This window comes from Ctenopharyngodon idella, chromosome 4, assembly GCF_019924925.1.
Source record: "Ctenopharyngodon idella isolate HZGC_01 chromosome 4, HZGC01, whole genome shotgun sequence".
Lineage (NCBI taxonomy): Eukaryota > Metazoa > Chordata > Actinopteri > Cypriniformes > Xenocyprididae > Ctenopharyngodon > Ctenopharyngodon idella.
Genome location: NC_067223.1, coordinates 11748496 through 11820584, shown reverse-complemented (window position 1 = coordinate 11820584; position 72089 = coordinate 11748496). Strand labels below are relative to the sequence as shown.

General features: G+C 38.7%; 1 protein-coding gene and 1 long non-coding RNA gene across 4 annotated transcripts; one reads left to right on the top strand and one right to left on the bottom strand.

Moving 5' to 3' along the window:
* Nucleotides 1-16243: 16243 nt before the first annotated feature.
* Nucleotides 16244-25817, bottom strand: tmem168a (transmembrane protein 168a). Of its 2 annotated transcripts, XM_051891101.1 has the most exons (5): nucleotides 25665-25817; nucleotides 23757-24919; nucleotides 22326-22468; nucleotides 18906-19171; nucleotides 16244-17498 (listed from the first exon to the last, which is right to left on the bottom strand). In XM_051891101.1, the coding sequence occupies exons 2-5, from the start codon at nucleotides 24846-24848 to the stop codon at nucleotides 16951-16953; spliced, it is 2049 nt and encodes a 682-aa protein (XP_051747061.1). In that variant the 5' UTR covers nucleotides 24849-24919; nucleotides 25665-25817; the 3' UTR covers nucleotides 16244-16950. The 2 variants fall into 2 exon arrangements, with proteins under 2 accessions (XP_051747061.1, XP_051747062.1); XM_051891102.1 differs by lacking the exon at nucleotides 23757-24919 and having other exon boundaries at nucleotides 25665-25719.
* Nucleotides 25818-25959: 142 nt separating this feature from the next.
* Nucleotides 25960-64690, top strand: LOC127510931 (uncharacterized). Of its 2 annotated transcripts, XR_007929789.1 has the most exons (7): nucleotides 25960-27107; nucleotides 34870-35033; nucleotides 46475-46566; nucleotides 49461-49575; nucleotides 50871-50989; nucleotides 63778-63947; nucleotides 64253-64690. It is a non-coding gene; the product is annotated as an uncharacterized LOC127510931 (long non-coding RNA). The 2 variants fall into 2 exon arrangements; XR_007929788.1 differs by having other exon boundaries at nucleotides 63778-64690.
* The last annotated feature ends 7399 nt before the right edge of the window (nucleotides 64691-72089 follow it).

The following is a 72089-nucleotide window of genomic DNA, read 5'->3' as shown; positions in this document are numbered from 1 at the left end:
GTCCCTGAGAAGCCATTTAAAGCCAGATAATGTGTGATAGCTGTGGATATAACTCACAGAGCGGGGATGAGTGGACGTACCATTACGAGGGCTTTAAGGGGTTAATGTATTACTAAATCCAGGTCATTTCCTGTGCGCACCATCACAACCGGATGGTTTAATACTGTAATGCTCCAGATCCAGTTGTGTCCCAAATGATGCACTATGCATCTATGGAAGAAATAAGTTCAAAAAAGTCAAAACAATGAAACAGTTCAGTTCACTTAAAATATATCAGTTCTGTGAACTCGAAAGAAAAATAAAGTGCTAAATACTCATAAAAGTTAATTTGACTGAACTAATTTGTTTAATTTCAGTTTGTCCTACTCAAACTAATTAATTATTTTGAGTGTTGGGGTTTATGCACTATGTACTCAACCATGCTGTGTATGAATTTTAACGATCAGAGTCTAATAGCCCCTCCCCTTCCACAATGTAAGGTCCGAGAGTTCAGCGCATACAGTGTCCAAAAATTTGGCACTTTGGGTTTTTTTCCAGTTAATTAAGTGCATCATCTGAGTGTTTAAAGTGCACTTTTTCTTGGAATTTTCAGTGTGAACATGCTACTCACACTATTTATACTTCAAGATGGAATAGTGCATAAGTACGTGAATTGGGATGCACCCTCAGACTCAGAATGAATGAACAAGACAATGATCATCGCAAGGGAAGAGAGAAGAAGAGATGCAAATGGTTTTAAGAGGTGGAGTGGGTGGATTGAATCAGCAAACTGAACACAGAGCTGATCATTCATCATCCTGCGGAGCTCAAAAAAAACACGCACCCATTCCTAATGGAGTTTCACACTGAGGTAGATGTGTTGTTTACGGCCTCAAAAACATGTTCATGACCCACATCTGAGGTTCTCTCGTGAATCTTTCTGGACTATTTACATACAATACTGTGAAGACTTCAGGCAGAAAAAAAAAGTAGTTTGAATTAATCCCTTTTCTTTGCATGACACATTGACATTACAGTACAGAATGGCAGTTTTGGCATTATCCTCCTGAACATTGTATAAGCATCAATTTCATGAGTGATTGAATTGAAGAGAGGCTCTCGAAACGCACCTAAACGTCACATACTTTTAAAACCCAGAGTCCTTCATATAAAAATCAGTCTACAGGCTTCGTTAAATCTGTCTAAGTTTCGTTACAAGCTGTTCACACATTGGCAATAAAAAGAGAGTAATATGACTATTCTTATACAGTATTCCTATTTAAAATAACCTTAGAGCACTTTTAAGTATACACATGATAAACACCTGACATTTGCCTTTATTCAAACTTTTATCAATATTTCATCTGTGTATCGATGCAGAAAGCTATTCATTTCATCATCAATACCATCTCATCTAATAAACACGGCAGTCAGCATATTAAAATTGAGTTTCATTCTCATCCATTGAAGTGAGCGAAACCCATCGATCGCCTTTGCTTGCAGTTCTCCACGAGTCTCCGTTTGCGACGTGATCGCGTGTTCCCGGGTGACCCCGTGTGCATGCGGGGGCCCATCAACACACGTACACTTAACCTTGGAGCTCACGCTCGATCAGCTAATGAATAATTTCAGTGCGACGGACAATCCCCGGGTATGGAGAACACGAGCTGGAGATAACAATCTTGGTTAAAGGTCACTCAGCAAATTGATGAAGTCATCTTAACTAGTTTTGCGGTAACTCACAGGGGTCTGGCCTTCAGCCAGAACATCACTGGGACAGCATCTGCTCCATAGGACCGCCATGCACCGCAACACTGTTATATACAGAGCGGTTATAATGGGGTGGCTGAGTGGTTCCAATGAGAGTGGGAACAGACGATTGGTCGTCCCAGGAAATGTTTCAGGCCACAGAGCCGCACTCACTTAGCTGTATCAGAAAGCACTCTAACTGTGGCTGTGCTCGGTGTAATTGACTCAATGAGTCCATTGAGCTGTGGTATCGGGACGAGAGTGGGCTGAAGTGGGGAGAGAGGGTGGTTATTAGAAATGACACCCAATGGAGCCATTTGGGTGCTGCTGTAAAACCGCAGTGAAGGTCAAGAGCGCTGCCGCTCCAGAGATACCCGTGTCCTACACTTCAGGGTCATAAATGAGTGTTCGATACACCAAAAACTCTTTCTAACAAGAAATGGACTGCATTTTATTTTTAGAAAGGCCTCTACAGACAGCAATGCCACTGAAAATCTCAAGATCCATAAAGGTACTAAAAACATATTTAAAACAGTTCATGTGACTTCAGTGGTTCTATCTTAATTATATTATTATAAAGTGACGAGAATACTTTTTGTGCACCAAAAAAAAAAAAAAAAAAAGATGGCCGATTTCGTGATGGCCGATTTCAAAACACTGCTTCGGAGCTTTACGAATCGAATCAGTGATTCCGAGTGCCAAAGTCACGTGATTTCAGCAGTTTAGCCATTTGATAGGAGATCCGAGTCACTGATTCGAAACAAAAGAATCGTAAAGCTGTGTTTTGAAATCGGGCATCACGAGATATTGTTGAAAAGTCGTTATTTTGGGGCTTTTTTGGCGCACAAAACGTATTCTCGTCGCTTTATAATATTAAGGTAGAACCACTGAACTCACATGAACTGTTTTAAAATATGTTTTAGTACCTTTATGAATCTTGAGATTTTCAGTGGCATTGCTGTCAATGCAGGCCTCACTTAGCCATCGAATTTAATCAAAAATATCTTAATTTGTGTTCCGAAGATGAACGAAGGTCTTACGGGTGTGGAACGACATGAGGGTGAGTAATTAATGACAGAATTTTCATTTTTGGGTGAACTTTAAAACTATTTTATTAAAGACCCCCTGTGGTGAAAATCAGGTTTTTAATTATGTTTATGTCTATGTGGTGTTTATAATATGCTTTAAGACAAACTATGTGCAAATTCATATGTCAACACCATTGCTGAGTATTTTCTCTTTAAAACTGCAGTGATCTAAAGACAGTTTCAAACCCGCGGTTTGAAATCGCTGGTGTTTCTTACGTCACAAACTACCTTGTAACCAATCACATCAACGAGTAGCAGGGGAGTCTCGAGAGAAGCCAGGTTATCCCTGTATATTTTTCTGTTGATATGAAAAATCGTGTAGATTTAGCAATATGGCGGGTGTATGATGTATATTACGATGTTATGATGAACTATATGCCTTTCTCCACTGACGTTCTGAGTTGTTAAAGCATTTGCAAGGATACTGATTGTCAGAAGGCAGCTGTCTGACTCTGAGATGGCGAACGGGAACATGGATTGTGTAACATTAGCAACAAATTATTAGCTGTTTGATAATAGTCAAGCAAAAGGCCAATCATATTAATAACCATTATGTGTCCGATGTTGTAAAGAGCAATACTATTGCGCAGCGTTTACCTCAGTAAGTTGACCAAGTGGATCTCTGAGCTGGCGTAAGCAAATGGAGGTGGGGCTAATTTGCATATTCATTGATCCACGTATATTAAATGAGGCAAGGGTGTAGAGTTACATTCAAGTTATTTTAAAGCATGAAAAAAATTTTTCACAGGAATGTGAAATGTCATTTTGGTGATCAAAGATGAGTTTTAAGGGATAAAATTATTTACTACAGGGATATTGTCATATAGTGTCTAATATAGCTGTTTGAGGTCTGCAAGGTTTTAAATATCAAATTGCACAACAAATAAAGTTATTGTCTCCTAAAAGAAAGACTTGATTCTGAACTTCCGAAACGAGTCGTTAGCAATTCCAGTCTCACTTCCTGTTACATAAGTAACAATGTTACAAATTTGCATAATGCCAACCTATGGCTGCCACAAACGACATCTTTGACCCGCCCTCAAACACTATAGTTGTAGCTGGGACTGAAAGAGTTTGGTTCGAGTTGACAACATGTCGAGAAGGTGCTGTTTTCAATGCTGCGAATCCACCTTGCACGCACTATAAAAGGATGACAACTCACGCTGGAATTGATACAGTAAAACCAAAGCCCTCATTTGTGTCTGTCACTATGTATCAAGATATGAAGATAAAATTCAGATATGATAATAGGCGTTTGTTTCGGAGATGTGCTTTAAGCGGTAGACCAATCACAACAAACTGAGCCATCTGACCAATCCAAGCAGAAGCAAATCTAATCCCTCTGATTTCTGCATGTAGAGGGCACAACACAGTCCAATGCCATGTCACAGAAATATTAAGCAGTTTAAGCCTCCTATTTTGTTCAACACAATTTATTCTGAATAAAGTATATGTGGCATTAAAGAGATGCTGTGAAAGGAGCTTCAAGTATGAGAGCGTCTCAGTCAAGTTGCCTGGCAGCAGCTCATTAGATTTAGCGGCACATAACGAGAACAGCTGGTACGTGCTAGTAGCTTTTTTTTAATTAAAGTAATTTAGTTCTTCCCACAAAGTCCGTATGTGTGCTTCCACAGCTCTGTCTTTCTGCTTTATAAATGCAGTGTCAGGGCTCAAGACACATTAGTCCTTGATGGCTGAATCAAATCCTGGCACTTGAAAAATCACAAAAAAAGCCCTCTCCATAACTTTACGTGATTAGAGCAGATTTATGCCATTTAGCAGGTGAATGAGTTTTAAATGATTTTGCTGAGAATTCACGAGGGTCAATCAGTCTCTGATATGCTAAGGACTCCTCCAATCACATGAATGGGGCTGCAGCGAATCGCTACAGCTGATTGGATCAGACACTTGGAATCATGGATTATGACTGTGAGGATACCAAACTTCAATTCCCAAATGTGACAATTATCCTCATTTGGGGAAAAAATAAAAAAATAAAAGTCGCTAGTCGCCCACATCACTACAAATGGGAAAGAGTGGGCAGTGTAAATGTTAAATATTTTGCATCATCTATGGCCACCCACTGAAACAAAACAAAAAACTTGGGGTGCTCATATTTTACCAGTTGCAGTCTGAATTGAATCAGATGAGATAAAAATGGCATGTACTGTGAAATAATGGCAAGAAAAGACATCTTTTACAGAGTTGTTCTGGCAGGATAAATGCAATAACATGTAGTCCAATTGACCCTTCGCCGGGAGTTTGATTGACAAGCGATCTGACCAATCATAACGCAGAATCTGCCATTTTGTCCGACAAAGCAGTCAGGAGTTAGATTAACCTTGGTGGACTTGAACTTGAAAAATGGTGTGTACTGACATCTTTCCGCGTTTGAAACAACATTCCTTCTCATGTTCATTCATGTTTATTTGATGCTATAAATGAACTAGTAGGAAGAGATGATCGGTTTAAGCTGAGGCGCTACAGCAATCTGTCACGACACATTAAAGAGCCACAAAACGGTTTTTATTGTTCGAATTTCTTAAAAATTACACTATTTGAAAGCTGGGACTTTGTTTAATATTATAAGTAACCTGCTCTGTCTTGTCTATCGACGTGTTGTCAGTGTCCTCTTTGCTCTGCGATGTATTTTTCACTCTGTGTGGCGTGACAGAGCCATGGCTTGTCGGGCGAAGCAACAGTAACTAAGGGGGGGCGGATCTTTGCGAAGGGTCAATTCACATAGAAATTACTTTTATGAATCGGTTCTTTTAGTTAATAAAAACCATACAGTGCAATCAGTGTAGTACAATTCACAAACAATTGACTCTTATGAACATGTTATTTTTTTAGTGAATCAAATCCATACAGAGCAACCAGTGTAGTCCAATTCACAAACAAATGACATTTAATGAATCTGTTCTTTTTAGTGAATAAAATCCATACAGTGCAATTCAGTGTAGTACAATTCACAAACAATTGACTCTTATGAACCAGTTCTTTTTAGTGAACAAAAGCCATACAACGCAATCAGTGTAGTACAATTCACAAACAATTGACTCTTATGAACCATTTTTTTTTTTTTTTTTTTTAGTGAATAAAAGCCATACAACACAACCAGTGTAGTACGACTTACAAACAAATGACTCTTATGAACCAGCTCTTTTTAGTGAATAAAATCCATACAGCAAAATTCAGTGTAGTCCAATTCACAAACAGTTGACTCTTATGAACCGGTTCTTTTTAGTGAATAAAAGCCATACAACACAACCAGTGTAGTCCAATTCACAAACAATTGACTCTATTATGAACCAGTTCTTTTTAGCGAACAAAAGCCGTTCAACACAACCAGTGTAGTACGAATCACAAACAAATGACTCTTATGAACCAGTTCTTTTTGTGAATAAAATTCCTACAGCGCAGTGTGGTACAATTCGCAAACAAATTACTTTTATGAACTGCTTCTTTTTAGTGAACCAAAACCATACATCACAACCAGTGATTTACGATTCATGACTAAATAACTGTTATGGACCAGTTCTGGTTAGTGAATCAAAACCATACAGCACAACCAGTATGATTCACGAACAAATGACTTTTACAACCCAGTTCTTTTTAGTGAATCAAAACCATACAGGGCAACCAGCGTTAAACAATTGCTTCTGAAATCGCATACTGTGTAGTAGGTACTAGGTACTACATTTGGTTTGAAACTTTGAAAAATATGTTCTATACAGTATGAATGTGTGTAGTATGAATGAAATTTGGATGTACTACATCCGCCATGTTGTCACTGTTATGTGACCCAAGCAGTCATTTATGTCGCTTCACCACCATTCACAAATCTTCTCCCATGGCCTCATGGGATAGCAAAGTGTTCATCGAATGTGCACTCCAGAATCTCGCAAAAGTATAGGTCATCCCGGTACTTTTTTCGCCAACTGTTTTTCAAATACTATGTATTCGGAGATACTACTCTGTTGGCACACTGTTTTTCACATACTGTATAGTAGGGAAGTAACCAAACAGATCTTGCCCCCCATTGACTACCATAGTATTTATTTCTCCTACAATGATAGTATATGGGGGGCGAGATCTGTTTGGATACTGACATTCTTCCAAATATCTTCCTTTGTGTTTAGCAGAACAAAAAAATTCATACAGGTTTGGAGCAACTTGAGGGTGAGTAAATGATGTCAGAATTTTCATTTTTGGGTGAAATTCTATCCCTTTAACTTGGATTTGGGCTAAGCAATTGAATCAAGTGGGACATAGCCGAAAAAATAGATATTAAGGCCTTTCACTCATATTCAAATGTCATATTGCTCTCACTGCAAAAAGCAGTCAGGATCTCTTCTATGCGATGAAGTACTTTATCTGTTAACAGCCGCAAATAAACCATCACGTCGCGGGATGGAAAGCATGAAAGTGTTCATTATTCCTCCAATAAATGAAGAGAGGGCTTCACAGCGCCGTGACATATCTGGCAGTGTTACAACGCTGTTGATTAGAGTGAAAAGCCTTGGATGTGGAATTCGTGCGTGCGTTTAATTTATCATGACAGAGCAACTATAAATTTTGCGCTTTTAACAGGGAGAAATGCACCAATGCAGTCTATTCAGAGAGCCGTCCATCATGCCGTCGTGAACCTCTATTAGGGGGAGTGCAACGTTTCTGAACATATAAATCAATTCTATAATATCACCCCAGCATGTTAGACGACCACTGCTTCGGGCCTTTTCTCAGCCCTGTGTACATGAGCGGGATCCCGGTTGGACGGCTCATTTTCGAGTCCCACCAAAGGAGAGATGAAAAGCAATTTCAACTAGGGCATAAATATCATTACCAGGTCAGACAGAAAGTAACTATGTGGAATTGCCTCAGACCATAAACGTAACTTACACAAAATAATGTTTTGTACACTTGCTAGCCGTGCTGAAATTGGTGCGATGCTTGACTTGCAGGTCTAGGTGACTGTGTCTTACTAAATCTTTTGAGGGCCAATGGCAAGGACGGGAACTTGCAGTACAGTGGTAAATGTTACTGTACACTGCTTTTATTGTTAAGAAGATATATTAGTGCCAACTTTTCAGCATGTGTTGCTAATCAAATGGGATGCTTAATAAGCATATACAATACAAAGCATATACAAGTATTTGGTGAAATAGTACATTTTAACTCAATGGATCTATTTGCATTGATATTTTTCAGTATTAAATGAAAAAAAAAATCTTATGGACCCCAAAATAGTGTATTTTAAAGAAAAAAAGGGGAAAAAAAAGAGACTTTCTGGTTGTCAAATGGTTGGTTGACCATTATAAGTAAATTGTAGGCGTGTCCAAATTGGGGCATGTAAAACCTCAGACATTTCTGAGGTTTTACCTACTAGTCATATTCATAACGAACGGCGTGTTCTTGTGTAGCTTATCTCAGTTTTTTAAAGCTAATGACAAAACATATCTGTTTTAAGCACCCTCAACATTGAGGGCTTACCGTTATTGATTAGATGGAATTAAATGGGATAACGGTAGATTTCATTAAATGAATAACTAAACACCAACATTCATAAGGGTAATGTTAATTTTAGTAAAGCACAAATTGAAATGAAAGGATTGTTTATCTAAAGGCGTCTGGGAAATATTAATGCAGAGAACTGCTTGTCCAGAAAGCAGTCACTCTTACAGCATTTACTGCTTTCTCATCCATCTGAGGAGCGGTCTTATTAGAGCACTGAGCTTAAGTTACTGAGCCGTCGAATTGCCTGTAATGCTGTGAAACATGTGCCCGTGACACTATAACATGAGAAAACAAGCAAATTTTAAACTTCTTGGGATTGATATGTATGTTGGGGGTAATGCAAGTTACGTAATCAGATTACTTGTCAAGTAACTAATAAAGTAATATTACTTTTATATTGTTACTTTTTTAGTTACTTTTTCAAATAGGTAACGCAAGCTACTCATGTTGAGAGAAATCGGGAGTAAGTGCAGAGGCGTTGTGTGCGCTAGTCATATTACGCAAACCCGTAATAACTGAATGTTAAATTACACAAATATACTTTATGTATTTAATCTCACTTTATTAACATTCGATGATCCAATACAACCATACTAATAATAAGCAAAAATGACTTTATATTTACTTTTCTTTGTGTTATTGCTGAAGAAAGAGTGTTGAACTGTCTTCTCCTGCGTCCTATTCTTCCAAAATGGCAGCACAGCTGAAAGGTTTGTTTGAGCTGCGCCCTCTACTGTACAGGCCTGAATTTGCATTTCCTTCAGCCTGAGGCTCATTCATTTCACTTTTGGTGTGAAAGGGCCTTTACATTTGCCAAAATAGAGCTTTTTTGTTGTTATTAAAAAACAAAGTCCAGCCCAGGTAAGAAAAAGTACCGCAAAAGTAACATAGCGCATTACTTTTCATAAAAAGTTTTTAGGGAGTAACAATATTGTAACGCATAATTTTCCCCAACATGGTTAACTAAACAGGAACATAACACCATTGGTTATTTATGAAACGTTTTCTCTTTTGAATTTCATTATTCGGACATTTTTCAGCATTTTTTCCCAATTAGGTCTTAAACAAACATCTGTATGCTCTGAACATCTAGTCATTTTGTTGATAAGGAAGTCAGGATTGATTATTTGCTTCTGTTACAGTTGAACACACACCTTAAAGGGGCATTTAATGAGAATTTTGCGTAGTTCACTCATATTAAATCACGTCCATAGCTTGAGGCTGTCCTGGACAGGACCCAGTATAATAATGAATGTGAAATAAGAAAAAGCTTGCATCAGAACTTATTCTGTACTCAGTCAGTTTCTGATTTAAGGTATTAAACTTTAGCACGAAAACTCATCTTGCATGGTTTGAATAACACAAATTGAATCACAACATCATACATTTTTATTTGAAGCAAAAAAAAGTTTTTGAAATCAAAAAAAGACAAAGGTACAAGACTTACTTGTACTGCACTTAAAGAAGAACTAAAATCCCATGAAGCATTGTGAACAGCATAACCAAATTAAAAATGAGAGAGAAATATACATATATGGATTTTTTGCTATATTTGTTATGTTGGATTTGTGGATTTGTTATGAATCTAGCATAGGTTTAACCCAATTTCTGGGTAAATCATTTACTCTATACAACCTTGCTGAAATTCGTTGATATACACACACATACACAACACACACAAACATTTAACTATTTTGAGAGCACAGAATGACTCAATTACATCATTCGCACTGCTTCATGGGAAAGGGTGGAGCAAGCCTCTGATTGTTGGAAAGTGTACAGCATCATGGGTAATGTATAGTTTTCCAAAAGAAGCAAATACCATCGATTAACAACCTCGATATAGCTCAATTTACCATTAAAAATGTAGAAAATGAATGGAGTTTTTCCTTCCGGAACCCATCTGTTGCACTCTATTCTAAATACCTTAGCAACCGCTTAGCAACAGACATCAGTTAGATTTCCACAGACAACCATCACTTACATTCTAATTTTCAATCTGTAAATATCTGTGAAAAAGGTATGAGAATATGTTGACAAATTTCAAAGTGCGGTATCCAATACTCAATTTAACTGAATGAATAGGTTGAAATGCTGCAAAACAATTTCAATGAAATTATAGATTCATGACTGTTCTGTACAGGCTGCTCACCTACCCAATTTCCAAGGCCACAAAAACACTTGAGGAAATTGTATTTCACTGCTTTACAGAGATGTAACTGATCTACACTAGTCTTACAACCATGAAAAGGATGTTTTTTTCACCTGAATCTTGAGCCGAGCTTCGTTCAATGATAAAGAATTTATTTCAGACTCATTTTATGATATAAAATAAGATTTGTCTTCTAAATTCATAGCTGCTTAATCTAAATGGAGTTTCTAAAATGGGCTATTTAACTAAATCTCATCAAAGACTAGATTTTTAACACTGTCAAAGAGATAACTTAATGAATGAGAGAGTTCTTCTTTTTTTGAAGAACCAAGCCTTTTATGTTCGCTCTTACGACCGCACGAGACTCACAGTGCACGTGAAATTCATCTTAATCGATTCTACTTTATAAAGCAGAGACAAGGGTCTCATCATCTGTCTTGTGCAAACAATTTAGATGAGACATAAAGCTCATATGCATGTTTAAAAATGTATTGTGTTTGCAATAATGCAGCATATTTATGGATTTGTTATGAATATAGCATAGATTTAAAAAAAATTCTAGGTAAATCATTTAAACAACCTTGCTGAAATTCATTTCCATTAATCGTATTTATAATTCAGTGTTTCAAGGTTTAATTTTTTAGTCAGTTTATAAGCAGATACTACAGACAAACCTTGTCTATTTTTTTTTGGTGTCCTTAAAGGCACAATTGTGTCTTATTGTTTAAATCACATTTTCTTGATTTACCATGAGTGCCATGTTTTATCATGACTAATATCAATCTAGCTTACAGTAGTGTGAAACAAGTGTCTCATAGTAGCTGCCAAGCGAAAGCACAGTGTAACATTATAACAACTTTCAACACACAAATGTATCTAATATGATAAACAGTGCTGCGTTACCCCACATACGCTTGGCCGGTAGAAGTGGAAGCGGTCGTCTGCGGCATAATAAAAGCTCCGCTGCTCTCGAGCGCTCGTCTCTCATTAGCAATCGCTCCAGCGGCCTCGTTCATTTCAGCCACACCCTGCTTCATACTACAGTAATGTTAATAAATCTATAATACATTATCTCATCCATGAATATGATTTCTGCCAAGTCCCGTCGGATTCTTTCCACCAGCGGTAGACGTGAAGACAACACCTCCCATGATTCCGCGAAATTAAGGCATCATCAAGCTATGCCTTTGTTTTGAATAAGCGACCTCTAGTGGCAAAAATTACATATTGTGCCTTTAAGTGCAGTTATATCATACTACAATATTAAATTTTCTGTAGCCATTTGGTACACTTTTTGTATTCTTTATATATTTTAATTTATATAAATCTAGCTAGTCCAGGAACAGTAGGCCTACAGTATACAGTAGTACCTTATAGTCTATGTTGTAATAAACTATTTTTCTTAGCTTTTCCTAATCAAGTAATTAAGCTAAACCATATATTATCATTTGAGCTTTGTGAGCATTTGTTGAAAATTCTCACTCTCATGTCGTTTCAAACTTTTATTCATCTTCAGAACACAAATGAAGATCTTTTTTGATGAAATCTGAGAGCTTTCTGTCCCTCCGTTGACTGCTATGCAACTGAAATGTTGACGCTTCAAAAAGTTCATGAATAAAAGCCTAAATTAAATCTGTTCATCATATAAAGTGATCGAGTCTCTTCAGAAAATTTGGACCAAACCACTATAGATTAGTTTTATGATCTCTTTATGAACTTTTTGAAGCATCAAAGTGGTAGTTACATAGCTGTCTATGGAGAAAGCTCTCAGATTTCATCAAAAAGATCTTCATTTGTGTTCTGAAGATGAACAAACGTCTTACGGGTTTGGAATGACATGAGGGTGAGTAAATGATGACAGAATTTTCATTTTTGGGTGAACTTTTCCTTTAAATGATGCTCAATCTGTATTAAGGGGCCAAAAGGGTGCCAAAAAATATCCTCTAAACCATTACACCACCAGCAGCAGCCTGAACTGTTGATGGATCCATGCTTTAATGTTGTTTACACCAAATTCTGACCCTACTGTTGCTAGCAGAAATCAAGACTCACCAGACCAGGCATGGAATTGTAGCTTCAGTTTCCTGTTCTTATGTGACAGGAGTGGCACCGTTGTGTCTTCTGCTGCTGTAGCCCATCTGCTTCAAGGTTTGATGGATCGTGAGTTCAGAGATGCTCTTCTGCCTACCTTGGTTGTAACGAGTGGTTATTTGAGTTGCCTTTCCATTAGTCTGGCCTTTCTCCTCTGGCATCAACGATTTTCGCCCACAGAACTGCCGCTCACTGGATATTTGTGTTAAAGAGCGGTTGAACAGGTGTACCTAATAAAGTGGCTGGTGAGTGTATGTATTATTTTAAAATGTTAACTTTTATTTTTAACACAGTTTTGGACCACTGCAAAGTAGGTTTTTCCTTAATATGTTGCCACTTTTCCCTCCAAATGGGAACAAAATTGGTGCTATTATGTTTTTAAATACCAACATCAACTGAATAGTTGCCAGTGCTTTACGGTAGTCATTAACCCTTCCCAATAGGGGGCGCACTTCTGCTTTACTCTGATTGTATTGCCCGCTAATAATGTCTTTTTTTTTTTTTTTTTTTGTAGGACAGCTTCCACTGTCCAGGTCAGTCATCATTAAGCTCACCAGTAGTAGATTCAGGACTGGCACCTTCCTGCATCACAGAGAGGATGAACTATTCTGAAGGGAACAGTGTGTATCAGTGCGTATGTATATGCAGTTTCAAAATCACACACCAACACACACACTAAATTCAGGCACAGTCACTGTCAGCTGCCTCTAAATTAGGCTATTCCGTTCCACTGCCCAATTGCCCAACAGCTAAGAAAAATTGAAAAAGAGAAAGAGGAGTTTCTTGGTAAAAAAAAAAGGGACACATGCATTAAAATGAAACAGTCCTGGTATAAACCTACATAAAAAGGCCTCAAAATCTTTCTTAGCAGGGTTGATAGTTTTTACTATTTGAATTTATCTGGTCCACTTTAAGACTTATTTTGAAGAATTGTCAGCTTAGACTGGAAGAAATCATCTAGTCAGCAGTACAGAATTCAACCATAGTTTATTTTCTTTTTCTCCTTTTCGCTTCAAATCAGCGCACAGACAGTTTGGATAGCAAGCTTCCTGCGGGCTACCATTCTGAATAACAATTCCTGTCTCACATGTGATCTTGCGTTATTTCCTTATCACTTCACATGTGTGTTTGGTTGTGAAATGTAGTTTGCAGACCAGAGTTGTCTGCGGTTCTTCCTATTGTAAAGTCATGCAACTAACCCCGTCGCCGATCCATTGTGCAATGTGCACACAGCAGCGACTGAATGCTACCCCAGGTAGTCGTGCAGTGCGAAAAGAACAGTGATCTGACTATTTTAAAAATCGTGCAATGTGAACTAGGCATTAGCTCTGTTGTACCCTATATTTTGAATGATACAAACGCCATATACTTTGGCAAATCCAATAATTAATTCTCCCTCTAATGCCTCGTTTCCACCGAGCGGTACAGGACAGTTCAGTACGATTCAGGACAGTAAACTCTGATCCAGCTTGCATTTCCACTGCCAACAATACCCTTACTTGATAGTTGGGGTGTATGCCAGAAAGTAGCGATCAATGTCATTCGCACACGAAGCAGATATTGTTCTTGCTTCTTGGGCATGTGGCTGTTTGTCACAAGAAGAAACGGTATTGTGTTTCAACTTTATTAACAAAATGGCGGCTCATTCCCCTTGTAGCACGTGCAAGTGACGATTCTCTGTCAAGCAGTCAACATTCTGCAGTGAGTCTAGCTCCACCCTTTAGTACCGGACTATTGTGCTTGGTACCCCAACCGAAGGGTCCCAAAAAAGTGGTACAGTACGGTTCAGAATTAGGGTACCATTCACGACTTCTGACAATGGAAACGGCAAAAATTGTGTACTGTACTGCTCAGTGGAAACGAGACACAAGTGTTCATTTCTGTAGTCTGGTCTCTTGCAAACACAAATATATCCTTGCCTAAAGTCCACACAACATAAGATACAAGATTATAATATGCACATTATTGCCTTTTATCTTCAATGAAAACATGGTATCAGGTGATTCAATAAAGAGTAATGTCTCCCTCATTTGATGCCTCAAACTCCTGTTGGCATTTAATTAAATGACTATATTCAATCCAAAGCATCTGTGGGGAGTGTCTATTTTAGACACAGTCCACTGGGTGAGTTTCTGTCTCTCTGCCTAGCTTCACTAATGACAGGTGAGCTAATTACCCTTCCAAGGTTATTTGGCTACATCAACGTTTTTAATTCAAGCTATTCAGCTGCAGCTGTTCAGATAAATAATTCGAAAACACAACTAAAATCAGCCAATATCAATGAGCTTTGAGACCATATATGCAAGAGGGAATCGCACTGCTGGTAAACGGCATACTTACTCTATTCTACTGCCTAAAAAGCATCTTTCTCCTTTGACAGATATTTAAAATTTTGCCAAAATGTTTATTCTGATAAAATACAATATGTTGCTTGTGAAAAATTTCATTATATTATAGTAGATGTTTTTACCAATGACTTGCCTCTGGTAATGGCCTGAGGCTGTGCATGTTCTCTTGGATAGCTTTCTCCAGGTATTATAGACGTGCTTGGTCAAAAAAAGAATCAAAACTGTCCACGCCAAACCATTTTAAAGTCTTAAAAACGGCATTGAATCTTCACAAATTGTTTGTTCTATGCAAATTCAAATAAGATTTTCAAACACCTTAACTGTGCATTTCCATGTTATGATTTTGACCCAACTGTGCAGACTATGACATCTGCCTACTCACAGCTGATGTATTTGGACTTAAAAAGACAAATGAGGTCCTGATGAGTGTGCGTGTTTGCTTCTGACTCAGCAACCCTCAATAGGTGCAGCAGAGCACTGCTAATTCAGTTTAGAGGATGAAGCTAGCCTTAATCTAATCATTGCATAAAACATTTCTGCTGTATGTACATGAATCATTGACCTTAGCAAAGATGCTACACTTTGCCTCTGCTAACAACACAGTCTTCATGTCAACAAGTAGCAGGAACTGGATTCTAAAGGGTATGTAATAAAAATGACATGAAAGTTCTCCTTACCTTCAAGAGACAAGCAGGAAAGGTTTTCCCCTCACTTTTAAAGAACAGCCTCAAGGTAGCCGTAGTTCACCCACCTGCTGTGCTGAACTAATAAAATGCATGAAAGTGACTCAAAAATGTTACCTGGGAGATGTGTTCAGCTTCAGTGAAACGCAGGTCATGCTCTTTAAAGGACAAGAATGAACAAACTGACAGAATCACTGTTTCCATGACATCACATGCACTGTTTTCACATATACTGAAATACTATAATATACTAGCTACATATAAAACACTGTAACATGCTGCATGTCTCATTACTCTCCCTTGTTCCCTATGTCCTGAATCAGGATACTGTGAGCATGAATTTGCATTGGAAAGGGGCAAGTTTACATTTTACCAGTACACATCACTGGTAAAATGTCACTGGTATTTTATCAATTGTAATGCATCAGAACTAATATCGTTCTATGTTTCGTTTACTGTCAAATTATATTTCATAGCACTGTCCTAGAAATTGCCAACCTCCTGGACAGTGAACTGACTAGGGAGCCGATTGAGACACACCAAGTGCTGGTAGTATTAACAAAAAAAGCTATGCTAGCTAATCATCACTAAACAGAGGCATATCACACATGCTGGAACACCTACTTACCAAGCTGCTTATTTTAAACAGTCTTTATTAAAGGACGCTGGTCTGTTGAAAAATAATTAATAAAACAAAAACCCCACTGAAAATACAAAATAAAATAAGGCATGATATGGTTTAAACATTGGCTGTTGAAGAGGTCTTGGGGAAACAACTAAACCAGACCTGTTGTACTTCTTGGCAAAAACAAAATAAGTAACAACCTTCTTAAGGAACAATTAGATTGTTTAACTTTGCCTGAGACTGAATACATTGCAATACACGTATTTCACCCACATCCAGAGAAATTCCACTTAAAATCTAATAAATTAACACAAGGCACTTGGTACTGATAGTCTCAATACTGTGAAAAAGCACAGATTCATATGATATAAGACAGTGACTATATTGTGTATATAGGGCACATAGATAAACAGAAGTCGCCATATGACAATGGTGCTCAATCCTGTTCCTAAAGTCCGACCAACCTGCAAGGGTTAGTGCTAACTCAAATTAAACATTCCATTTAGTCAAGGTCTTTGGGTTCAATTGAAACTTAGTGTGACTAGAGGAAGGTAGATCTTGAGGAGCAGGACTGAGTCGAACAAAGCTTCCCATCGATAACTGGTTACCAAAATAAAGGCAACTGAGCAATTAACTCAATGAAGGATATCCCAAAAACGGCATAGAAAATATAAATGGTCATGTATATACATCATGTAGAACTAAAGCAATTGGTCACCTAAGATCGGACTAGTTTAATCCCCTGCCCTGTGTCCAGTATGCTGGGAGGGAACCAAGAGAGTTTCAGTCTCCTGACGCAGCGCAAACACACACTACACAGCCACAGGAGGTTGAGTCCGCAGCACCAATTGGCAACAGCCACCAGTGGGTACGTGATCTTGGGGAAGTGTGTTTTCCAGTGCTTGGCCACATCGCTCCCGGTGGGCAAGTGGAGGGCGTAATCACTCCAGGGTTTAGACACACCATATATTGCGGAGATGACCCGCCCCCTCTCTGACCACTGCACGCCACTGTCAGGATCGCAGTTATATTTCACCCACTCAGAGGTGAAGTCCCCCAGACGGGGGGCTTCTTGGGCTTCGGCATCTTGAACAGGGCTCATCTTGGTTCCCTGTACCGCAACATACATCCCTTCCACCTTCCGCACCGCCTTCACCCACGGCGCGGAATTCTCAGTGTCCAGGACCAGGATGAGGCGGGAAGAGAAGCCACTGTTCCGTTCCCTCCACATATCAAGGATCTGCTGCAGACGCAAGCAATCGCCACCTGTAGGCAAGAAAGGTTGTCAATCAATCGAACGAAGGTCTCAGGTGCATCTTAGGGTGTTTTCACACTGGCAGTTTAGTTCGGAACGGGGCACGGTTCGCATGAAAAATTGCTAATGTGAAAGCTGTCATGTGGATCCCGGTGCGCACCGGGGTATCGAACCTGAGACTACCTGAAGGAGGTGGTCTGAGTTCGGTTGCACTTGAACTGTGGCGTGATTCGCGTGAATGTGAAAGCAACACTGACTCGGGTGCGCGCTTGTTCAGGAAGTAAAGTAACCTGTGCATGCATTTTAGCCGATTACGATGTATTTAGTTCAATATAACACATGTAAGGAATACTGTTGTCAAAAGTACCGACTTCGGTACCAAGTCAGTATTGAAATTTAAAAAATGTGACGATACCAGCATTACCCCCTAGCATTTTGAGTGCTGTTGAGTGGGTTCTTAAACACAGAGCGCTTACACAGATACACACGCGAGCGTTTGAAAGCAGGCATCTATCAGTGGATCTGACTATCAACGGATCCCTAATATATCCGCTGATAGTCGGATCCACTGATAGATGCCTGCGTTCAAACGCTCCCATGTGTATCTGTGTAAGTGCTCAGTGAAGAGCGTCAAAGATGTCTTTTTACAACATGTTTTTGAAGCGTTGATCATTGTAGCCAATCAAAGACATATCTGTTGACCTCTGGTTATTTGTTTGCCAACTCAAGACAAGTTCAAACAACACCACTATCCAATCAAGTAAAACTGCACCAGTTTGCATTCAGTAAAGAAATTCCCATTCACAAATAAATAAAGTGCTGAAATAGACACGACAGGCTGTTGCTGCAGGGGAAACGGAGAGAGACGGTGCTAGCAACACGGTAAAGGTGTAAAAAGTCTGACAGTTTGCAATGCTGCTGGGAAGACTGCGAATAACACTCTGCAAGTACCTTGTTCAAAACCCGAACGAGGATTCCTGGTCTGATCAAACATTATGACAGGGGCTGTGACATCCCATATCGCTCATGACGATTAATACCTCACCGAGTTACAGGACGCACACACAGGCAGGAAGATAAAGCATGGTGGAGCGATGGAGCCAAGATATATCTTTACAGTTCAGAGAGCTTTCAGAGCGATAAATTGCTAAAGCTCAGTCAAAATAAAAGCATTCGTTCCTTGATCTGTTTTACAAAGACCTGAAAAAGCAATATTGATTTTAGCATTCGAGAGAACCTATGATATAAATAACTCCCGGTTAGTGCATGACATATAGAAATTTATTTAGTTTGGGTCTTCTTCAATACATTTCAATAAAAGAAAACAGCATGTAGACATGCTACATTTCTTAACCTCAACTCTCAGTTAATTTAGATCAATTCCACCCTATCAATTGCGACTGCTATCCATCTCTTACCTGCCAAAGTCCAGTCTCCACTGGGAAGCGTGTGGCCGCTGTAGTATAGGATGTAGGTGTCGTGCCGCGGGCCTTCAGCGGTGCAGAGCTCCAGAAATGAGCGCAGTTTGGCCACCAGGGTGTCCAGGCTTAGACTGGTGGAGTAATCACATCCGTAGGTCTGGATGAGGTGGTGGGAGAAGAGTCGCTGCATGGCATTCAAAGTAGCTGTGGAGTGCAATTCCTGGACCTGCCCTGGAGGCAACAGCAATGGCTGGCCATCCGCACTGCACCCCATCGAGAAAAAGTAAAGAGGATATAGTGATGGGCGAAATGTGGAAGAGAGGCTGATGCTTCTGAATTGCTAACTGGGTCAACTTAACCTTCTGAAAATTGCTAACAGTGATTGTAAATTAATTGCCTAAATTATTATATTATTAGCTAACTGCATTTTCCAAATTGTAATGCTGACATGCATTCTCTGTAAAGCTGCTTTGAAACGATATGTATTGTGAAAAGCGCTATACAAATAAATGTGAATTTAATTGAATGTACACTAACCCAAGTACAAAAAAATGAAGAGGGATAAGCACAATGGAGAGTGAAAATGTAAGATTGAGAAAAAGGTACAAAGAAAAGGAGAAAGAACATAGGAAGGATGATGTTAATCTGTTCAGAACTGTGAGCAAGTAATTCAGCAGCTCTTCGCAGGGTCAACCTAACCCCTTCCGCCTTTCTAAAAGAGCATGACAAGATGTCCTGCTGTAAATATCACCCAGAACAGCACTGGCTAATAACAAGTCGACAATTAACAACCAAAACCATTATAACCCCCTGTAGCCTTGCTTCCCAAAGAATGTGATTATAAAACCAAGACCAAGCATTAGTGGTGGCAACGTTGAAAGATTATTTCCCATAGGTAGACATGCTTGCTGAAGACTGAAATGGCAAGTCTAAGGCACAGTGACCCATGAAAACTACCTAGGCAGGTGCTGAGCTACTCAAGTGGAAATGACCGCTTCTCTGAGCTTGTTTGCCAGGACTCTTATCCTTCGCTCTCTCAATTGCTGAGCTTTCCCACTTGCGTCTTCTTCTTCATTTCTTTTTTAAACTGCATTAGATCTGTTTTTTTCTGCTCAAACCATCCCTGGTCCAGTGCCCCTCATTCCTAAACACAACAACATTTTAGGCACCAAAAATAAGATCATGACTAAAGGCAAAATCTTTGCTGAAATATCTTTTCATTTGAATTCCACAAGAAGGTTATTAGCTACAAAGCATCTATCAGAACAGATAAACAAGATTTTCATTAAAAGGACTAATGAATTGTTCATGTTTTTTTATAAACTATTAAAATGCTTTCTGGGTGAACCATCTAAATATTTGGATGTTGGCCAGAGCGCATTCCCTTTAAATGTGACAGAAAATGGTACCACAGCATCTGCTAGGAATGAAAACGATCTCTCGCTGTCAGACTTGAGCATTTCTCTCTCATCCCTCTTTCCCCTCTCATCTTCCCAAGAGGCCCTCGTCATGGTAAAAACATGATCTGTACCCATCAGATGGAAGATTACACCTTGCTACATTCCACTCATGCGCCTGCTCCACGCAGAGCCTTTTCACCAAGAGTGCTGGAATACTGAGCGTGAAGAGGCTGTGGAGCTGCATCCTAATCGACATCATAATCAGCGACCTGGCTGACGGCCTGCCCTGTACCCCACCCTCACTCTCTCTCAGTATGCATGGCACATGCTTCTCCCAGCGGAACCAACAATAGACCAAGTTTATTAAAGGCTATGAGTTTATTTAACGCTAACATGTGTTTATAGAGATCCAATCCAGGGTGTTTTTTTCTACACATCTCTATTTTTTCTTGACACTTAGCAAAGGACTGATCAAGATGCACATTCAAGATGAGCAACAGTAGGGCAGCAGACTATTTCCCTTGATGCTGTAATTATGAATATTAATCATCTTTCTGATTTAGCTACCCATCCAAAACAAGCTGTTTTTGAATGATTTTTTTCATCATCGTTGTGGCATCATGACCACAAAAATCAGGCCTGATTCAAATATCAAAGACTATTCAGTATTCAGCAACTTTACCAAACCTAAAGAACAACAATGTGAACTACGCTGGTAAAGAAAGGTTAGCCAATCATAATAGAGATCATTTACATATACTATAAAAGTCATAAAGATACAGTAGCGAAAACTGTATAATTTAAGGGTCAGAGAAAGGATGAAATGAGTTCATGTAACAATGTTTTTAGTGCAAGAAACTTTGACAAACATTATAAGTGGACATCAGGGGAAAAATAGGCAGGTACATATATTTAACTTATATGGATTGAAACAAACAAAAGAAACAATACATAATTAATAATGTATGTAATCAATCAATCCACAAGCATAAATAATAGCACTTCTCTGAATTGCAAATAGTTCTTACTTTGCATAAAATACTGCAGTGAATAGTAACTGCGATTTTGAAGCCCAAAAAAGCACATCCATCATAAAAGTAATCCATATGGCTCCATGGGGTTAATTAAAGCCTTCTGAAGTGATGCATTTTTTAAGAAAAATATCCATATTTATAACTTTACAAACTAGAATCACTGGCTTCTGTACGCGAGTCGATTCCGGCAGAAGAGTGAACTTTGAACTGACGCATGACGTACTGATGAACACAGAAGCGCAGAGGATAAAGCAAAACAAAAAAGTCATAAATTAGAAGTCTAAAACGAGAATTTTTAAAGAAAAATGTCGGAGGAGCTTAAGTTTGTTGCCCAGCCCTGTTTGTTTGAACTGTGAGAGGCGTCTACTCTCATCTAAGCTTACGCTACACCTATATCCTACGTCATACGCCAGAACTCGACTCTCTCATGAACGTGTGGACGGACATTACTGGAAGCTAGTGATCACAGTCTATAAAGTTATAAATATGTATATTTTTCTTACAAAAATGCATCGCTTCACTTCAGAAGGCCTTTATTAACCCCCTGCAGCCGTATGGATTACTTTTATGATGGATGGATGCGCTTTTTTGGGCTTCAAAATCACGGTTACTATTCACTCCCATTATAAATCTTGGAAGAGCCAAAATATTTTTTAATATAACTCCAATTGTGTTTGACTGAAAGAAGAAAGTCATATACATCTAGGATGGCTTGAGGGTGAGTAAATTATGGGATAATTTTCATTTTTGTGTGAACTAACCCTTTAAATGAATAAATGTAAAGCTTTTGAACTGATTCTAAGAAATATGACACCAAAGAAAACCAGTTTCACAGGTATAAATGTCTGTTATATAAACCATCAACAAGCTGGTTTCTGCAAGGTTGTCTCTCTGTCAATGTGACCATGTGAACATGCAAGTCAGAAAATGCCTTTGTATGCCATATAACCATTAAATGAGTATACATATGAATGTGCATTTACCTGTTGTAGTAAGTGGGAATTACCACCGCATACCCAACGCAGGTACCTCCCAAGCAGCTGCCCAGTTCATGGAAGAGTCCATGAGCCAGAGACTCCAGTGGCAGTACCACTAAAAACACACTCATGAAGAGTCCAGAAGTGACCTACAGAGAGGAACCCTCAGTGATCAACAATTCTGAAGTGAATTTAAAGGGAAGGACGATTGTACATCCAAACAAACACAGTCTAATTCAGTCGAAGTCTTTAGTATGTAGTATGCTAGTATTCAATTTTGGACACAGCCATTGTTCTCAGACCTGTTCATTTTGATTAACTAAATAAATATGCCGCCTGACTCACCAGCACATTGCTCTCGTTGGTAAAAATCACATTTATTAAAGAAATGAAACACTGCATTTGCTTCACATGCAGGATAATATTAGCAAAGATGGAAGTAGTGCTTCTAATGACTCATATTTTATGCAAAATTCATATTTTAATATAAAACCTCAAGTGGATTACAATAAAGGTTAGATTAGGCACTTGTGCCCATAGACTGATAGCTGGTTTATTTAGATGTACACATCATTGATGTAGATAAGACATTGCATGGAATGTTTTTAAAATGTAAGCTCTTTTAAGAGTCAGTTATCGAAACAAACAAAGATATCTGAAGAAAGTTCATAAAGGTTTGAAACAATGCGAGGGTGAGTAAATAAAAGATACCATAATTTTCATTTTGGGGTGAAAATGGTTTTTAGTAATAGGATCACAATGTATCTTCATAATTCATTGGATGTCAAGTATAAACAGATTTCATGATATCTAGATAAAATTAGATTGATTATAAAAAGTGTAAATCAACATTAGGGGTGTAACAATATATCGTGTCACAATATATTGCAATATAAAAAAGCAACACTATGTATGGTGGATAGTGACAATATGTATTGTGTATAGTTCATCCAAAATAAAAAATACTGTGTAAGAAAAATTTCAAGTTTTAGTGTCAGTACTACATTAAACTACTATATATAATGTTGAATATAATGTATAATAATGCAATGAGGGAATATTTGTGGGTCCCGATAATGCCAAATGTCATGTGTTACCAGTAAAAAGTGGCCTACATTATTTTAAATATATCTAGTCAGTGAAAAAGTGCAAGCATATTCGCCTAAAATAATTCTGTATCAAGAATCAAGAATATTTTTATTCTGGTGTCACCATTGTCCTGTGCATTGGGCTACCAGCACTAAGTCCAAGCCTATTCATTTCCACCCCCAAAATAATACCAAATTTAGCATTTCAATCAACAGTACATTTTTTGTTAACCGTTATCCATGTCTTGGAGTATCGCAATAATATCATATTGTGAGTTCAGTATCATGATATGTATCGAATCGAGATATGAATGAGGGTATTGTTACACCCCTAATCAACATGCTTTACCTGCCATGAGACGGCCCCTAGTATGACAGTAGACATCAGGCAGAAGAGCACCAGCCGTTCGGAGATGAGGCAGAAATGACGCATGCCCCTAGAGGCCATGATCCTGTCCAAATTGAGCGTTTGTGAGCGCTGGGCCGCCCACATCTTCTGACACTCGCTTAGCTTGGTGTGGAAGCACCATAGTGTGACAAGGAATACCATGTGGCACAAGATCCACAAGAGGCCAAAGACGCAGAAGCCAGGGATGACCAGGTACCAGGCTGTCATATTACCCAGCTTCAGGGCACAGAGCCCAAAGAACACCAGCTCAACGAATGTCAGAGGAAACAGAGAAAATATCCTCCACAGGCGGCCAGCTGAGAGAAACTGCTTCCAGCGTTCGGTCGCCGACAAGCTGCTAAAGTAGACGTCCAGAAGGGGCTCGCATATAAGCCGTCCCAGGTAGCAACTGAGCACGAAGGGGTTTGTTTGGATTTCCAAGGACTGGAAGAAGGTAACGGCTGTGATCACAGCAAAGCAGGCAAGATTAGGGAGCGCCAAGGGCGACTTCATGCGAAGGTCCACAATGAGGGCCATTAACGCAAATGTCAGCGCAATCATGGCCAGTGATTTGTAGAAAACCAAGCTGATGCTTGCGACACCAAATCCCAGGAGCTCTAGGAGCTCAGATGAGGTCAGAACGACTGGTTTATACTTAGCATTACCGCACAGACGTTCTGTTAGGGCCCAGAGCGTCCGAACGGCTACGCTAGCGAGCAACAGGTAGTTTGTGACCTGTTCCTTTATGTCTTTCTCCAGAGATGGGGAGTTCAGGAAGCAAAGGAGACCCTGCAGGAAGCCGAACCACAGGTGGAAGAGACTTAAACTGGCAGACTCCATTGAAAAGTAGTAGTAGAGGATACAAGCTATGGCTGAAACAAACAAACCCAAGATGAAGATGACCAGAATCATGGGCTCTGAGGGGGTCTGCTCCCATCGTACGTACATTCCCAAGCACACAGCTACCAGCAGGTTGAAGCTGGAGAGATACCCCAGACAGCGGAGAGAGGACCACATGTCCACACCCTTGTCCGAATCCTCTTGGCCTGACATTTTTGAGTATGACCACAGAGGATTAGGCCTCACTCCTTCAAGACTAGGAAAGATAATGTTGAGGCATTCCACTAAAATCAATAATGGAAAAAAAAAAAAAGAATTGTTAGTACTGAAGTCAGTGACGCAATTCTAAAAACATTAAAAACACATTCATATAATCAACATGTCAGCCCAAAATTAAATTATCATCTTAAAAAGGCATCATGACAAATAATAAAAAGAAAAAAAAGGTTATACTCATTTTGAATCTGTAATTAAACAATGGAATGGTATATAGGCCTACCTTTCAAAAAAAAAAAGGATATATTTGAACATATATATAATATATAGGAGGTTCTAATGTCCAATTACATATATAGCCTACAGTTATACTGTATAAACTGTATGTACACAGAACATAGTTTCCATACATCCTAACCCTGAGAAATATTCACTGTGAATGGAGTAAAAAGCTGTGACAACTAGCCCCGTTTCATCTTAATACTTAATATACATACACAAAGAGAGAGAGAGACGTGAGATGTTTTGAGCACATGATGGTCATGCGATTTTTTGACGATGTTCGTATCCATAACAGACATAAGATGACAGATTCTGTTATGTATTACGAGTGCCAAGGTTCAAGATTAATAGATGTCAGATGTGAAACTGCCACATAACCAGCCTAAACCAGACACTCTCAACTTTAACACTGTAAATACTTTGAAAGCATTAAAATACCGCGACATTTAAAAAAAATTAGTATTAACGACTGACTTTTGTAATTCAGTTAATCGTTGTTCGAAAGTAAAGCATAAGCAGAATTATTCTTACATTTGTTTATAGCAAAGAGTTTTTAGTTTCCCGATGGCCATGATGCTTCCGGACTCCAAACTACGGCGGCACAGAAGGGTCAAAGGCGAAGTGTAAAATCTGCGTAGAAATTCTTTGCGTCACATCCGTGATTTGTTTTCAGGTGTTGTCTTGTCACATACTGTTAATTTAGTCGGTTTATTTATTGGAGATATACATATGATAATTTATAATTTAAAATGTATTTAAATATCCTGTGTTGCTTATTTACTTTTTCAGTGTGCCAAAAACAAAGCTATTCACACATATCTACTAAAACATCTTTTTTGTACACAGCATGTAACATGTTTTGTGGATATGATTGATTAAGTATTTGTATCTGTGCTGAGTGTTCCTGTGAAGAAAAACAGAAAGTGATGCAGTTTCAGTTTCAGTTGGCATTAGAAAACATAATTCTACATTTTCATGAGGGGCAAGCTATAAGCTGTTCTACTGTGGTGGATAAGGTGCTTCAGATAATCATTTCTCACTTGTATGCCTTAAAATAAAATACTTAAAATCAACCACAAATAAAACTATAGCCTAATAGAAAGCATAAATCTCTCAGCATGCTTTAAAGACATGCTGGCGAGTGAAGTCAAAGTAGGTGAAACTCCCTCTTCCTTTATGATCATTCCTGAAAATGGAACCTTAGCGAAGTGTGGCATTTTCTGCAGGATCTCCCTGACTGGGTAAATGCACGGCAGGCTGTCTGCCTCATACACAAACTTCTGCAAGCGTGAAAAGAAAAGAGAGAAGTTATGAGCTCTCTTAACTGTCTACCTACAACAAGGAGGTCTATAATACCTTGAGAAAGTTATTCCCAATCATCTCAATGGCAGTTGCTTGGCTGGTGCACGAATCACACTGAAAATACAGGAATCTGCCATTTTTGGTAATGGTTGGTTCATCATTTAATATTAACCTCAAAGGAAAGAAAAAAACTAAAACTAAAAGTCAGCAAAATTATTACTCCATTGATCCTCCTGCATGTTTATTGTAAGAGTAACCTTTAGGCTATTTTTAGGATTTTAAGCCGATTTACCAAGCAAAACTGCTAAAACAAATTTATGAAGGAGATTTCCATATAATACTGGAAATATTTTATCAAGTCCTGTTTCCAATATTTTTTGTTTATTTGCGGTTTAGAATCAGAATTAACGATGCCTGATTCGTGAATGAACTCTTTTGAATCGGTTCTCATTTGAAACGTCAACGTGGATTTACAATGATTGAACTAACTCAAAGACTGAATCTTTTGGAGCGGTTTATCGCTGTGTGAAACAGTAGATTTATCGTAAAACAGAATGCTTTGCATAAACAGCGGTGGACTAAATTGATATTAACCAAACCATCCTATCGTTATCGTTTATTGCAGCGACGAGGAAGATAAACAAGTGCAGCCTGTGAACGACTCTACTTCAGGTAAAGACATGTTCCGAGCAAAATTGTCATTTAACAGAACTCGAAATCACTTAAAGTACCAAAAGTATAATGCAAATACACATGTATCACCCACATCAGTTTGAGCCATGTTTGAATGTGTGCGTCATGATAATATGTATGAAAAAAGGATGAAATAGAGAAAGCAAACTGTGCACGGTCTCAGAGTGCATTAAGGGGTCATAGCCTTTTATAAATACATCCAATTAGTCCACATTTACCTTTTTTTGAATGAAATATTGAGGTCATTCTTCACAAAATAGGCCATGTAATTCTGAAGGAACAAGATAAGTGCGACAAAGGGAATGTGGGCTTTTTTTAATTAGCAGCACTGACAGTTGAATGTATAATTGAGAGATCTGAACCGTCCAATGTGTTTGAATGCTTCCTGAGTCATTCAAATACACAAATAAGAATGCACATATTAATCATTGTAGCTAATGGTGTCTTTAAAGATGTTGAACTAATGCAGGAGTCCATGAATGTGCTGCTTTCTGGACTTTCTGTGGGCTACACGACTCCATCCAACTCTTCCTCCTCCGCAGAGAAAAATAAGAGAGAGAAAGGGAAAAAAACCTATGAATTATGCACACCTGTACACCTCCACACCACCTGGCAACCTGCATGTAGCATCACATTAAAAAGGGGCATATGAAATATAAATACTGCTCTTCTATTCAACACTATGACATGAAATAAGAGCAGCAAGCATTTTCAGTCAGGCTTGGACTTGATATGAACGTTGACTAAACGTTTTCCAGAGAGGACAATTGCACTAATTAATTTTGTGTCCTGCTCGACCATGCAGACAGCATATGAGCCAAATACTACCACACTGGAAAAAAAAAAAAATTGTGAAAGTGTAAATTATTTGATCCAGGCATGTGGTGTAGTGCTTAATAATCTGGGCTGGCCTGCTTTTGGATACTGGTGTCCTAGGGTTCTAGACTTGCTTAAAGGGTTAGTTCACCCAAAAATGAACATTTCATCATCATTTACTTATCCTCAAGTTGTTCCAAACCTGTTTGAATTTCTTTCTTCTGTTGAACACAAAAGAACATATTTTGAAGAATGTTGGTAACCAAACAGTTGACGGTAGCCATTGACTTCCATAGTAGGAAAAAAATACTGTCTGGTAAAGAAAGAATGAAACTCATACAGGTTTCGAACAACTTGAGGGTGAGTAAATGATGACAGAATTTACATTTTTGTGTGAACTATCCCTTTAACCATGTTGGTTAACCAGCTTCACCAGATAATTTTGCTAGTGTGAAGATAAAAACTGTTTGTTTTCGTTTTACATGCTGTTTGAGGACCGGTTTATCTGGAAACATTTAATTGATCAAAAGTATTTTGTAATGAGAAATATGTCAGTCGAAAATTAGTAAATTATTTCACATACAACTCAAAAAATATTGTTCTCATAAATGTATAGTTTTCTTAGGTTATAACTACAAGTTTTATTATACACTTTTTTTAATTTCTGAATTAAATAATTTAATTTGTTCATGAAGTGTAACACAAAAACTTAATCATATTTATAAATTAATAATTCATTAGTGTTAATGTTTTAATATTTTACCTTAACATACATGCACACACATACATACACACATAATATATATATATATATATAATATATATATATATATATATATATATATATATATATATTATGTAAACACAAACTTTTATTTTAGATGCGATTAATCGTGATTAATTAATTGTGTGTATATATATATATATATATATATAGGTTTTTTTTTTTTTTTTTTTTTGGACATTCTTGTGTCATTGACCCAAATATGACTTTGTTTCCTGATGTACTATTGCACTCCAACTCCTGGAAGTTGCATAAAGATAGACAATTGGATTGGGACCAGTTATTTTTGTCAGCATTTGCCATTTTTGCTTTAGACGGTTAGTGAATGGACTGTGTGGATGTTTGTGGGTTTACTGTCTGAAACTAACAATAGATCATAGCCGCCATACAGCCAATATGTAGCCTAACTTAATTTATGTTTCCTGGTACTGGGGTCAGATTCACCAAACTTCATGCTTCCATTCTCCTTCCTTCCCTTGTGCACGACCACCTTCATCTGACAAGCACAGCATCAGCAGCACGAGTGATCTGTTCACTACAAATCTCATTCCCACAGAAATCAATATGATGTACTGAGTCTCATAAAGAAGCTGTTTGGAAAGGCAGCCACATCACAGCCTAAATCAAGAAGCATGTCAGGCTTCAAATGAAATTGGGGAAAGAGATGGGTGGGGAATAAAGAGTCAAATATTTATTGATGTATTTAAATGTGTCATATGGCATTTGGTGACATGTTGTACCAAGGCAAAGGATGCTGATTAATGCCTGTTGAAAACCAAAGATACATCTCACGATGCCCCAAAACTCATCCATGTCAATAGAATACAGAGTCTTTTCATTTCAGTCAAGTTGTTGCTTTTTTGTCTTTGCCAGGAATTGTTGGTTCATGGCATGGTGGTTTTGGCAATGTAAAACCGCCATATATCTTTCGATAAATGATTCAAGTGCTTTAGTTAGCATGTTACGGTGTGTCATTTGAGACAGTGTGCCTCATTCTGTTGTATTACATTTGAGCATTTCATTTAGCATGAATTAATCGTGTCACCCCGCAAATTTTCCCTGACAGAACCGAGAAGAAAACTCGACTTGAAGCAACAAAATGCAATTTCTGGTTCAGCCTACATGAGCTAAATATACACTTGGCTTGTGTTTGGCTCATGTACATTTTGCACATCGTGTTCTCTCAATAAAAGAGAGAAACACAATCTTATCACGGTTGATCTTAAACATTAAGACGTTTCCTTTCATGATGGTGACCTCATATATAACCTTCATGTATAGCCAAAATGGCTTTTTAATAATCTGACCTGTTCAGTGCTGCTGAGCTGCAGAAATGACGGCGGGATCCATTAATCGAGGTGACTGCGAGGAAATTGCAATTCAACATTAATCTGTTTGTTGAAGCTAAAGCTACATGACGGGACTGTGGGCTGTTGTACGACCATAATACGGCCATCACGGCCAATAGAGAGAATTATTAACATACTAACATAAGGAGGCATTAGTCATCATATCCATGATCAAATAAATGAAATATTGATGAGATCTTCTTGTGAGAATGTAGTACAGTCGTACAATAAATCCATCTTTCAGGATGGGATGAAATGTCCCATACGGTGATGTTTATTCGAACTGACTGGTGATCTTCCGCTTGATTAAGATTCAGAGGTTACATGCTTGCATCTCTCTGTCTGAGCCATTACGTTCACCAATCAAAGTTTGGAAGTAAATGAAATCGATCCCTTAGGATGAATCCTGGGCAAAGAGACAGTTGTTCCTCTTGGCTCTAAATGGGAATCGTCAGATCAGTTAAGCTGAGTGAGCAGTTTGCCGTGTGATATTCCAGGCCGGGCGTTCGACTGCGCATTGGACAGATGGAGTGTGAGAGGGTGGCCGGGTCACAGATGCCCCTCGATTCCCTGTCAATGACAGTGACTATAAAGGTTTCAGGGTCAACCGATCCTCTCAATCAGATGCTCTACAGATAGAGATACAGTAAAGATAACATCCCGTTAGTTGTAAGCATAATTTCTTCTCGAGTTAAAGGATTAGTTCACTTCAGAATTAAAATTTCCTGATAATTTACTCACTCCCATGTCATCCAAGATGTTCATGTCTTTCTTTCTTCAGTCGAAAAGAAATTAAGGTTTTTGAGGAAAACATTCCAGGATTTTTCTCCTTACAGTGGACTTCACCGGGGTACAATGGGTTGAAGGTCCAAATTGCAGTTTCAGTGCAGCTTCAAAGGGCTCTACATGATCCCAGACGAGGAATAAAGGTCTTGTTTAGTGAAACAATTGGTAATTTTCTAAGAAAAATAAAAATGTATATACTTTTTAACCACAAACACTTGTCTCGCACTGCTCTGTGATGCGCCACGCATTACATAATCACACTGGAAAGGTCTCGTGTGACGTAGGCTGAAGTATCGCAGTAGGGCAGAAAACTCTCTCATCCCCTTTTCCCCCCCAAATTCAAAATCGCCCAACATCATTGTTTTACCTTTTTTTTGTAAAGGGCATTTAACTTAATCTTTGCATGTTCACTTTGTAGACGCTGCATACTTTTGCCTACATCATGCGTGACCTTTCCAACGTGATTACATAATACGTGGCGCATCGCAGAGCTAGTGCAAGACAAGCATTTGTGGTTAAAAAGTATATACATTTTTATTTTTTTAGAAAATGGCCGATTGTTTCGCTAGATGAGACCCTTATTCCTCAGCTGGGATCATGTAGAGTCCTTTGAAGCTGCATTGAAACTGCAATTTGGACATTCAACCCGTTGTACCCCGGTGAAGTCTATATGGAGAAAAATCCTGAAATATTTTCCTCAAAAACTTTGTCTTTTTTTCTTCAGTCGAAAAGAAATTAAACATCTTGAATGACATGGGGGTGGATAAATTATCAGGAAATTTTAATTCTGAAGTGAACTAATCCTTTAAAGTCCCCCTATTATGCTATTAGAGGTCTCTTGCAATAGGTTTACATGCATCCAATGTCAAAAAAACAATAATTTTCTCATAATATACATTGCAGCATCACCTCTTTTCTCTCAGTGTCTGAAATGGTTTGATAAAAGTCTCTCTAAACCCCTCCTTTCCTAGAGTCTGCTCTGATTGGTCAGATGGCCCAGTCTATTGTGATTGGTCTAATTTGTTACAAACATTCATAGGTTCGTACGAGAAGACTGGATTTACTGACGATACATTTCAGGTAGTTCAGATCAGAATCGGTTATTTCTTTTGGGAGACAGTGACTCCATTTATCATGCATTTCGATCTTTGAAACTTTGCAGAACTTTTACATTCACAAACAGCGATATTACACATGAAAAGTAATATCCAAAAAAAGCATAATAGGGGCACTTTAAACTGTGCCTATTTTCAACTAACTTTGTTTTGTTACATTATCAGTAGTAGGCTATATTTGCAGTAAACGAACAAAGTGTACTCTTTCTTCGTTGCAAGATATAGCTATTTATTTGTAAGAAAATGTTGTCCAGCCTTAGCTGAAAATTGGTCTTTGGTCTTTCTGTACATGCAATCTCTGTTTTGTTTTTGTCTGGGTGGGCTGGTTTGATGGATTTAGAGAGGTTTTCACCATCTCCAATCAACCAAACCAGCAAGACACCAACTTAGCCAGGCTGAGACACCTGCAAACCAGCTTAGGCTGCTTGAAAACTTTTTTTTTTTTTCTCCAGAAGAGCTGCAAAAACAGGTTATCGGTAGCTGTGATAACCATGACAAAAATCAAGTTGTTTCGAGCCAGCTAGTGGGACGGCCTTAAGTTGAGTCAGCAGTTTGCTGCTTGAAAGCACATTGGACAGATGGAGAATAAGAAAGTGGCTGTGTCCCTCATGCCTCTCAATGCCATATAAATGATAGTGACAATGAAATATTCAGGGTCAAACAACTGTTTCTTTCAATCAGGTATTACAGGTAAATGTAACATTAGGTGACAAGTTGGTGACACACCAGTTCAGCCCATTGCGAAGTCTGATTAAAACTGATTGACCGTGTCGCATATGTATACTCATTTTAAAGCATGACGGTATCTTAGAAACAGTTTAGAGGTCCAGTAAGCGATTTTTCAGAAACGCTGTTGAAAAGTTGCTCGGACCGAGCACCACAACATATGTTTAGCCAGTGCGTATGATGATGGTGGAGGAGAGAGAGTGAGCGAGAGTGAGATTTGAAGAAAGACTGTTGAAAGAGAGATGAGAGACAATACAAAACAGAAAATATCAGAGGAATATCACTTGAAAAAGAAGAAGGCAAAAGCTTTAGGACCCACATTAATATTAGAAAAGCTTTCCAGCACTGGAGAGACCTATGCGCGAAGGCCTGAAAACGTACTTCGAGGTTGTGTTGTTTCTGCTCTATATGTGGGTAACTTTGGTTTTGCGGTTTCACAGAACCAAGAAATGCTGATGTTGTAATATTCAGGACAACAGTTTTGAGTGTTGTTGTTTATTTGAAGCTGCTGGTGACTAGCAACCAATTCTTGCTTGTATTTACTCTTGTGTACTGTATGTTCATTTTTTTGTGCTTCCTTGTCATTCGTTCATCATCTTTGCTTTATTTTTCGTGAAGCATTACTTTGCTTCACTTCTGCTATGATAAATTGACATCCACTCTTGTGTGTAACGGAGGCCAGCTAGTGATAGCCGTACAGGTAAAAACAGCCGTCCTTGTTAGTGCGGCGGTCTCACATGCGGGCAATCGGCCAATAGGATTCGAGACCAGTATGGAGCGAGGCGGTTAGGAGCGGGCGGTAAAGTGTTCATGATTTCTGGAGGCGGAGCAATGAAGAGAGGGGTGGGTTGATTTCAACAGTGTTCAACAACAATTCAATTTATTGAATGTTTTGACTCAATATTGTGCAGTAAAAGGCTCAAATTTTGGGCTTATTTGTAGAGTTAAACTTTTACATTGCATTGAGCAGACATGCAAAGGCTCATGGGAGGAGAAATGTATCTCAGCCGGCGAGTCCTGTTTTTTTTGTCACACTCTATTATCCATTGTGTTGGAGCAGTCCAAAAAAAAAGGGCTGAAAATCACCGGCCAGCAACACCTGGGATTACGTTTTTCTGGCCAGCCAGCCGTGAGTGATGGCACATCTTGCTGAAAGATTCCGGGAGGAACGCCGCTCCTCCCAAAAACATGAACCGTTCCATTCATCACCCTTCACATCTCCCAGTGCTCTACGGCTCTGACCAGAGGGAGTCAGGGAACACAAGAAGGAAAAAAATCAAAGCAGCACCACAAGCCAAGCGCCACTTACCCTCCTTCTGCGCCGTACCCTGCCTAGTCAGAGAGTTTCCTCGCCCCCTGGGATCACTCTTTCAGCAGAGCAGCAGAGCAGCCATTTAGATAGATAGAGATGGGGGGTGGGGAGGGCTTGATTCAAAGCCAAAACTCTTGGAGAGAGAGAACGTCCATGTGATCATTCCTCTCTGTCCTTATTTTTCTCTAAGATATGCACAGTCGCAACATTTAAAAATCATTGCATCAGATAATAAAAAAACACATAGCATCAAACACAAACAAATAACCAAACTAAATTATGTAGTTATACTGTGTATACTGTGTATGTATATACTGTTTGTGTGTGCGTGTGTATACTGTACAAAAGCCAGTGATTAAAATAAATTAAAATACTTCTTAAAACAGTTTTTGTCACACTGCACAAATACCACTTTATATTTCCTGTCCTTCTAAAATAAAATTAATTTTTAAATATATATATATATATATATATATATATATATATATATATATAAAAGTAAGCCCATTTCCACTTCAGAGTAAAAAAATTAAAGGCAGAAATGGGCTTTCATGAAATAAATATTTATTTATTTGTTTGTTTATTCATTTAAATAACTTCTGATCATTCAAATGCGAGTGTGTGATGGTGTAGAGATGCTGAATTAAATTACTTTGGATGCTAAAATGTTCTTAAAATGAGAAGTAAGATTTTAGGTGTAAACAAAGACCATGATGCACCACGTTTGTGGTAGCGTGTCAGTTACATGCAGGTCAGTGGAAAAGCAGGATCTGAGAGAGGCGATTTTTTTGTGAAATATCTTAAAAATAAATGGCACTTGTTTTCTAATCCAATAATGTTCATTCATTTTTAGGAGTGGCTTAAGTGTCTGAACACTTTATGAGGCCATTGCATAAGGACCTGTTGAAGAGTTTCACACACACACAGACAGAGAAAGAGATGATGTGACTGCATGAGGAGCTCTGATAGTCCGCCTACTGCTACACCAATGAACTAATCCACCACCTCTCCTGATTGGTGAGTCAGTTTGACACACAGCAAAGGACGTTTGACACACTCTTCACCCCTCCCATACACACACACACACACACACACTCAAGGTGAGCAAGCAAGCCACTTTCACGCTTCATTAAAGCAGTAATGACAGAATAGACACAGCGGTTGAGATGCTTGATTGCTCCGAGAATGAATCGTAAAAAGACACCCGTGGTGTCACGCGCATGCATGGTCATATGCTCGCCCGTAGATCATGGCTGTCATGGCAAAAACGGGTAGGAGTTTTTAAGCAGCATTCTATCAGGGTCACCACACTCTCAGAATATTAACCAGAGATGGTTGATGTATCCAAGCTGTTTTTGAAGTGCGTTAATGCTAGAAAGTGGGCGTCCGTTCCTCTTCTGCATCTAAGACTGCATGTTCTGCTCTCCGGAGAGACTATTCTTCGGCTCTTAAAACTGGAACACGGCACAGCTGGTAGTCCTGGAACCAGCACGACAAAATAAAGTATCACAAACACGTCGTCCTCACTGTTCTGGTGTTGCGGTGCTGTCATGTTTCCGTCAATCATCCATTGGCTTTGCCTCATCTTCTTTGTCAACTGCAAATATTCATTCCCACTATGGGAATTTTATTTTTCAGAGGCTGCTTTTTTGTTGCTCCAGAGACTTGATGGAGTTCTCATTTATGTTTCATTTAAGTAACTTTGATATTTCTTCCATAATCCTTTGAAATAAAAATAGGCACAAATGATATGATTATTGGCGTGCAATAAAAGTGTAGAGCTACAGTATTAAAGTGGATAGTATAACTCAAATATTCTTTAGAAATGTTTGAGTTCGTATTGAGGTCTCAATTGTTTGATTCTTGGTAAATCAGAGCACAGTTTGAGATCTTTTCTGAAATTCTGGTGAGATAAATAAGAAATAATTTGGGGCTGGACACATATACGATAAAGTCTCAGTTAATCTCATTGCATGCTGTCTAGCAGCATTAAAGACATTTTATTGTTTTGGTTTAGATTTCTACAATTCAATTTAATGTTCCGGCCTAACTAATGCATAATATACATGACCGTTCAAAAGTTTGGAGTCGGTAAGATAAAAATGCTTTTAAAAGAAGTCTCTTATGCTGCATTTATTTGATCAAAAATACAGTAAAATGCTAATATTGTGAAATAATTATTAAAATTTAAAAGAACTGTTTTGTACTTGAATATATTTTCAAAAGTTATTTATTTGTGTGATGGCAAAGCTGAATTTTCAGCATCATTACTCCAGCCTTCAGTGTCACATGATCCTTCAGAAATCATTATATTATGCTGATTTGCTTCTGAAGAAACATTTCTTATTGTTATAACAGTTAAAAATGGTTGTGCTGCTTGTTTAAACTATGCATCCTTGCTGAATAAAAGTATTAATTTATTTCAATAACACACACACACACACAAAAAAAAGGGGTGGCGCTTACAGGGGTGGCGTTTGCATGACACTGCTTTCAACTGGTTTCAAATGGATTTGAAACCATTTGAAACAAATTTGAAATGGTTTTAGCAATTTATTTACATAACACTAGTGTTTTAAGTGTGTAGTGTTTCTTTACAAAGTGACATTGCCAACTACTGGTCTGGCATGCATAATACAGCGTTTTTAGTTGTTGTCGCAGATCCATGTGAACAGGAATCGTTGTGACAACATTGTCATCTGTATGCGAAAAACACAAAGGAAAAACCATTACCGCTATTAATACGTTGTTGTCAAGTAAACTCACCCTCAGATTCATCCTCAGTCTGCTGAAAATAGAAATCTAGACCATTTTATCCTTAGAAAAAGACTCAAATTATATCATATTCATCTCCTCAAGAAAAGAACAGATCTACTTTCAAAAAAAATTTTAACCACGCATTGTAAAATTTTAACCACGCATTGTACTGCCCTCAGATTTGCCAAGATACGAGTCTGCAATCAAAAGTCAGAAATCTCATTATGACTCAGAGATTTCTTATCAAATTCATCCAAGACAGAAAGGAGTTATGTTCTCCTTATTAATGTATGTACATGCATGTAAACAGCCAATGTCTGTAGTCGTTAAGTCCCTCAGTATAAGGTACATTTTGGGCATGTAAATGCTGGTGTCCTCATGGCTATACTAGTCGGACTGTACCTGAAAAATAACCAGCCAGCCTAAACACCTTATGCCATCTGAAACCAGCTTTTCTAAAATCAAAATTTAAGCTGGTCCAGATATAACCACAGACCCTTAAGGTAAAGATGTAACTTCTGGGCATCACCCCTCACGTGGAGAGGAGTTGATTGGATATGTGGGGAGGGGACTCTTGGTCCCTTGTTCCCATCCACTGGCCCGTGCATCGCTGACGGCACGTGACCGCACTAATGGAGAGCCAGGAGCATTTTTTTGCAGACGGTGAGATGAGGGAGAGTTAAAAATAAATCGTTTGCCGGAGGGGCTGGTTTCAGCGTTCCCTCTCTGAGATGCTGTCAGAGAGTGTCGGCCCCCTCAGAACTACTTTGCCTCACAGGAGGCTGTATTTTGTTTTTGGATCTCCAGTCCAATAATAAATTCAACTTACAGTTTACACAAATCACACAAAGCGTCATGTAGCATGATGTACTGTATGTATGACATTTCAGGGTGAGAATGTGAAAATCTTTATGGCAAGTATAGAAATGTACTTTTTTAATGAGTAGGTTTACTTTATGCCGGGTTCAGACAACACAATATTTTTGTCTGTTACGATAGTCACTAGCTGGGTTTCCATCCAAACGTGAAGCGAATCTTTTCAAAGTGCGCAAAAAAAAACAAAAAAACAAACAAATGTGAATTAGATGCGTTTCCATCAAGTTGTTCAAGCGGATGATGTGGTACTGGTTACCTAGTAACCAACAGTAAATAAAACACCAGCGGAAACAGCTGATTAGTCACGTGGGTTTAATGTTGACTACATCATAATTTATTCGGCAAATGCGTTTCCATCTCCTGTTAATTACATTAAATCTTTTTCGCACAAGTCAAAATCCATTTCAGGCGAGTGTAAACTTTTTGCGAATATTAAGAGATTTTTTATCCGAAATTTGGTTTCCATCACTCGTTTCTGATGCGATACTTCAAAATGTGCTTAAAAACAGGGTGATGGAAACAGCTACTGAGTCTGATTATGCGATTTTGACTTTTGATTCTTGATGTGTCGTGGACAAGAAACATGTCAGACAACACGTTGCTTCTCGACCAATCATCACTTACCATCTTTAACGAAATGCGTAATGAACTAGCGAATGACTTCCGGAAACAAGAGCATAAACAATCTACTAAAGTGGCTTGTTAGCTTAATGCTAATTCCAGTATTCACCGTGTTGCTGAAGCGCCTCCGCTATCGTTCGTCAGCATTTATCTTTTTTCACACTGTCGTGGTAGTCAATTGAGGAAACATCATAAAGGCTGGAGTATTGTTACCATTGCTCCACGAGCCTTTATGATCGATTCTTGCGTCCCGACGCCATTGTCATTTACGAATCACCAGAACACCCTGCGTCAAACGGATGGTGCCAAAAACATGCTGATATCGTGTAGTCTGAACCTGGCATTACACTGAAAGCTGTTCACATCATGCTAACGTTAACATGTTGCTGTGGAAAGTACTGTAATTCTTCAGAAAGTGAAAAAAAGCTGTAGTCTGAGCTGTGTGCTTATGTGTGCTGAAAATAAAAAGGAAGTGGCGAAAGAAGAAGGGAGCTTGAGGTAAGCAGTTTTTAGCGCCGTGTCGCATTGATTTCATGTCGCATTTTTGTTGGCTGGTCAGTAGACGTAGGTCGTAGCAGCAAACACACTGTGCGTTGATCATGCTGAATTTCTGACACTGTCAGAAAATGATCGTAGGCTATCTTTGGTCGCAAGACCGGGAAAACCAGTCTTTGAACCTCTCTCACTGTACGACATAGGACCACTGATTAAGAGCCACGATCACAGAAATCGCCACGATTGTTTAACGATGGCAATCTTTCGTCTGGGACAGCCAAAAATCGTGCAGTGTATCCCAGGCTTTAGACTTATATCAGACAGATACAAGTACAGATACAATAATATCACACAGAATTGTAATATTGGTGCATCCCTACAGAAAAACAGAGTATTTATCTTCATAATTGTTCCTGGATATGACACTGATAAGGTGTGGATGATTGCAAAGTAGAATGAACAGAATTAACCTGTTGACATACACATGCTACATTAAGCTAAAGATTTATACATACACTATATCAGAGTCAAAGACATTTTCCTCAGGTTTTCATAGTGCAATTGTTACCTTCACAGTTTCTCTTTCAGTGGACCGTGCTGTCAAAAGCATTTGCACGGCACACCGAAACGTCCTGAGTCATTTCAAACCACGGAGTGTAATTAGAGGGGACTGTGAAAACATCAAGGCCAACATGGCCGACTGTCACCATAGCAACTCCTCAAGTACAGGATATTCAACAGCTGTAGAGATACGCTGTGATTAAGCATGTGTTTTGGTCATGTTCTTTCTCTCGCTTAGAGAGCAGGTCATCGGCGAGATGCGTGGGGGGGGCAACCCAGTTGTAATGTAAAGGGACAATGTAATCCCTACATGTGAGCTGGAAGAACGCTTGGATTAGCCGGTCGCACTGTGCAAGCAGGACAACTCCTCCTCCCTTCCTCCCTCCAGCCGTTGAGAGTGACCTTACACTGTCGAGCATAGTGAACGGGGGTTGATTCAGGGCACATGCACTCCCGGGCACATACGGATATTTTTTCAGCACAATCACAGCCTCTTCATCTCCACTAGAGCAAACGGGAGCTGAAAATGGACAGGCCCCATCAAGCCAAGTACTGAGGCTACCTGTACCACTGAGGCCTGGTAGCAAAAAATAAAAGAAAATCACTTTTATCACTCTAGGCATAAAGCCATCAACATGCCTCATTTAATTCAGCTGCAAAGTCATAAAAGTGCTGCTTCCTTTGCAGGCATTTCTGTTAAAGTGTTTCTATGTAGATTGCAACAAACTTCACAGAAAATAAATTTTAGGCACGGTGCGAAGCTCGCTCGCCAAACTTTTCTGATTTATGAGGATGTTCGATGAGGTCATACAGGCGGCCCTCGTACTGAGCTCCGAGCAAGCCGGGATGAAATCGGTAAGACTGCATCAATCTGTGGAACTCTCTCTTATGAGTCAGCTCTGCACAAGGGCCAACAGATTTCGCCCTCCTTTTGTCCTCATTACCATGGGTCCAACTGGCAAAGCAGGCCAAAGTTTCCTAAGATGTGACCCACTTTATGGTACGCTTTTGAGACAGAGCAAATATAGATGCAGGCAGCTTGCTTGTGGGCTGAGTCATGATATGGATTTGGAACTGATGCAAAAAAGGGGAACAAATAAGACAACAGGCGAATCAAAGTCAACAGATCCGACAGCACAAAACACATCCAGGACAGCATTGCTAATCGAGGTGATGGATGCATAATGTAAAATTCAAGCAGACAAGCTAGATTATTTTACATTTTTTTATTTGCCGATTAAAAAGGTTTTTTAAAATCAAAGAAATGAATAGTACTTTTTAGAAATATGATGAAAGGAATAGTTCATACAAAAATGAAAATTATGACAAAAAAAACTGTTTAACATAAATAAATAATGACTAGAAATTGTGCAAGCTCAAGAACTTGATAGACCACATTCTGTAGCTAGCAATGTTTTAACCATTTAAAAAAAACAAAAAAACGGTGCAATTCATGTAATTTCTAAATTAATATATTGTTTCTCGCATTAGATTAATACTGTCACGTAATGGTGGCTGTAGAAAGCGCACGACTAAGGAGATGATGAGAAAAAACAGTCTTTAATAAAATAGCAAACTCAGGAAAATTACAACCACGTTCAACACAAACAGTAACCGAGCAGTGAGGGAGGGGGTTGGAGGAGACAAACACCATGGCGGAGCAGACAGTGGGTGGAGCCAGAGTGGAGCTTTGGCTGAAAGGCTGGGCGGAACACGGGGACCGATCAAAAGAGGCAGAATCAGGGTGTGGGGAGGAACTGGCGGAGCAGAGAGGCTGACCGACCAGTGCGACATCTACGGCCCGGAAGCCTAAGGTGGAGCTGTTGGCTTGTGAGACCAAGACGGGGACTCAGCTGACCGGGGCGGGCGATGGAGCGATCGAGGACGACGGAGAAGCCGGAGGGAAGTAGAAGCCTGGCTGAGCCAAAGGGGTGGAGGGTCGAGGCACAGCCGAAGACACAAGAGTCAGTGACGGAAGCTGAGCGACGACTGACCGAGGCTGATCCAGATGGACTAGGGAGCCTAGAGGAGTCCCAGGGCAAGATGGGTCACGTGGAGATGAGGGAACGCAGAACCAAGGCAGTGTCGATAGCAGCAAACACACTGTGCGTTGATCATGCTGAATTTCTGACACTGTCAGAAAATGATCGTAGGCTATCTTTGGTCGCAAGATCGGGAAAACCAGTCTTTGAACCTCTCTCACTGTACGACATAGGACCACCGATTAAGAGCCACGATTGTTTAACGATGGCAATCTTTCATCTGGGACAGCCAAAAATTGTGCAGTGTATCCCGGGGAGCCTAGAGGAGTCCCAGGGCAAGATGGGTCACGTGGAGATGAGGGAACGCAGAACCAAGGCAGTGTTGATATGCCTAGAGGCCCAAGGTGCAGCCGGGGACTCGGCCTCATGCCGAGCTGATGGAGGGGAAGCCCAAGGTGAAGCTGATGAGCCGCACGGAGCTAGCGGCGAGGGTGAGTTGAGGAGCTAGATGACACCAGGGGTGCTGACGGATCCAGGGGACTGGCCGTGACCAGCGGAGGAGATGGGACCAGGAAATCAGGCAGGAACATCGGTGGAAGAAGATCTCTGGACAAGACCGGAGCATCCAAATATCCGGACAAGACGGGCAAAGAAGACGTTGAATCGGGGGTGGGGATCAGGGTGGGAACTGGATCCATGGACCACAGATCAGGTTCAGGTCCGCTCCTGGCTCTGGGGTGGACTGATCAGCACGCTTAGTCTCCAGGGCTTTGATGGTATCTGACTCTGGTTCCTTAAGAGCTTAATGGGTGCCTCGGGCTCGCTGGCTGTGATGGAGAGGCCACCATCCTGAAGCATCCAGGATCCAGGGTATTCATAGTGTCAAATAAAGCCTGCTTTTACGCTGCTATTTTTTAACTGTTAATGCATTATTGTCACATTAACTTCAACAGCATTTTCTTCACAAACAGTATGTTGTAGTCTGAGTTTTCTGCACCTTTTGATTATTAGGATATAATCGGCCCTGATCATTGGCTGTTTTTAAACAATCGGTCGATAGTTGATAGTGAAAATAATTGCTGTTATTGTCCAATACCAATTATTGGCCGATATATCTGTGCATTTCTACTTTTAACCAATAACCAATTTGGTACCGATATGTCATGCACGGGAAGGTCCTCTCTGTGTGAAGTTTGCACGTTCTCCCTGTGTCAGCGTGGGTTTCCTCCGGGTGCTCTGGTTTCCCCCACAGTCAAAGACATGCAGGTTAGGTGGATTGGATATGCCAAAAATTGTCTGTAAGAGTGTGTGTGAGTGTGAATGTGTCCCAGCACTCTCAGTGCTGGGTTGTGTCAGGAAGGACATCCGGCATAAAACCTGTGCCAAATCAAAATGTGTGTGAAGCGGACCCTGCAAATGAGTGGGAAAAATGCTAGGTAGATGGATGGATGCAGTGGCGGAGCCAGAGGGGTGTGCGAGGTGACACTTGACCCCTCTGACATCTGATTGGCCATATAGTATCTGATTCACTACTTCCATTTCACTGCCTGTTGAAAGAAACATTTATTTTTACGTGCGGTGGCATAGCTTTGTTAATGTATTAGCATTGAATATTAAGAGAATATTGACATTAGTTGCAAAACACAGATGATTAAGAATTAAGGGGGTCGCACAAGCGCGGAGCTGTTCAAAATTCTGCCGTTCCGCCACTCACATAGTTTTCCATTAAAAGACATAATTTGTCTCAAATCATTGTTAATGGATCTACATAATGACTTCACCCTAGACTCGAAGAGTGTATATATACAAACCATTATTATACATGATATTATTTCACGGTCTATGGACCCTCTACAGTAGCCTTGGCCATCCCCTGTAAAAAGTCCGCCACTGGATGGATGGATGGATGGATAGAAGTCATGTATTTCTAAGAAGAACCAATGAAATGTAAACAAAAATTACTGAGTGCACCTTTAATGAACTAGATTAGAATAAAAAATATAAATCTAGATGTGACCTGCACAGCAAATGGAGTATCCGAGCGATGTTCCCTCACAGGCTGCTGATAACCCGGGGCTGTCGATAGAGGAGACTTTCAACCAAGAGCCAAGCATTCTGGGATGGCAGAAACAGTGGGAATGACTGATAACAGATGAACTGATTACAGGGCCTATCTGACAGACTGAGATAAAGAAAATGGAGAGGGAGGGAGGGAGAATGAGAGAGACAAGGAAAGAGTGTAAAAAATGGTCCTCTCCAGGTGAGATGCTATTCTAGGGCATCTTCCCAATTAAAATATGCTCACTTGCTCCACAACCTGAGGGAATCGATGTACAAATTTGTTTTGAAAAATCATTTGTGGCGCTTCCTTGGCTTGCCCATTTGTCTCTCCACTGTGTTACATCCTACTTTCCATCTTGGTAAACAGCGGATGATATATAATAGAAAGAGTTAACAAGCTAGGTCAAAAAATTACTTTGTGACTCACCTGCCAAAATGAGGTGAATTGAGAAAATTTACAGTCCATAAATATTTCTTACTGGCCATAAAGCTGTATTTTGCAGTATCTCATTATAAAACAGTCATGTCCCTGTGACAAAGAAATATTTCCCTTGTATATTTGTAGCAAACAGAGCCAGTTATTGTTTCAGACATTATATATTAACCAATCCCTGTGTATCCTCACCTGTGTGATATTGCTGTAATACTGTTGTTCAATAAACAAGAAACTAATATTGAGTAACTGACATTTTAGATAAAATATTGCCAGTTACTTTGTCTGTTTTTGTTCTTCTTGTACGAAAATATTTCCAAATCATCACAAAGCGTATTTAACCATTGCTAGATTCAGCACACAGTAGTGTTGTTTCCAGTGTTGGGGGTAACCCATTACTTTTTTCAAGTAACTAGTAAAGTAACGCATTACTTTTAAATTTACAAGAAAATATCTGAGTTACTTTTTCAAAAAAGTAACGCAAGTTACTTTGTTTTCTCATTTATTGATTGAGTCGTTCTACGCCATCAACAGTACAGGTGTGAATTTGCATTTCCTTCAGTCTGAGGCTTATTCTTTTCACTTTTGGTGTGAAATGGCTTTTACATTTGTCAAAAATATATATTCTTTTTGTTATTAATAAACAAACAAGCAAGCCCAGCCCAGATGAGTAAAAGTAACGTAACGCATTAATTTACATAAAAAAGTAACTAAGTAACACAATTAGTTATTTTTTAGGTAGTAACCCAATATTGTAATGCATTACTTTTAAAAGTAACTTTCCCCAACATTGAATGTTACTGAATGTATTAGTGTTTTAATTGATTCAGCTGAGTGAATGAATCAATGACTCATGTTTTGTTCCTAAATGAATCAGTGATTTCTGAACGATTTGCTTGAGTGAATGATTCAGTGACTCACTCATAATGAATCAGTGTTTTTAAACAAATCGCTTGAGTGAATGATTCTTCTGGTGTATTGATGTAATTTGCAGAAATACAATCCAATTCAATTACCTCATCTTACTATTGAATTTACAATTTTTATATCTCTTTGATTTGATTTTATTCCGTTTCTTAGGACTGATTTAAACACAATAGTAATTCTTTCTAATAATTAAGGCCCGTTCACACCAAGGATGATAACTGTAATCATAACGATAAAATATAGCTCTAAACATTGTTCTATAAATATAAAAGAATAGCAGAGTTCACACCACAACTATAATGATAACGGCACAGAGAAACGATATCATTGGATTCACTTTCAGAACGATTTTTTTCCAGCTGATGAACATTGTTGGTGTAAACGGCCTTTAAATCATGTATTATGTTTAAAGTCTTAAAAATTTTTACTTGTATTTGGTGATTGTCAGTTACAGTTTCTGCTATCAAATCTAAAAGACGTCTAATCTTGTCTGGTATCTCAGAGGAACTCTTACAGTCGGGATCACAAAGCTAGTGATGCAAAATCCATCTTATAGCTAATGCTGAGACAGCTTATGCAAATAATATGCTTTCTCTCTCTCCTTATTCGTCCTCCAATGACAAGTCCTTCACCCTTTGCAGATGTTTTTCTTTTTTTGATGCTGGAATGAATACAGAATGAAGCTGGGGAATCTGTGGAGGAAAAACCACTTCCCAGAGAGTCCATAGTGCTACTTAAACTGGGAGAAATGTAGAGTCATAGATCTTCATTTGCAGGTGACAGAAACCCTTAGTCCGTTTATTAGGTGACATTACCAATGCCTGCTAAAATTATAACAACACCGGCCATTGAACAATACATTAAGCATGCTATGGAAATGTCCATTGCTATTTTGTTAATCGCAGTCAAGTTTAATTTTAGTCCCATTTCCACCAAATCAGCAACAACTATATTAAGCCTATTAGAGTAAATGAACTCAATAAAAAATTGTGCTGAACAAAGCACTAGTTCACTTAATGAATTTGCCCTGAGGGCTCTAATTCACAGATTACCATTCTGAAATGATCTATATAAAGTAGTCTCTGCATTTCACTGAGAGTTGAGATTTGTTTTGGCATGCTAAGACATCCAGAAAGTCTCCAGACAAACAAACGGATATCACCACAGCTAGAACACTTGTACTGACAAAGCTCAACTCTCAGGCGTATGGATTATGGAGGCAGAGTAACCAAGTGTCGTTCTCTTACAGACTGACAGCCTGTTGTTTTGATTGGGATTTCAGCATGCTAATTGGCCTCTCAAAGTTGGCATGTGGGTGATGAACAGGCTAAGGGGTGCTGTGGTTTGGACAGCTGTTGAAGAAGAAGAGGAGGGTGAAGGAAAGAAAGAAGGAGATAAAGGAGTGCACGTGGGCTGAGACAAAAGCATGTGTCAGACTCTTCGCAGTCTGTTGACTGAGATAAGCGTAGCTGCAACTCGAGGAGGCGTTGATTCTCCGCCTACGGAACCTCAACGACGCCGCCATTTGCGACGGCTTCGCTGCAACAGATGTATAATGCACATAAATGGGTGTTTCTTTAATTACAGACATTTTTAAAGTTCTAAATATTGATTTTTATCAAAACCAACAGATTTAGTTAAATGAAGGTCAAGTTAAAACTTCTTGTTCACTTCTCGTCATTTCCACAACAACCTACAATTTAGCCACTAATAACATCTTTTTTTTTTTCTGTATTTTTTTTTAGTTTATGTACTTGGAGACACCATGGAGACAGCAGCATCAGTGAAGAGCAAGCTTGAGATGAAATGTAAGATGTGACTGGAATGAAAAATCAAGGTAAAATTACTTGAATAGAATATTTTATTGTGTGTCATTTCTGGTTAAAGGGTTAGTTCACCCAAAAATGAAAATTCTGTCAGTTATTACTCACGCTCATGCTGTTCCAGACCCGTAAGACCTTCGTTAATCTTCGAAACACAAATTGAGATATTTTTGTTTAAATCCGATGGCTCCGTGAGGCCTACGTAGGGAGCAATGACATTTCCTCTCTCAAGATCCATTAAGGTACTAAAAACATATTTAAATCAGTTCATGTGAGTACAGTGGTTCAATATTAATATTATAAAGCGACGAGAATATTTTTGGTGCGCCAAAAAAAACAAAATAACAAATTATTTAGTGATGGCCGATTTCAAAACACTGCTTCAGGAAGCTTCGGAGCATAATGAATCAGCGTGTCGAATCCGCAGTTCGGAGCGCTAAAGTCACGTGATTTCAGCAGTTTGGCGGTTTGACACGCGATCCGAATCATGATTCGATACGCTGATTCATAACGCTCCGAATCTTCCTGAAGCAGTGTTTTGAAATCGACCATCACTAAATAAGTCGTTATTTTGTTTTTTTTGGCACACCAAAAATATTCTCGTCGCTTTATAATATTAATATTAAACCACTGTACTCACATGAACTGATTTAAATATTTTTTTAGTAACTTTATGGATCTTGTCATTGCTCCCTACGTAGGCCTCACAAAGCCATCGGATTTAAACAAAAATATCTTGAGCCACGCATTACATAAACACGTTGGAAAGGTCACACGTGACGTAGGCAGAAGTACCGTGGTCTCCATCTCATTTTTTGTACATGTGTATATATATATAATTTTTTTTTTTTTTTTTTTTAGAAAATAACCAATCATTTCGCTAGATAAGACCCTTATTCCTCAGCTGGGATCGTGTAGAGCCCTTAGAAGCTGCATTTAAACTGCAATTTGGACCTTCAACCCATTGGTAGCCGTTGAAGTCCGCTATATGGAGAAAAATCCTGGAATGTTTTCCTCAAAAACCTTAATTTATTTTCAGAAAGAAAAAAGAAAATTACTGAATTCTACAATGATGCATTTATATCCACTGTAGGACATTGCTAGCTGACAAATTTAAACTTAAATTTTAGTTTTTTTAAAAGTCAAGGTGGAAGAAGCTCTGTTGCCAGTTAATCGTTTAAACTGGCATTGTGACACCAGCAAAGCAGGAAGGTTGGCAGAGGAAGGCAGAAATAAAAATCTAATTACAGTGTAGTGCAGGAAGCTTCACTGTGAGCTCCATTATGCTAACAGCAGGTACTGGTGCTTTTAGGGTCACTTTAGTCCATCATTTTTTTGACACAAATTAAAACTTTTGTATAGGAATGCTTTTTTTTTTTTTTTGTGTCCAGAAACAATCTGGGGATTTCACACTAACTCTCAAAGTAAGATAACATTATAGCAGAGGTTGAATAATTCTCTATGAATATGTAAATGATTTTACAGCTCCTCCTCATTGCACTTTCCATTTGTTGATGTACGATAAGACTCATTGCACTTGGAAAATGGTAAAGCTCAATTCCCACTGTTTGTTTAGGAAATGTGAGCTGCCTTCCATACATCCAATTAAAATGAGCAAATTCAATCTGAGCGCTTCCACAGAAATCATCTTCGTAATGATTAACAGTCAAATGTTAGTGTTTGAGTCTTTCTGCCGCTGTGGTTTCATATTCGACTGGGCGAGGTGGCGGCAACGTTCGATTTGTGGGTTTCGTCGTTAAGGTGCGCACCACAAACCGATGATGAACCTAAGTTGGTGTGGGCAGCTTGTCCGCCATTGGTGGACGGGTGCTTTCTCATCACAAGGGACACTGGAGCAGATTGTGCTGATAAAAGCTAGAGCGGTCTAGCGACCAGACGAGGCCAGAGCAGAGGTGGCCACCCCGCTGCTATGCAACGCAGTCTTTGAAAATGTGATTCAGCTGTTCCCTCCTGTCGGCTCGCATTAATCTCTCGCATGGAGAGTAGAGATTCTGCGAAAAGACACGTGAGTACATGGAAAACAAATTTGGAGTGCACAAAAGCTTTCTGAGAAGAGTAATCTACATTCGCAGAGAATTTGTGTCAAAAACCACCAGGGCAGCAGGCACTTTATGCTATAATCAAGAAAGCAATCACAGATGGATTGACTTGTTTCTTTTTGAGTGTGTCCACATTTAGAAATAGGTCAGGGTCCTTTGAAGCCTAAATGACTGCTCGGGATATTTGTTTTCAAAAACAAATGCCTTTTAAGACCCTTAAAGCATATTTACATGGCGAAACCTTCCAGGATCATGGCACCCACGCATGCAGAATCGTTGCCAAGGTAATGTATCCGATTAAGCCTGTATCTGATGTGAGCTGAGCTCATTACTATCTAAATATGTATCAGGTAAAACAACATGACAAATATTGATTTCATAAATTCTCATTTTGATATAATCCTCGAGTCAGATACAGGTAAACTTATGTGGGTTGCTGGTGGAATGGATTTAGTACGATGGATCTTCACGGAAGTGAGGTCAGCACCATTTAATATATACTACATGTACAAAAATGCATTGTAAATTTCAGATAATTTTTAAGCAACATCACACAAAGTTAATCACATAATTGACATTTCAATGCCCCGTTTTTCTGTTTAATTTGCTTTGGCAATGAAAATTGTACCAAAAGAAGCCAAAGCAGTATCACCCGTTTCGATTTTCATACAATGAAAATGAATGGAGACCACAAATGTCAAGGTAAAATGTTCAATGAATAACAACTTTTCAGTATGTTTCTGTATTTTTTTTTTTTTTTTAAACAAAGCTTCCGAAGACTTGAAATATAACACAAGTTGTATTGGCCACTTTCATTATGCTGTTATTGTCCTGTCTTTTCCTTTTAGGAGCTTGAAAGTCTTTGGTCCCCATCCGTATTGTGTGGAAAAGAGCAGCATGATCATTCTTGAAAACATCTCCTTTTGTGTTCCACAGATGAAAGAAAGTTGTACAGGTTTGAGGGTGAGTAAATGATGACTCAGACTTGGACTATAACACGCACTGTAAAAAATGATGTGATCAATAAGTCATGACAACATATGTTTTTCCATCTCATCTAAATAATGAATTTCAACATCATTTTTTTAAGTTATACAAGATTCAAGGAGGCAAGCTTTAAAAAAAAAAATAGTTGAAATGATTTGTACAGCCAATTTGATTATATATTTTATAGGGCTGTCAATAGTTTATTATTTTTTTAATCGCGATTGATCGCACACTTATCGTGAATTTAAGCATACACCATTTATCTTGTTTAACATGTCCATTTTGCCATCATTGCCTATATCCAGCAAAGTAAACCATCAGTTTGAAGTGTGATTTTCATAAAACTGTATTTTTCAGCTTTTTTCAAGGTAAATTTAGATATCTTTCCAAAAAAGGACACCAAATAACCAAATTATATTTTTTCATATAATTCAAACATTTATGTACACCAAAGCACCCATAAAAAAATCACAGAAAAAAAAAAAAAAAAAAACCTTTCAGAATTCACAGTGTATAGTATGTGCAACAGCAAAGAACTTGTTTACATTTTAGACAAGTCAAGTTGCGATACTGAACAGGACCACATGGAGATGCCAAAAAAACCTAAACCAACCACCTTGACCTGCATATATACTAAAGTACACAGCAACATACACAAGACAAATCAAAACATTATCCTGAATGTGTGTGAAAACAATATGAATGTACTGAAATGTGTCTGTGCATAAATACAATGTGTGATCAGTGCGTCATACATAATTTGTTTGCCCATCAATATAACAGACTCACGCGTGCTTTTGTACGTCACCTCAATTGTCTTTACTCTAATTGCAATCCTTATCCTTTCAAACTTTCATAGCAAGAAGCTGGTTTGCTTTATCCAGCCGAGAACCATAGTTTTCATATCATCTGGCCATACAGCGGTGGGATGTTTCGACGTTCCATTCAGGAGGGCTCGCTCTCTTCAGATACAATGACAGAATATGACAGAGAGTTCCTGTTTTAAAGCAAAACAGACACTGGAATGAATAATTCTCTCTGCCATCTCTGATATAATCAGCATGGACTTTAAGATCGTCTAACTGCGTGACGTATTTCACATGCTTCCGTAATTTTTTCGCATTAAATGCGTCAAATTATTTTAACTCGTTAAGGATTTTGAATTAATTGCACACGTTAACGCGTTAACGTTGACAGCCCTAATATTTTACAGTGCACAAGTTGTATTGACCACTTTCTGATGGTTTTATGGTGCTTTTTTGTCCTTTTAGGAGCTTAATAGTCTTTGGTTCCCATCCACTTCAACTGTATGGAAAAAAGCAGCATGATCATTCTTTGAAACTTCTACTTTTGTGTTCCACAGATGAAAGAAAGTTGAACAGGTTTAAGGGTGAGTATGTGTAATGGAGAATTCAAATTTTTGGTGAGATATTCTTTTAATAGTGGTAATGGCATTGAACGTATTAATACACCCAAGGTGTTTTGTGATTGACAGAATTAGATGAGCATGCACTTTTCTTTTATAGCTCTTGATGCTTCTTCAAGATTATTCGTAATTTGGGAATGCGATCAAGTCAACTTCTTGGTACTTTTGGATATGGCATATATGTGCTCTGCAGTGTCACAATAAATCAGCTGTCTTGCACTAAAAGGTTCAAGACAGTCAATCAAATATTTGTTGATAAATTTAAATTTATATGAGAGAGAACAAGTGAGAGAGAGAAGAGAGAAAGAGAGAGAGATTAAGCTCTGCAGCAATCTGGCAGTCTTCCAAGGGCACCGTTACATCCAGTGAACAAACAAAATACTGGTCAGCTAAATATAACATTTCCCTTCATGAGCAGGCCTCAGGAAAGAGAGAGAGAGAGACAGATGCGGTACTGCGGTAGCAACATGCCAACGTGAGACGCATGCTCCAGAAACTCACCTGAGGTGAAGCTCAGCCGTGCTAGCAGAGGTCAGGCTTGTCCTTTTCCCTCCTCTCACAGTGGCATGTTTGTCTCTGAAGACTTTGTGCACTCTTTGTGCCTCTCAGACTCTTCTTTCTTAGTGTTTGATTAAATTCCCCCCCCTCTCTCTCTGGAAATACAAAGCTTTGAAACAAGACTTCGAAAGCTGTGAAAGATTAATAATTCACGTTGTCGTCAAAGCTACAGGGACTTGTAAAATTAAGCATTGTTTTTCAAGCCTGAGTTGGGCAGTCGTGCATGGAGGGAGAATTTGTTGTAAAAATATTAACTTGGGAGGAACGACGGAATAGAGGCTGCTGCATTGTTCAAATCTGAGGGAGAAAAAAGCACATGTTTATCATCATTATTCAGGAAGAACCCTTAACTCGCCTGCCGAGGATTTGAAGCAACTTTACTTAATCCGTCTTTTGTCTCGGTGGGAAATTTTAAACAAGCGCCAAAGCACAGAGAGACTTTGGAGAGAGGCTGTGTCTTGCTAAGGGCTGTGTTCTCACTCTGTGAAGAATATGGCTGCGGAGAAGGTCATGAGTAGACAGGGAACACTGCCTGACTCGAGTGTGTGTTAGGGGGTGTCTAGGAATAAAAAAAAAAAAAAAAAACCTTGCACCTAAATCATCAACATGAAATTCAAATTCATTGTGACTTGGTTGGAGGATCTCCAGGGCTTTGGATCCCGACCTAATGACAGTTCACTGGACTTCAAAAGACCCATGGAGTCATCCAAGGCTACCGATGCAGACGCTGTCATCTTTGGTCTGTTTTGTAAATTTGATGTGAATTTTGTTGAAGTGAATGACTTTTCCCACGGAAAATATCTTGCAGAAAGTTTTACCATTCTCGAAGACCTCTAATGGCCCCAAAAGCACATTTAACGGCACACCTCGGACATTTAAGGCACACCTAAAGTGTATGAATGTCATTGGAATTTTTATGTGTAGCTTAAAGGGATAGTTCACCCAAAAATTAAAATTATCCCATAATTTACTCATCTCAACCATCCTAGGTGTATATGTCTTTCTTCTTTCAGCCAAAGACAATCGGAGTTATATTAAAAAATGCCATGGGCGTGAATGGTGCCCAAAAAAGTGCATCCATCCATCATAAAAGTAATCCATACAGCTCCAGGGGGTTAATAAAGGCCTTCTGAAGCGAAACAATTCATTTTTGTAAGAAAAATATCCATAATAATAACTTTATAAACTGTAATCACTAGCTTCCTGTAACGGCTATTCACATGTTCACAAGGGAGTTGAGTTCCGGCATATGACGTAGGACGTAGGCATAGTGTAAGCTTAGGTGAGAGTAGAAATAGGGCTGGGCAACAAACTCAAGCTCCTTCGACATTTCTCTTTAAAAATTCTCATTTTAGACTTCTAATTTGTGACCGGTGTTTTGTTTTGCTCTATTCTCTGCGCTTCCGTATTTGTCAATACATCATGCGTCGGGTCAGAGGTCGGTAACACTTTATTTTACGGGTCTTTTAACTAGTTTCTTATTAGCATGCATATTACTAGAATATTGGCTATTTATTAGTACTTATTAAGTACATATTAATGCCTTATTCTGCATGACCTTATTCTACATTCTTAATCCTACCCAATACCTGAACTTAACTACCTTACTAACTATTAATAAGCAGTAAATTAGGAGTTTATTAAGGGAAAAGTCATAGTTAATAGTTTATATGTGTTCCCTATACTAAAGTGTTACCCAGAGGTCACTCTTCGATCTGAACTAGACTCATGTACTGCCGTTGTACTGGCCTTTATGAACCCCCTTGAGCAGTATGGATTACTTTTATAATGTATGGATGTGCTTTTTTGGCCTTCATAAAAAATGGTACCATTTACTCCCATTATAAAGCTTGGAAGAGCAAGGATATTTTTAATATAACTCCGATTGTGTGTGGCTGAAAGAAGAAAGTCATATACACCGAGGATGGCTTGAGGGTGAGTAAATATATGGGGTAATTTTCATTTTTAGGTAAACTATCCCTTTAAGTGTCCAAATACTATTTTGTGGCCACTGTGATTACTAAAAATATTGCTATTTTTTATATATACATTATTTTATATATTTTTATTTCCCAACGTTTAAAAAGCCTTAAAGGGTTGGTTCACCCAAAAATGAAAATAATGTCATTTATTACTCACCCTCATGTCGTTCCACGCCCGTAAGACCTTTGTTCATCTTCAGAACACAAATTAAGATATTTTTGATTAAATCCGATGGCTCAGTGAGGCCTCCATAGCCAGCAATGACATTTCCTCTCTCAAGATCCATAAAGGTACTAAAAACATATTTAAAACAGTTCATGCGAGTTCAGTAGTTCTACCTTAATATTATAAAGTGACGAGAATATTTTTGTGCGCCAAAAAAACAAAATAACGACTTTTCAACAATATAGTGATGGGTCGATTTCAAAACACTGCTTCGGAGATTTTTTACGAATCGAATCAGAGATTCGGATCTCCTATCAAACGGCTAAACTACTGAAATCACGTGACTTTGGCGCTCCGAATCACTGATTCGATTCGCTAAGCTCCGAAGCAGTGTTTTGAAATCGGCCCATCGCTATATTGTTGAAAAGTTGTTATTTTGTTTTTTTGGCGCACAAAAAGTATTCTCGTCACTTTATAATATTAAGGTAGAACTACTGAACTCGCATGAACTGTTTTAAATATGTTTTTAGTACCTTTATGGATCTTGAGAGAGGAAATGTCATTGCTGTGAATGCAGGCCTCACTGAGCCATCGCATTTAATCAAAAATATCTTAATTTGTGTTCCGAAGATGAACAAAGGCCTTACAGGTGTGGAACGACATGAGGGTGAGTAATAAAAGACATAAATGAAGGACTCCTTTGAGCCAGTTTCTTTAGTGAATCAACACAGGGCAATCAGAGTAATCTGATTCCCAAACATGAATCATTCTTGTTAGTGAATCAATCAGCTTACAACTAACTGGTACTTAAATCAGTGTAGTTACTGACTGATTGTTCATGTGACAACATGTAGTTAAAGATTATGAATTTGTCAGTAGTATATATTATAAAAGTGGATGAAATATGTTAACATATGTTAATAGGTTCCTGGAAGTTGCTATATGAAATATAATATGAAATATCAGCAATATATGTTGTGGCAGACATTAAGAAAAATGGTGACATGGTGAGAAGGATTCTGGGCATGGCCGCCCACACATTCCATAAAAGCCTAATGTCACATTGCCCTTTGAACCTTTGGTGTTAGCATTCTATCAGAGAAATGAAATGCCTCTTGCATTGCAATGATGCAGAAAGAGAAAGAACTAGCAAGTACAGATACTGAGCTTGAGGTAGCGAGTGACATAACCATGTGATCAGGGTCTGCGCTCCCGTTTGGCTGCTACCTGGCTCCAGGCAGGCAATGCTAGCGGGGGCAAATGCAGACGCTCCAGGGGAAGCAGCTGTCATTTGGCAGGGGGCGGCTTTCCAACAGCTTTTGGAGTTAATATGAGAGTGTGTGCTGACAAGCAGTACTGTGATTGTAGAACAACAAATAGACACATGAGCTCCCGTAGAGACACATCGAATGTGTGTCAGTAAGATGTGTGTGTGCATGTATGACATAGTGAGGATCACAGTTGGGCTGAATACAGCAGACAATGGCATGAAATATCAGGATATGATAGTTATAGGTAGATAGATATGTCCTAGTTTTTTATGTTGAGTCAGCCATCCCCTTCATTAAAATCCATCTTATGCTGATAGTTTAGTTATTGGTTTCTAGCTGGTCTAAAGTTGCTCCAGGATCCTAACAGCTAGTCAGCCAACTTTTGTTAGGTTTTTGGAACAGGATGTCTAGTCAACCAGATAAGCTGTCCTAAGCTGGTCCTTAGTTGGTCCAGCTCATGAGAAACCACCTGGTTTATGTAACATGGGGGCAGCTAATGAGCAGATTACACCAGATAGAAACCAAAGTCATGAAGTTTAATGATTTATAGGCTTTATGGATAGATAGATAGATAGATGTGATGCTTTGAGCGCTGTTGAGCGAATTCGTAAACACCTCTGATTGGCCGTTTAAACAGTACCCGTACAGACAAATCTTCATGGACTAACTCTCTCAGAGCTCCATCCAAGGATAACACTACCTATTGTGATATCAATCAATCCTACCACCACAGGAAATCATTAAAAACAACTTACCTGTGATGGAGGATGACCTGTCAGTCCCGTGTTTCTTGGGAACATCCCGGACGAGCCCCCAGCTGTTAGACTGGCTATAATGATCAACGCACGGGAGCGTTTGAAAGCACACAGAAGTGTTTGAATTTGAAAGTGGGACCGGTTGAAAGCAGGCGTCTATCAGTGGACATGTCCGCTGATAGACGCCTACTTTCAAACGCTGCTGTGTGTATCTGTGTAAGCGCTCGGTGAAGAGCGTCACTGATGTCTATTTACAACATGTTTTTAAAACGTTGATCATTATAGCCAATCACAGACATATCTGTTGAGTGCATGAACACAATGACCAATCAGAGGTGTTTACGAATCCGCTTAATAGTGCTCAAAGTGTCACATTTTTAAAATTTCAGTATCGACTTGGTATCGAAGTCAGTAATTTTGACAACACTAAGATGGACGGACGGATGGATGGATGGACGGACAGACGACGGACGGATGGATAGACAGATAGATGGATGGGTGGGATAGACAGATAGTAGGCAGCTTTCCTGCAGCTAAATATATTTCAAAGAATGTGCATAATAAGGATTCTCTTTAATCAGATCGCATTACAAATCGCATCTTAGCAGTGCAATCCTATGAAAGACCCAGGGCAACAGAAGCTGCTTTAGAATATAAAGTATAATTACGAGTAGCGCAGAACCTCATTAGTTTGAAATATTAGTACCTCGGTAGAGCTGGCCTCCAGTCTTCCCGTCATGGGGGAATAGCGCTCTCTTTGGCAGCCAGTCATTTGTTGATTTTGAAGCAGATCAGTGAAACAGGTGTGCCATGCTGTGTCAACCTCACTCGCCGACGTCGCTGCCTGCGGGGTGGATCAGCAGCGCTCTTGAACTCCGCTCTGAATGATGGATCTTAGGATGCACCATGGCTGGCTGGCAAACTGTCCTCTCCAGCTGATAAACACCTTTAATCACACGACCTCCCGTAGTGGAGCGTGCAGGGGTTGGCACAAATATCAACAAGAAAATGGATAAAACATTACAAATATGCATGCAAAATTTGTATATCAGGGATACAGCTCAACAAATCCTCTTATATTATACTGCTGTGAATGTTTAGAAATGGCTGTTTTAATATGTAAAAAGTGAGCCCAGTGTAGATGATGCCTGAAGAGATTGAAGACATTTTTCTTACTCATTTGCAAATGTTCCTAGCTTGTTTCTTAAGTTGAGCCTCCAAAGAAGCTTGTTTTATTTTAGATGAAGTAACTATCCTTTGTGTAAACTTTTTTATTACTGTGGATGAAATATTATTACAAATACGAGCCTTGCATGTATCGTCTTTGTAGTTCTTTTTTAAAGACAACATGAAAGTAAAATGGACCCAATTTTCTTGCTTTATACACGCTCTTGGTCTTGTGAACTATTCATCATTGTGAATGAGGTTCGGTCCTGTTAAAGGGACAGTTCACCCAAAAATGAAAATTCTGTCATTAATTACTCATCCTCATGTCCTTCCAATGCCGTAAGACTTCTGTTCATCTTCGGAACACAAATGAAGATCTTTTTGATGAATTCTGAGTGATTTCTGTCCCTCCATAGACAGCTACGCAACTGACACTTTGACGCTTGAATATGTATTTAGTGGTTTACTCCAAATTTTCTTGATCGCTTTTTATGATGAACATATTCTCATATAAACATTGATCAGCAAACACAAACAGTAGCTCAACCAAACCTGCTTGACATGCGAGAACAAACCTTGCTGAAGCTCAAATGTGTTGCGTAACATAATGAACCTCAAAGGTTCTCACAAACATGCTTGAGCTTCTGTTTACACAACTGATGTGTGAGTTTATGAATGTTCATATGTGAATAAAAGCCTAAATTCAATATGTTCATCATATAAAGCGATAGAGTCTCTTCAGAAAATTTGGACTAAACCGCTCAGTTCATATGGATTAGTTTTACGATCTCTTTGTGAACTTTTTGAAGCATAAAAGCGTCAGTTGCGTAGCTGTCTATGGAGTGACAGCAAGCTCTCAGATTTCATCAAAAAGATCTTCATTTGTGTTCTGAAGATGAACGAAAGTCTTACAGGTTTGAAACGACATGAGGGTGAGTAATTAATGACAGAATTTTCATTTTGGGGTGAACTATCCCTTTAACTTGTTTCACAAGTGCATTCATCCGCCGCTCCGAACAGAATCCCATACTAAAATACTCTAAAATGCCCTACTATTCAGCGGCGCTGCAACACCTTTTCTAAATCTACATCTCGAAACAGAATTCCAAACAGATTGAAACCGATTCCTGAACATGAATCATTCTTGTTAGTGAATCAATCAGCTTACAACTTTAAAATTGCATAATAGGCTTTTTAAAACGTCGGCGAGTGAGATGTTTTAAAATTATTAATTTTTTGAATGATCTTTGACTTTTCTTCCAAATATTTATTCCTTAAAATTACTAAAAGAACCATTAGTGGAACTGTTAAGAATCCAGAATTTAAATTGTTTAATTCAATCCCATCCCTCTTGGCTAGTTACAATGGTTCAGTTAGCTGCCCTTTTTTTTCATTCATGTTTCACTTTGAAATATGTCACATTACAGTGAAACAGGTTGTGAATGCTGATTCATGTTGAATTTAACATCACATTCTCAGATTATAGATGAGTTGCACACCATATGGAGAATGTGAATGGAAAATGATCACACTGCAGGGGCACTAATTATTGAGATGAATAAGATCTTAAAAGGTATTTTAGGATACGGTGGTGGTGTAACGCAGTGTTATTTCAGCCGCCCAGCATGATGCATCTGCACACCTACTCCATGCCTACTGCCTCTCATTCATACACGATCAGCTCTCATTCCATTACCTGTTTTCCATGATGGATGGATGCAGTTCCACATAAAACGTCTCTAGTTCCTCAGTGAAATCTAGGCAGTCACCTCCAGGACACCATATATTCAAAAGTGACTTCCTTTAACTCGGACTTCACATCTTTTCAGTACAAACAGACTGACACTACAAGACATTCACATGCTCCGATATGGAAAATGTGATGAATTATGCATGACAGTTTTGACTGGTATGCTGTCTTGCAAAATGTACAAATCTTTTCTTAATAGGAGATGATGTCTGATGAACGCATTTGAGATGCAAAACAGACATTTGCATATGAGTTTTGACATATACAACAGCTAAAATCAATCATTTAATGACATTTTATTTTGTTCAAAGACCTCTAATGTCAGTTAGCTTCCACACAAGGAGGAAAAAAATATAATAAATTACAAATCAATTAATTTTTTGTTTTGTCTTCATTGCCCATCAAATGAACAGTAGTGGGAGTCATAAAGAAAAACAGTTTTTTAAAAAATGCTATATTCTCTGTATAGTAGCAGAGAGACATTTTGAAGGCCTTTTGATGCTTTGAAAGATATGAAGAGCTTTTGTCTCATTCTTTCAATCACCACAAAGCAAATAAGTATGAAAATGTTTCAAAGAAAGTTTCTTTCTTTAAATGCCAGTTGACTTTGTTTCTCAGCTATATGTGATTCTCTCAAATGGTGCCAAATAGCACTTTGTGATTTGAAGTAGAGGAAAATACACATTCATTATGTTTTCTTGGAACAATTTTGCACCCACCAGTTCATGGAACTAAGTGTGTCAATGTGTGCCTTAGGAAATCATTCTAATCAAATGTGATAAAAGCTTGATGTATTCCCATTTTAAAACATTACTGTCTGAGTAAACAACAATATCAAGCCAAAAAAAAAATGTTTGTCAGGAAGTAAACAACATGCAAGTATGTAGCGCCTCCAACGTTCCTTGTTTTAGCATGTGCACCAATCCAATCGCAAACCACCAACAGTGACTATAATTATACTCTTATGTAAGAAGCTGCAATGTTGTTTTCCGTTGCGTGCAAAACAAATAGGTCAGAGGCAAAGATGATGCTTGTATGGTCTGTGGATATAATGTGTTTCTATTCCTTTAGACTCTTATGGTTGGTTGTTGTTGAAGGTGCCCTTAGTAGGTGCCTATCCTCCCTTTTAAAAAACAGTGGTGTGTTCATAAAGATTCATGTCATGTGTGATTATAAACTGCCAAAGACTCGTCAACAAAGCTTCCTCTGATCAGTGCTGAGAGACTCTCTTTATCAAAACCCTGGCAAAACAAAGCGCCTGGCTTACACCGCACAAGCTCCCGGTGCTATTTACAGTGTGCGCGCTGTGCCAAAAACAGAACATCGTTCAGAATGTACAATTACATGAAACAGAAGCAGTGAGGCTTTAAACTGTGCATGCAGACTCTTGTGTTTGACCCATGAAAGTGCAACAATCACACCCTAATATTAGTTAAAAGCACCTTAAATGACACAATGTCTTTTCAAAATTTCAAAAGATCAAAGTACATGACAAATAAAGTTAGTGTTCTAAAAGAATTGATTCTTGAACTGCTGAAACGAGTCGTCAGCCATTCCAGTGTCATTTCCTGTTACATACCTGCGTAACAATGTCACGAATGTCACAGCTGAAATTCAGATATGGTAAAAGGCATTTTGTTTCATTACGCACTTTAAGTGGTAGACCAATCACAACAGACTGAGCTATCTGACCAATCAGAGCAGAGCAGGCTCTCGGAAAGGAGGGGTTTAGAGCGAATGAATCTTTGAATGAACCGTTTTCAGACACTATGAGAAATGAGGTGATGTGCAGTGTATATTATGAGAAAATTAAAAAAAAAAAAAATTGACCTTGGACACATGTAAATGTGAAGGAGACCTCCAAAACAAAATTAGCAACCTTTAAAACAGCAGGGGAACTTTAAGAGTGTTTTTAAATTATTAGTGTAAAAATGAACTTTAAGAAAGTGAAAAAACTAACAAATGATCATGCACAGTTAAAGGATTAGTTCACTTTGAAATGAAAATTAGCCCAAGCTTTACTCACCCTCAAGCCATCCTAGGTGTATATGACTTTCTTTTTTCTGATGAACACAATTGCAGAAATATTAATAAATATCCTGACATTATCCGAGCTTTATAATGGCAGTGATAGGGATCAATGAGTATGAGCTTAAGAAAGTGCCTCCATCCACACCCATCCGTCATAAATATGTCCTCCACACGGCTCCGGGGAGTTAATAAAGGCCTTCTGAAGCAAAGCGATGCATTTGTGTAAAAAAAAAATCCATATTTAAACAAGTTATGAAGTAAAATATGTAGCTTCCACCAGACCGCCTTCCGTATTGAAGTTACGAAGAAAGTGTAAACTGGCATCACCTCAGATACACTTTTTCCGTAAGTTGAATAGGGAAGACGTAGGGCGTAGAGCTTTGAGAACTGCAAGAGTTTTACACTTTATGCGTACTTTGAATACGGAAGGCGGCTCATGCGGAAGCTACATAAGGCCTTTATTAACCCCCCGGAGCCGTGTGGAGCACATGTTTATGATGGACGGATGTGGATGGAAGCACTTTCTTCAGCTCTTACTCATTGATCCCTGTCACTGCCATTATAAAGCTTGGATGTGTCAGGATATTTATTAATATTTCTGCGATTATGTTCATTAGAAAGAAGAAAGTCATATACACCTAGGATGGCTTGAGGGTAATTTTCATTTCAAAGTGAACTAATCCTTTAAATATCCTATATCGACAAATAAATTTAAAAAAGAAATGTCAAATGTGGCTGATAACCGATATATTGTGGATTCCTTGGCAAAGAACATCTATGTAATGGATCTGAAATTACCATTTTAGTTTAGTTTCTCACAGCACATCTTGCGCATTTATAGTAATTCGTTTTTTGCAATCATTTCTTTATATTGAGCAAGGTTTAAACATATGTGCTTAACAGAAGGAAACTTCATCTTAACTAGAAAGCCAGAAAGTGTTAGTTAACACTCACGGAAAAAAAACAATATTCTAAATTTGCATATTTCCATAGTCCAACCTGGTTTTCAGCATAGATGATTAATGCATGTTTTTCTTCTTTCTTATGTTTCTTTCTCTTTTTTTTGCCTCAAGCTCTTGCTGCACAACTGATAATGTAATAAGAGAGAAAAGGAAGGGCGGGTGCTAATGGTGCTCTAATTAGTTCATACAGCGAATGCTTAATATCAGTGTGCAGTGATTTGGGTCGGACGGCCCAGAATCCTTCATCAGCGTAGTCATCTTGTAAAAACAACTGTGTGTGCATTTTTAAGCAGAAGGGACCGCGGCTCCTCACACACTGTCAGTTTTAGTCAGCGCGTGGCAGAAACCATTGGCTGGCAGTGAGTCAAGAGCTGCTCCTCCTGAACATTGATTGTTGTTCTGTATTTAATTGAATTGGATCCTATAATTTGCACCTCAGTTTATGTGATCAAAGTAAACGGAGATAAACGTTAAATGAGGCACCATGTTGCTACAAATGCTTGCGGTGTACCGAATGTGTTGCTGTTTCAAATTAAGATAGACCTTTAAAAATTATTGCTCATTGAATATTGATTTTCATAGTTTAGTCAGTAAGAGTTGGTCAGCTCTGCACTTGTAAGACATTATGTAACTGGTCCTAATCGCACCGCTCCGGGATTTGAAACCACTTTACAGGCATGGGAGACGGGCAAGCTAACAAGGACGCTAAAGATCGCAGCCTCTAGTGTCAGTCACTAGTGCACCTCTTGAGGCCAGGGGAGTGAGGTTTTACTTGCACAGCTCTTTACTAGCTGGCCTCTGTTACACTCACCCCCCTAAACCTCACTCCCGTCCAGGTCACAGCACCAATGTAATCCCTCCAGTTCTATACGCACCTCTTCGAGCTGGATTCAAACCACTGTTTCTAACACTGGGAGGCAGGCGCGCTAACTAGGATGTTAAAGACCACAGCCTCTAGCATCAGTCGCTAGTGTGCCTTATGAGGCCAGGTTGATAGAGGTTTTACTTGCAAAGCTCTTTACTATCTGACCTCTGTTACACTCACCCCCTAAACCTCACTCCCATCCGGGTCACGGCACCAATTAAACCCCTCCAGGTTCTACATGCACCGCTCCGAGTGGTATTCGAACCAGCATTTGTGGCAAAGGAGGCAGGCACGTTAACAAGGACGCTAAAGACCACAGCCTCTAGAATCAGTTGCTAGTGTGCCTCTTGAGGCCAAGGGAGTGAGGTTTTACTTGCACGGCTCTTTACTAGCTGGCCTCCATTGCACTCACCCCCCTAAACCTCACTCCCCATCTGGGTCACGGCACCAATGTAATCCCTCCGGTTCTATACGCACCGCTCCAAGCGGGATTCGAACCAGCGTTTCCGGCACTGGGAGGCAGGCACACTAACTAGGACGCCACAGCCTCTAACGTCAATCACTAGTGTGCCTCTTGAGGACAGGGAAGTGAGGTTTTACTTGCAAAGCTCTTTACTATCTGACCCCCATTACACTCACCCCCTAAACCTCACTCCCATCCGGGTCATGGCACCAATTAAACCCCTCCAGGTTCTACACGCACCGCTCCCAGCGGGATTTGAACCGGCATTTCAGGCATGGAAGGCGGGCACACTAACAGGGACTCTAAAGACCACAGCCTCTAGCTTCAGTTGCTAGTGCGCCTCTTGAGGAGCATAAAATGAACTCCATTTACACTACAGTTTAAAAGTTTAGGGTCGGTAAGATTCTTTAATGTTTTTGAAAGAAGGGTCTATAAGATTTAAATAAATAAATATATATATTTGTTCAAAAATACAGTAAAAACAGTAATATTGTACAATTATTTCTGTGGTGACAAAGCTTAATTTTTTAGCAGCTATTACTTATTCTTCGTTGTGTCTTCAGAAATCATTCTAATATGTTGATTTACTGCTCAAGAAACATTTCTTATTATCAATGTTAAAAAAAGTGCTGCTTAATATTTTTGTGGAAACCTTTGGGGTTTTTTTTCAGGATTCTTTGATGAATAGAAAAAATAAAACAGCATTTACTTGAAATAGAATCATTTGTAACAATGTAAATCTTTCATCAAATTGTGATTTTTCTCTGCCTTTTTTTCTGCAGGAAAAAAATCCACCTTCCTGTTGGGAAATAATGCAACTGAATGACACTTGAAGACTGCACAAACATGGCAGCACCCGGAGAGATAATAAATTGATGATAAATGTTGACTTTCAAGCAAATAAAATGCATCACTGAGTCAAATTTCCAACATGAGTTGGTAATAAAACCAGGTGGGTAAAAAATGGTAAATGGTCCTGTTGATAATCACAAATGCTAGCATCGCAGTTGATGTCGCTCTGTTGATAATCAAACCTGCAAAGCTAATGTTAGCAAATCTTTTTTGATTCCTTAAAAAAAAAAAATTGGGCGATGGAACAACTTCATGGTTGGAATATGTTGGAATATTTTAAATGGTACACAGTACAGGTAGAGCAACATGATATTTAACTGAAAATAACCTACTTTTCATTATCCAATCAAATTCTGTCCACTGAATATTCTGTTTTATTCAGTAAAGAAGTTAAATGTTTTGCAGAATGCCATTTTATGTGTCCTTTAAGAGATTTCGACTGGAAAAGGAAGAAAAAGAGGGTCATGCACCCACACCACCAGGCTCAAATCTCCAAAACGACACACACCCACATGAGTAATAGAGCGTTCCTCTGTTGTGATATAATAGCATGTTGTACAACACTGAGTCAATGTTAGGGATGGACCTGAAGAGGATTAGTTTGGCTCAGCCAGCGAACTGTACATTAACAGATAGATCAGAGATCCCTGAGGCTTCCGAAAGCCGCTGTGCTGATGGCTCGGCCCTGTCTGCATGGCCTAATTCACTATGATGCGTATTGATTAAGTGTGCAGTGGAAATACTCATTCCTCTGAAGCAAACATTCACACTCAGTTTGTTATCCTGAGCTTATATTTTTGTTTTGAAATAAATAAAGTTTCTCTTGAGAATTTGAAGAAAAAAGCAGTGACCTATCTGTTTAAGCATCCATTCATCAGTTGGAGGTTTTGGGGTTAGTAGACAGCAAAAAAAAAAGATGGCTATGGTGTAACCATTTTGTCTCCATTAATTCTTGTTGCTCTTCTTTCCACCAAACACCCTGCAGGACCTGCAAACACGGGATGCTTATCTGAGACCGAGAGGTTGTTGGCTGCAGGATTTTACTTTTAACTTTATCTTGAGTTGAGGCCCTGGCACAAACATGCTGCTGGAGCATTGGTCCCCAAAGATAAGAGAGACAGAGATGCATGTAGGGACAGAGAGCGGCACCGACACCTGCTTTGACCAAACACAGGTTTCTGACTTGAGAGCCGCCCTTTGAACTATAAAATAGCTTATACCCAGCTAACCAAAAACAAGCTACAATTGAGTTATGAGGTTTTTGACCAGCGAATTTCTGAGGATTTTGGATATACGTGTTTAGTCTGTCATTAGAATGGCCACGTCTGAGGCAGTAAGTGCATCGCATTAACGTTTTGATTAACTTACAGATTATAAAGTTTACTGTAGCTATGTGGGTGCTCAGTTTTTTGTTGTTGTTGTTGTTGTTTTGTAATTTGGCCAAAATCTCATGTTATTAAAGACAAAGTACTATGCATAGGCTTAGTTAATACAGTGCTGGCTATGACTCGGTGACAAATGCTAGAGTGAGACACTCTTCCAAAGTCCCTTTCAAGGAAAGTCTGTTCAATCAGTGGCCATATTTGCAACGCCTCCAGACAGCTATGTCAGGCATCCAAGACTAAGCCATATCTACTTGAATGGGGGAATACTGATAGTCTCAAAAACTGCTAGCTGAACTCACAATTAAATAACAAAATTTGACATGAACTGTCCCATAAATGTTGTTTCTTATGTTTAAATAGTGTTAAAAAAGCCTATTTTTCAGGCTAGGCCAGCCAATGCGTATATGTTCAGCCCTATCTTAGAACAATGCAACATGAGCTACTAATGGCAGCTGCAGTGATGTGATGACTTTATTAATCAGCGATTGGCTGTTTTATTTAGAAGGTGGGACTATTCTTCTATATTGCGCATTGCACTTTAGTAATATGAGTGCACTGTCTTTGTATATCTAAGCCTTTGACTCTTCTACACTCCTCAAATACATAAAACATTAGCCTTAATGTAGTGCTTCTTGAGTAAAGAAAATGCTGTACTATTTCAAAGAACTAGTTCTTTATTTACCCCTGCATTGCAAACAAGCAGAGATGATTCAAATTGCGTGCAGCACTTCATTCACGATAGAGGTGGGGTGGAGTTATGAGGTTTGACTGACAGTTTGAGGTTCCAGTTTTAGTCACAAGCTCTTTTTCATTGGTTAAATATTTGCAAAACTCACAGACAGACGTAAATGTGAACTAATAGTAAGGATTTATGCAAAAAAATGAAAATGATGAAATATGGAGATGAGGTTTCCGCCCTACAATAATGGTATGTTCTAAGAATGTATTAGTAACGTTCCCATTAAAGGATTAGTTCACTTTCAAATAAAAATTTCCTTAAAATTTACTCACCCCCATGTCATCCAAGATGTCCATGTCTTTCTTTCTTCAGTCGAAAAGAAATTAAGGTTTTTGATTAAAACATTTCAAGATTATTCTCCTTATAGTGGACTTTAATTGGCCCTAAATGGTTGAAGGTCAAAATTACAGTTTCAGTGCAGCTTCAAAGGGCTTTAAACGATACCGGACGAGGAATAAGGGTCTTATCTAGCGAAACCATCGGCCATTTTCTAAAAAAAAATTATATACGTTTTAACCATAGACGCTTGTCTTGAACTAGCTCTCTTCTTCTTCTTCTCTATTAGAATTCCGGCAGTGTAGACGCTGCTAAGTTCATTACTGCCCTCCACAGGTCAAAGTTTGAACTAAATTGTCATATACAATATGCTAGTGCAAGTATATAACAATTACTTCAAACTTTGACCTGTGGAGGGCAGTAATACACTTGGCAGCGTCTACACTGCCGGAATTCTAATAGAGAAGAAGAAGAAGAGAGCTAGTTCAAGACGAGCATCTATGGTTAAAACGTATATAATTTTTTTTTTTTTTTAGAAAATGACCGATCGTTTCACTAGATAAGACCCTTATTCCTCGTCTGGGATCGTGTAGAGCTCTTTGAAGCTGCACTGAAACTGCAATTTTGACATTCAACCGTTTGGGGCCAATTGAAGTCCACTATAAGGAGAATAATCCTGGAATGTTTTCTTCAAAAACCTTAATTACTTTTCGACTGAAGAAAGAAGGACATTGACATTTTGGATGGCATGGGGGTTGAGTAAATTATCAGGAAATTTTAATATGAAAGTGAACTAATCCTTTAAGTTATGAAAATGTTATTTCCGAAATTTTCTCTGAATGTTCAAAATGTCCAGTTTTTTAAAATGCAGTTTTGTTTTTTAATGCGAACATTAAGGAAAACTTTTTTTATTTTATCATTCTTCAAACATTATGGGATCATTACTTCTGAATGTTCTTTGAACATTCTGAAACAAGTTGGCCTAGTAGCATTTCAAAAATGCAATAAAAACATTTAAGGGAAAAAAAATGTATAAATAATGTTTTTGTGCTAACGTTTTGAGAACATTATTAAAGAATACGTTAAATGAACATTCTTTCAATGTTACTGGAAGATTGTTTGTTCATAACTTTCAGAGAACCTTCCTAGAACGTTAGCCAAAGTTCTGAGAACATTCCCTGTATGTGCTAAAAGCATATGAATTTACATAGATAGAGAGACAGACAGACATCCTAGCTTTCTGCATCTGTTTTTTACAGCTTTTAAACTCCCTTGAGAATTTTGGATGTTAAAAGCCCATAAGCACTGACATCTGTTATCAGTGCGGTTTGCATCAAACAACGGTTCATGTCAAACAAGGCTGCTTGTTTCACCTGAGATGGCCCTGCACCATCTCACGAACACTCATTTTATTTTTTTATGTGTTGTTTCTTTTGAAATTTGTGAGTGCAGTTCATAACACAATGCAAGAATATTTTGCATTCTCAGCGTTACCACAACGAGTCCATAGAGTGGACATTAGTGCTGCTTCTACATTCAGTTTTCAATCCATTAGTTAAGCATTCATGTCTGTACTCATTTCCATCAAATATGTTTGTAACCCAAGTTCCCTTGTATTGTAAAATATTTCTAACATGAAAGGTCTATATATATTGCATGGCAGCGATATGGCAGTTTTGTTCATTGAAATAAAGCTGAAATGAAATATAAATATTAGATGAAAAACTTAAATAACGTACTAAATTAAATTTACTAAAACCAAACCTGAAATAAAGCGAAATAGATTTTTTTTTTTTTTAAGAAAATAAATAAAAATGACGAAAGAACATAACAAAATGACTAAACTTAAGATAAAAATGAAAACTAAAATATAAAAATGGAAAAATAAAAGCTAATTTAAAATATAAATAAATACTATAATGGTATATAAATAATACTAAAATAACACTGATATGCTAATAGGCCTACATGCGCTTTTCAGTATGTCCCGTCTCAAGGAAATTTGTCAAACAGTAAGACAATAGCAAATCAACTCATTGGCTATGGAAAAATAATATTTGGTCATTTAAATGATTGGCAAATTAATTAAAATAGCAGAAGTGTTTTCTCTGCTGGGAAAAGTGGTACACTGGAGAAAAAAAATAAAAATGCAAACAGTGAAATAAAACCAACAACAAAAGCACAAATCCTTTCTTTCAAGAGAAAGCATATTTTCACGTCATTTCTTTCTCCTGCTCCCATTTTGCCAATACCTTTGAAATAAGTTGCTGCTTTTTATCCTTTGAGTCTGTTTTCTCACTCTTCTTAGCTCTCACATTCTCTCCCTGACAGCTGAATATGATGTAGCGGAGGCATAACCTAACCTGACATTTCTCTCTACCTATCCCATAAACACACAAGTCCAAGCTAATGATCAGGAAGCTCTTTCAGCAGACGTTTTACTTACCGAGAATCATCATCTACCTCTTTAGGCTGACTTTCTGAAATGTCAGAGAGGCTTTTGATTGCTGAAGAAATACCAAGAGTAGATGACTAGATAGAGTATTAACTCTTAACGTAGAGATTTTAACTTCCGTTTCATTGCACCAGTGCTGGGGAAGCTACTTTCAAAACTAATTTGCGTTAGTCTTGCGGCCTTTTTTTAAGTTGTACTTTCTCATTTCCTTTTTTTTAAGATGCAAGCAAAAGATGCAAGGATGAGATGCGATAACCAAAGCAAGACGTATTTGTAAAATTGAATATCCTACTCACTCAAGCATCCCTTCAAAGCGACGTCTCTGCAGCTGTGTTACCTCACTGTTCTTATGGGATATGCTGTTATGTTGTTGGAGCTTGATTAATCAAGACATCCTTAATAAATCGTAATAAATCAAGATGCACTGTTGAAATATGTGAAACGTATGTTATTGTTTTAACAACAAAGGTAAAACGTGACTTAAGAAGTGAAGGTGGAGGAGAATTTATGCATGTTGACTTGTGTTTTCTCTTCTGGGAGCTTCCTCTTTCCTTGAATCTCACCTCCTCAAAGTGCATTTAAAGAAATGACATGTCCTTCATGACTTCTTCGATCGATTTCCGGGTCACTGTCTGGAGGACGGAATAGCAAAGAAACGAGTAAGCAGCAGTTAGAGTATTGAGAAGCTTTCATTGAGCTGTCTTATCTCTCCACACACACACACACACACACATACATATATATATATATATATATATATATATATATATAAATGTGCTATATCAAATTCAGCAGCTGTCTTTGTGAGTGAATCTGAAGCATTATTTTAGCCAGCCACTCACTTGTTTAGTTATTGAATGAATCAGTGTTATGAATGAATCGTTGAATGAATTATTTAAATTTCTTTTAAAATTCACATGCTTAGTGCCTGAATTATTCAGTGTTTTTAAACAAATTGGTTGTGAATGATTCAAATGTCTCGCTAAGATAGACACTTATTTGTTTAGTTTCTGAATGAATCAGAAGGACGTTCCTTGAATGAATCAATCTTTTCCACAGATCTTTAAATGAATGATTCAAATGGCTTAGTCATGAAGACAATCAAACCCTGTCCCAAATGGAACCCTAATCCCTTGCGATCTTTCTCCAAGTCTACACTTTTGTGACATAATGCTGCTTTGACTTTTGGGTAGAAGTCTGCTGCGGAGCTTGCGTCTTGGCAAAAGTATGCATCGAGAGCTCATATCGGCTGCAAAGGGTGGCTTGCGAAGACCCTTCTGACAAATGACGAATGGGACATCAGTCTTGTGGACTTAATGGACATGCACATGCAGAGCCCATTAAGTCCACATTTGGGACAGGGCCTCACATGTTTCCTTTGTGAATGAATCTGTGTTTTTGAACAAGTCAGTTGAGTGAATGATGCAATGACTCACTCAGTTACAGTTACTCATTTCATTCCTGAATAAATCAGTGTTTCTGAACAAATTATTTCAGTTAATGATTCTCTGATAAAGCATAAGTAAGATAACTTGTCACTAATGAGTATATATAATCATTTATATAGATAGATAGATATAGATAAATAGATTGATTTATACTAACTACAGTGTATAAAATGAATAAAGACCCTAATAAAAAGTGATAAATAGCAGCATTTAACAGCCTAAAAATGTATACACTGCAAACACAGCTATAAAATTGTTTTAGTAAATCAGTGAATCAGTAGGAATGAACCAAATCCCCAAACAGCTGTGTAATTGTTGTGCTACTGAAAATATAGTTAAAGCAGCATAGCTACTTTTACTCGCCAACAATGCATTTTATGTTACGTCATAAAAAAACACTAGTAAACTCAATCAATCAATGTCTGGCTTGTGAAAGCACAAGAATATCTCCACTAGCATTGATTTCCCAGTGTCAACACAATACAGCAGACTGTCATTTCAGGTGACAGGAAACATACGTCCACATCTTTCACCAAACAGATCACACCTGATTTTTCACCAAGCGCCATCACAGTGTTTATTTCACACATATTTAACTGCAATCATTTGAGTAGATGAATAGCGCTGTCCTTGCTACCGATGCTTCATGGCTGTAATTGTAGAAAGTCCCATTTGTGATCTAATTGGAGCACAAAGTGCACTTGACCTCAGTGATCTGACAGGGCTCGTTTGGTTTAAGTGATAGCTCTGTTAAAGCGAGGTGGAATCAGTGGCCAAGTCTCACAGCGGTATCTCACGGCGCTGTAATTTCCAGGCCCCTCGGCCCAACAGGCTTCTCTGGCCATGATAAGCCATGGCGGCGTGACAACACTGAAGGCCATGTGCGTGTGCAGTGTACCTACTTGCTTGCTTTTTTAATTGCATGCTGTGCAAGATTTGCTGCTCGGAAGACGTGTTGATGGGAGAGAGGAAGGGTTATTTTTCTCATCTAGCTCCCCTTCCCTCCCACTTTGCATTGTGTCGACACTGATTATGCAAACCGCCCCCGCTGCAGGAGACGCTGGTTATTTAAGCACAGAACCTTTAGTGAACTATCCTCACTCTGGGTAATCTTTTCAGGTTTATCTGATGCTAACGGTGTCTGTAATCAGGAAATATACAAGCAGATGGGTGTAGCTCTGCATGCGGATACAATCCCTGCAAAATCCTGTCTGAGATTCCTCTTTGCATGAATGCGTTTGTGTAAATTACACAGATGTAAATGCATAGATGAAAGTGCAGCAGCGGCTCTTAAAATTCTCATAGATGGGTCTGACCCTCTATAACCCTCAAGGTTTTTTAAGGCTACGCTTGTAAAACAAGTCAAAGCAATTGACACGTTAATAAATCATAATTTGTGAGCCTCAAGAAGGGTAAAATCACAGCAACAAGGACTCAAGCAGTGGATATATTTTAGAGTTTTAAAGCTGTTCATTTGCAACCCATTTTACCTTCATAATGTGACAGATTTACTGTACGAGTGAAACAGGATATCAATGAGAGAAAAAAATGATTAAAAAGTGATATATAAACAAGAGGGTTTAAAAAAATAGAGCTTGGTGACATCAACCAAAAAAAGAAAATAGTTATTATATATTAAAGGGGACCTATTATGCAAAATTCACTTTTACATGGTGTTTGAATGTAAATGTGTGTCGGCAATGTGTGTACACAACCAACCTATAATGGTATAACTCCTCTTTTTTAATTCCCATAAATCATAAGCAGTGTCTCAGAACAAGCCGTTTGCAGAGTCTAGCAATGTGACATCACATTGCTTAAACCCCGCCCACGACTGCTGACGGACTCTGCCCTATTAGCATAGACCCCGCCCACAGTCCGCCATGTTTATCTCCTCGCCAGAGCATTTAACAACAGCATTCAAGTAAGAAACGTATTC

Coding starts and splice junctions, on each gene's coding strand:
- tmem168a (XM_051891101.1), bottom strand. CDS start 24,848: ATGTCAGGCCAAGAGGATTCGGACAAGGGTGTGGACATGTGGTCCTCT. Junction 22,469..23,756: donor TAGGGGCCGTCTCATGGCAG/GTAAAGCATGTT, acceptor TCCTCTCTGTAG/GTCACTTCTGGACTCTTCAT. Junction 17,499..18,905: donor TGGAGACTGGACTTTGGCAG/GTAAGAGATGGA, acceptor TCTTGCCTACAG/GTGGCGATTGCTTGCGTCTG.